Source organism: Lygodium microphyllum, chromosome 17 (assembly GCF_053477565.2).
Source record: "Lygodium microphyllum isolate KBCC chromosome 17, Lygodium_microphyllum_v1.1.10, whole genome shotgun sequence".
NCBI lineage: Eukaryota > Viridiplantae > Streptophyta > Polypodiopsida > Schizaeales > Lygodiaceae > Lygodium > Lygodium microphyllum.
Genome location: NC_141151.1, coordinates 54261102 through 54333190, shown reverse-complemented (window position 1 = coordinate 54333190; position 72089 = coordinate 54261102).

Here is a 72089-nt window from a genome sequence, read left to right as displayed (position 1 = left end):
TTTGAAAGGACTATTTGTGTTTGCTAGAATCTAGATCTCTGATTGAAAATATTAACAAAAAGGATAAAAGAAAGGATCGCGCTAGGCTACCCCCAAGCTAGCCATGAGATCCTACTCCAAGGGGATCATGGTTATTGCTTTGTGAGGCTTAGACCAGCTCCGTTAGCGAAAGGTTTGTCAGTAGGAATAGTCTCATGTAATAGGAAATGTAGGTGCTAGGGAGGGCTCTGGTTGTAAATCTTGCATTGTTTCTAGAATCTGACAAGCCCCTGTGTGACCCAGGATGGGATCTTGGAACCATAAATACTAGTTACGTGGGTGGAATCTTGGTGGGTAGAATACCCTCGTGGAATTCTATGTATCTTCCATAGGGTCAAATTGATGGAAATTGTAATAAGCTTCCAATATAACAAAGAAGTTTTTTTAATTCAAGGATTGTTTGAATGCGTGTCCGTGAGATAAATTACTTGAAGGAACATGTGATTTAATGGACTAATTAAGGAAGCTAGTTGTATATGTTCCAATATATGTGCTGTAGGTAATTAAAAAACTAAAGATGATTCCATCATCAAAGAAAAGTAGGTGGGCATGACCCCTGACGGGTCCATCCAACTTTAGGGTAGTTTTGGTTAGCTCGGAGCTTTTCTAAATCAGCAATATACAGAGGAAGACAATCAACCAGTCATTTAGGTAGAACCAAATTGCATTGTTTTAGGGGGATGAAATGGGATTTTTCCTTATGGGCAGGAGGGTTGATGTACCGCACTCCCCTCCGTCTTTGAACCAAGTGCAATGGGAAGTCTGCTCTAGATCGAGTAATCCTGTAAAAGTGGAAACTCGAAATTATTGATGCTAGCTAGCTGTTAGGAGAATCCTTTGATTTTAGGAACCCAGAAATCCAAGTCAATCCTAGTGGGTTTGCAGCCGAAACTCTCCCATTGTGAAGTAGACTCAGTAGGGCTTAAGTGACAAACCCCATGACATTCCAAGGGAGCACCGGGCAACATCATTTTTGGAAAACCTACTAAAGGACTACTAAAAGGTGTGCCGTGGATTGAACGACACTTGTAACATGTACCATTTGAATAATCACTACAAGGGAATGGGGCAATAGCGACGCCGATTAGCGACGGCGGATATCGTTGTCGCTATAGGCGTCGCTATATGTGTTGCTATTTGCGTCGCTATATGCGTCGCTATTTGCGTCGCATTTGCGACGCAAATAGCGACGCCGCAGGGAAAAAAAGCGGGGCCGAAACCAGAGCGCCGTTTTCATTTTGTTTTCTTCGCCTTTTGAGAGCGAGAGCGAGGGAGAGAGCGAGGGAGAGAGCCAAGGATTTGTGGGAGAAGAGGAGGAAGAGACTTGCCGCCGCCGCCGCCACCGTCGTTGTTCGTGAAGGGAGGAGGAGCCCTCGTTGCAAAGAGAAGCCGCCCACGCTCGCCATATCTCATTGGTGAGTCTCCCTCTCTCTTTCTTTTACTTGTTGAAGGTTTAAATCGTTCTCTTTTGTTTGTTTAGGAGAGGAAATGAAAGAGAAGGAGAGGGAGAGGGAGACAGAGTGAGAGAAAGAGAAGGAGAGGGAGAGTGCATTCTCTCTCTCCCTTTTGCTTGTTTAATGTTTAAATTACTTTCTTCTTTGCTTGTTTAGGAGAGGAAATGAGAGAGTAAGAGAGAGGGAGAGGGAGAGGGAGAGGGAGAGGGAAAGAAAGAGAAAGAGAAATAGAGGAAGAGAGAGAGGGAGGGGGAGGAAATAGGAGAGGGAGAGAAAGAGAAAGAGAGGGAGAAGGAGGGAGAATGCATTCTCTCTCTCCCTCCCTCTCCCTTTTGCTTGTTTAATGTTTGAATCACCTTATTTTTTACTTGTTTAGGAGAGGAAATGAGAGAGAAAGAGAGTGAGAGGGAGAGGAAGGGAAAGGAAATGAGAGAGGGATAGAAAAAGAAAGAGAGGGAGAGTGCATTGTATCTCTCCCTCTCCCTTTTGCTTGGAGGATGTTTAAATCACTTTATTTTTTGCTTGTTTAGGAAATGAGAGAGAAAGAGAGATAGAGAGGGAGAGGGAAAAAAAGAGAAAGAGAGGGAGAGGGAGAGGGAGAGGGGGAGGGAGAAAGAGGGAGAGAGAGGGGGCGGGAGGAAATGAGAGAGGGAGAGAAAGAGAACGAGAGGGTGAGGGTGAGGGTGAGGGTGAGAGAAAGAGAGAAAGAGAGGGAGAGGGAGAGAAAGAGAATATTTTTTGCTTGTTTAGGAAATGAGAGAGAAAGAGAGATAGCGAGGGAGAGGGAACTATTGTGAAAGAGAGGGAGAGGGAGAGGAAGAGGGAGAGGGAGGGGGAGGGGAAGGAAATGAGGGAGAGAGAGGGAGAGGGAGAGGGAGAGGGAGAAAGAGGGAGGAAATGAGAGAGGGAGAGAAAGAGAACGAGAGGGAGAGGGAGAGGGTGAGGGTGAGGGTGAGGGTGAGAGAAAGAGAGGAAGAGAGAAAGAGAGGGAGAGGGAAATGAGAGTATACGATGGGAAGGGAAAGAGGGAGAGGGAGAGAAAGAGAAGAGAGAAAGAGAGGGAGAGGGAGAGGGAGAGGAAGAGGAAGAGGAAGAGAGGGTGAGAGAAAGAGAGGGAGAGGGAAATGAGAGAGGGAGAGGGAGAGGGAGAGGGAGAGGGAGAGGGAGAGGGAGAGAAAGAGAGGGAGAGGGAAGGGAAGAAAATTTAAGATAATATACGTATTGATAATGGTATGCAATGTGCTTTGCATACGGCCATGTACTTCATCAAAATGAACCCAAAATTATTGTTATGGAAAAAGAAACCCTTAAATTGAGTATAGGATAATTTCTCTCAGGTCTTATGACTATGAGTAGAATTGATTGAAATAAATTTTATTACTATAGTTATAAAATTTCATAGATGGCGCGCATTAATTTTAAAATGGATTACTTATACTCAAAGTCGAGATATAACAAAAAATTATCTACCGGGACAAACAAATCGTTGAGCATGATACAAGGCCGAGATATAACATCGGGTAATCTCTCGACTACTATATACAATGCAAGGTTTATGGTTAGCTTGCAACTTGACGTACATCTCCATAAAGCTATCCATTTAAGCCTTGTTTGCTGTAATGTAGATAAGATGGCAAACAAAGAAGGTCCTATTGTTCAAGACCGCGAGTCGTATCTTAATCAGCGTGTCCCATGTCCTTGCTCTCAATGCAAGTTGGCAATTAGATGGAAACGCCGATTGTCTATAGAACACGTACGACGATTTGGCGAGTTTCAATCTGAGATCATTGATCAGGCGATTGCAGACTTTTAGCAAACGGTACGGTAATTTGAAGTTAGCATTTTTCATGCATTGTACTCTCAAGCTAATTGAAAACCATACACAATAAGATTGGGTCTTGTTGGTAAATTTTGTATCCAGGGGGGTAAATTTTGTATCCAGGGGGGTGAAAGAGATTAAGACGTCCTCTATTGAATTCGCAAGGCGGGGAGCAGTTGAGATGGTCTGTCTCTTTGAGAAATACCTGCCCACTAGCATGCTCATGATACAAGTTCACCTTCTTGTGCATCTTGTGGATGAAGTGGAGATTGCTGGACCTGTCCATACGCGATGGATGTTCTTCCTGGAGCGCTTCATGAAAACCCTGAAAGGCTTTGTGCGACAACGAGCTCGTCGGTAAGGTAGCATGGCGGAAGGTTGGTTGGTGTCAGAGGCGTTAGTGCATATCTCACAATGGCTACCAACGGTGGAACCAGACAATGAAATGCTATGGACGCTGAAGGACGATGACAGGCTGACTGGAGATGTGGTGGTTGGAAATGGGGTAGAAAAAAGAATGGATGCCTCAATGGAAGAGAAGGTGAATCGCTTTTGTATGTTGCACCATGCCTCCATGGAGACGTGGCTCGCCAAGTACCAGATTGCAAGGCAAGATCGAGAGGAAGCCCGAGCCGAATTCCGACGCAGTACGCGTCACCGACCGATTCAATATCCCGAAGGCATGGAGGAGATGCCGCGGTTTATGTCAACACGATGTTTGCATGGAGCCTTGACCGTAGCATCCAGCGAAGGGACAGAGGTCTCAATGGAGGAGTGGGAGTTCTCGAGGGGATGTAGTCCAAAGGTAATGAGGGGTTTAGAATGTGTCGTATCTAAATTTGCTTGCTACATCTAATTTGAGTGTTTCAATGTGCAGTACAAAATATATAGTGCAGCGTGGTCGCGCGGACGGCATTTTCGGGTGGAGCGTATTGACAAAATGCGCTCCACAATGGACTGTGGTGTCATGGCAAGGTTTGAGCAAGAGAGCCGGCGACGAGCAACGGATCCGAACACGGTTGTGGATGAGATCGAGTATTTTGGGAATTTGCAAAGTATTATTACGGTGGATTACCGTAGCTTCTCCATGATAATATTCGACGTGCAGTGGTTCAAAGTGGTACTTGGAGGAGCTGGCGCAACAGTTCGACGAGGTCCATGTGGATTTCTCGAAATAGATTCCGAAAAAAAATGGATGGATTTACGCGACACCTTTGTGTTGCCGGCCCATTGTGAACAGGTGCAACTAGGCATTTGCTTGCTAATTGTAATACGACATGGTTTATGTCACAATGGTTTGAAGACGGTTTGTAAGTGTTTGTGAACAGGTAATCTTCTATCCAAATCCCCGACAACCTCGATGGTGGTATGTTATACCTTCAACTCCTCGAGGTGCGAGAGTATACGATCAAAGCGATGTTCCAGGCATAGATGAAGAAAATATGCAAATAGAGGGATCGAAATTACAAGGGGTGGAGGCCAGCGCAAGCTTGGAGCCTGCATTGGCTAACAATGATGGAAATACAGAAGTCGTAGAATTTTTTGAGAACGAGACAGACTCGTTGTTTTGCGGTGACATGTCTATCGACCTTCCAGTGTATGCAGAGTTGTGCCAGGAGATTAACATGGGACCATAGAATACTTCATTCTTGGAGAATTGTATTACTCAATTCGTTGTTTAGATCTTCCATATAGGTAAATAAGATATGCATTTTAAGAGGGATTTTTCAAAAAAGATTTTATTAATGTCCTTTGTATAGTTTAAATTGATTATTCTAACATTGTTTTTTATTTGTGCAGGTATCGACATTTTCAGGATGAGCGATGAGGAGTTTCAGGAGATGATGGCACGTATGTCTCCAGATCAGCTCGCGAGATTTAGAGAGATAGCAAATCAGGAGCTGTCTCGTTCTTCGTCAGGACGCTCTGCTAGATCAGCTTCGGTGCGATCAGATGCTTCAGCTTCGAGTAGACGATCTCGACGCTCGCGACTTGGGCGAGAGGGAGGGACTGCGACTGCAGGAGGATCAGGGGGGTGCTGCTGTGGAGACACGGACGCGGTGTCTCCATCTCGTCGTTCAGCTGGAGATCGGTCACCGCCAGGATTTGTCACACCTGTGGGGACGTCCAATCCAGTTACTCCGGCTTTTGCGCAGCCGTCGGCAGATGTCACACCTTTTGGTGGCACCCCCTCTGGTGGCACTCCTTTTGGTGGCACACCCTCTGGCGGCACCCCTTTGTGTGGCACTCCGGGAGAGGGTACCCCCGTCGGTACACCGGATGTTCAGGGATCTCCTGGATATGCCTAGGAGCGTGGACGGAGATGGGAGAGGGCCCATACACGGCACACTCCTAGGGATTATGGATACCTAGTGGATGGCAGGTCAGGAGCCATCATCATGAATGATGAGGGGAGGAGGGTGATGGCTCGCATGAGGGAGTTGTGCCAACAAGTTTTTCGGCACAACGTCCTGGATCATTGGAGGAACATACCGGAGGGGAGCAAGGAGTACATAGTAGCATCCTTGCACGAGGAGTTCCCGGTGCCAGCCGCAGTGGATAGATTCTCTACGGGCTGGATGATGGATTGCATGCGTGCATACATGTCACATAGACGATCCGACGCACGCAAGGCAATCAAGAGTGGGTCTCCAAAGCCCGAGTGGTTAGATGCAGACGACTGGCACCGACTGAGGGAGGAGGCTACAAATTCGCCAGGGCGTTGGAGTCAGTAGCGGGAGGCGGCGTGGGCACGAATCGAGGCCGGATCGATACATCATCTTGGGAGTGGCGGCCACAGGACATATTTGGAGGACTTTGTAAGATTCTCTTTTGTTTTGCTTATTTATTTTTTTGAGATATTCTTTGTACAAACAATCATGTTTCTAACAGTTAGCATTTTGTTTTCTTTGCAGCACTCCATTACAAATCGCGATCCGCAAGGCCTTGAGACTCGATATGCGGAGAAGCACGGTCTCAGATCATTGATCGACCGATTGTATAGACGCGGCGGCCCAGTAAGTCACTCATCTTTCTTGTCCGTAGTTACCATGAGATATTTGAATGCATTATTGTATGGTGGATTGATATGTTGTTTCTTTCTCTGCAGAATCCGTTTGATGCTCCTTTGCGGCGGGACAAGCTTTCGGGGGACGAGGATTTCTAGCTCTCCCTTGGATCCTTAGAGCTCACACACCTTTAGTTTTTAGTCGCCTGATCTATGTAGACATTTTCTATGTATTAGTGATATCGTTTCATGATTGTACCAATCGCATTTTATGCAATTATGTATTTATTTCATGTATCAATTTCAGTATACATTCTTTTTGTTTGCAAACGCTTTGTATGAAGCAGTGCAGAAACTATTTTGTATGGCTCTCATACAGCACACAGTGCTATATGTGGCAGGGCAGCTTGCTGCCCTGCCACAAAATTTTTTTTTCTCTGTTACCGTCGCTATTTGCGTCGCAAAATACCTGCACGCGTTGCTATTGCCGTCGGTATCAGCGTCGCAGATTCTCTGTAACCGTCGCTATATGCGTCGCTATATGCGTCGCAAATAGCGACGCATATAGCGACGGTTCTATGGCGTCGCCAATAACGACGCTTTTTGCGACGACGGGGGCAAATTTTGTTGTTTGTATTTTCGTCGCTTTAAACGTCGCTATAAGGTCTATATCTTGTAGTGAATAAAACTTGTCCTTTTACCTTCTCAAGGTTCTCTCCTATCTTTTCATGGTTGTTAGCCATCTCTCTCAGTCGTTCTTCCTTCTAGTTCAATCTCTCTCTCCTCTACACTCTATTTCTCTCACTTCTATCTTGTGAAGGCCCAATACTAAATGAAGATGTATGCTGATGAGAAGAGGCGATCTTTAGAGTTCCAAGAAGGAGAGAATTTTATTGAAAATACCTAAGGCTCGTTACTTCACATTGAAAGATGGTTCGAGTAATAAATTTCTCATAGGTTTTATGGACTCTACAGGATCTAGAAGCATATTGGAGACTAGGCATATGTGTTGAAACTACCCTCTTCCACTAAGATTCATAATGTGTTTCATGTCAGCTAGCTCAAACATTTTCATGGTACTCATGTGGAAAAATTTCATGAGTTACCTCCTATTGATGAAGAAGATCTTATTCAATACATCCATGAGGAGATCATAGGCTAGCGTGAGAATAAGATTTGCTCTTATTCTATCACTAAGTATTTGTTCAAATGGTTAAATTTGCCACTTGAGGAAGCTTCTTGGAGGCCAGATTCTATATAAATGGTGCACAGGGCCTAGACAACAATCTATTTTATTTAGAGTTTTTTTTATTTTGCCTAATTTTCAAAAACATGCCATCTACATAGGATCAAAGTACTCTTTGATAGCAAAATTTTTCCATGTGGTACACTTCATTTAGATACTTCTATAATAAGTTACGGCAATTTTTGTTGCGCAGGGCCTCTTCTTCCAACAAGTTATCTATTCACTATAGGGATATTTTCTTGAAGATCTAAAGGCTCAAATTTATTTTTGAAGTGAAGACATCGAAGATTCAAAGATTTCAATTGAAGAGCATTGATTAAGGCCTCATTGATAAGTTTACAAGGATTATATAGGGATTACATATTAATTACACTTTATTTCTGCCTATTTCTGCCTTCATTGTAGGGTACAAGTACACACAAGAGTAACGCAACATTTGCACATTGATTGGGACTGATTTTTAGCAATTTTTAGGTGCTATATGTTATTACAAGTTATTCATAGGGTATTTTACTCAAACAAGGAATTGGAACCCATTTTAGGCTACTTTCTACTTGGTTATAGGTATTATAGAGTAATTCAAAATTTATCCAAGGTTTATGCAGGGTATTGTAGATCATATCTTGTCCCTACAAGTCATATCTATGGTATTAAATGATTTGGAGGGCTTAGTTTGAACCCAAGGGAGCTAAAAAGGCCAAAAGAGTGTTTTATAGGGTGTTGGACTATTCTATACAGCAAGAAAAGACTATTCCATTAATATTCTCTTTTGATTATAAAGTCATGTGCTATAGCTCATCCTAAAAAGCTATTTATTGTCTTTGTTTTAAATGAATAAGTTATTGATTCTAATATCTTGGTGAAAAGTTATAGCCATTTTAGTGACAAGTGGTCTACTTGGATTGCACTGTAACAACGAGTAAAAATGGATGAAAACAAAGGAAAGAACAAGGCTAATGATGACGTCCGAAAAAAAATCAAGAAAGCACATGAGGCAATACATGAGAAAAATCATGATGAGGAAGAATCTCAAGAATATAGCACCAATATCACTCTCAATGCTATGCTTTGTAACCATGACACTAGGTGCTCTATCAGACACAAAAAGCAAATCTTTGAATAGGATCAAGTGGTTGAGAAAATGGTTTAGTCCAACATTCAAACCAATGAAACTATGGAGTAGATGGCCCAATCTACTAAGTATTCCTTGGAAAATATTTCCTCTTTCACTAGAGAGTATTTGGACAAACTTAGTGCTTAAATCTCTATGCTTGTGGGAGCACAAATGGCATATAAAGAGAGTAGAGACAAACAACCATTTCAACCATTGAATCATAACCCTTAGCCAAATATCATTGAAAAGAAGAGTATATCACATATCACTCATGAGAATGGGAAAACTTCTTTTAGGATTGATGAGACTATTTTAAGCATTCATGCATCTAATCCTCCACTAGGAGCTAGAAGTCAGTCACATATTCCTCTAGATAGGTTAAACGAATTATCATAGGAGTGTAATCTTTCAGTTCCCATTGACAGTTATATGGATGCGTAGCCCCAACGATCAAACATGCAGTAGGGTTTTGTTGAGAGGGAGCTCTGTGATAAAATATTGTTGACCAAATATAGTGGCCATTCTTCATCATCGGCCAATTTGAAGGAGTAGAATTTAAAGTTAGAATCCTATTTTAATATTTTTTCTAAGTCTGATGACCGAAATATTCACTTAACTGCACTTCACCTTGAGAGCTTTGCTTATACATGATGGAGGTACATAAAGATGGAAAATCAATAGATTAACAATTGGGAGGATTTCGAAGCTCAAATGGATCAAGTATTTGTCTCTCCCATTGAGAAAGAAAAATTGGCTAGGAGGTTGTATCAATTAGACCAAAGAAGTCTATCAATTAGACAGTATACCGATTAGTCTTTGAATTTTACCATATATGTAGAGAGTGTGAGTGATGATGTGAAGTTACATAAGTACATCTATCATGGTCTAGAGTCTAACTTCTAAATTGATGTTATGGCCTAGAAAGCCACCACACTATTCTTGGCTATTGAGCTAGCAGAGAGCTATGCTTGAAAGTACAAGAAGGATACTCCCATGTAAGGTTTTTTTGGATAGAAAAGGTCCATTAGTAATTAGGGAAAATTTGGTGGAAATTATGGTGGGTCTCACACTTCATTTGGCAACCTCAAAGTCCCTACATACCCCACTTTTCATGCTTCAAGATAACAAAGTGCTTCAAAGCTAGCAATTAGCCATAAAGTTGAGTCTAAGAAAAATGATTGTAGACCCAAAACTAATTCATCAAACAATGGTAAGATTATATCTATGGATATTTTTAGAGAGTGTAAAGAGAAGAGTCAATTTTTCAAATGTGGTGAAAAGCATACGATTGATCATGCATCAAAGTGCACTTATAAAAATGTAAAAGCCAAGAATTACAATATGATAGTACTTGAAGATGTGGATGAAAAAGTCATTGAAGAACCAATTATGAATGCACAAGCTAAATTTGAAGAGCATGACGAGGATCTTGAGCCAGATTAGTCTTATGAGATAGCTAATGGATTTCCGTTTTATCATGGTGGATATGTTTCCTTTGACCCTATTGGGACAAATTTGTCTAGTCTTGCCATTAACCTTATTTCTATTTCCATAGATACTTGGATAGATTCTAGGATCCCTAATACACTCCATATAAAGGGTACCATTCATAGGAAGGATGTATTTATCCTGATAAACAATGACTGTACACATAGTTTTGTGAATAAGTTGGTTGTGGATAGGTTGCATTATTTTCCCACCACTGATTTAAAATAGCTCATAAGAGTTTAGGTAGCCAATGATGAAGAGGAAACCATCACCCAAATGTGTCCAGAATAAGCCTGCTAGAGAAAACTAGTCATAACTTCCTATGGGCAGCTCCAATTGAGGCATGTGGCATGTCAAAAAAAAGCTCATGAAGTGTACTTTCAAGCCATATAGGTGACACTTGAATGTCATTAATGCAGGGTAAAAAATGTTCTGAAATAGTGTGCTGTCTTAAGTTGTCTACATTTCAGATTGGGGCAAATTTAGCTACTGCTCAATCAAAATTGCATCCTTGAAGTAGGGAAAGAACTGCATTGGTGAAATGTTGATCAGGATAGGGATTTTTCAAGACCATTTCGTTCCCCGAGATCAAATGGATAACCTGCATAATAAGCATCAAGAGCATAAGGGTCATCCATACAAGCATGGCTCACCACACTACCACCGGGGTCAAAAGGATAATTGTGATCCAATGCATCTGCTGTATCGTAGAAGTAATTCATGGTGTCATCGTCAAGAACTGATGGTGGCACAAGATCCTTACCGACCCATACGGTAGCATGCACATTGACTTGTCCATAAACTAATTGGGAGCCACTAAGTTAAATCAGACTAGAGCAGATGAGGCTGCAATCAATACAACATTCACTGCATCAATCCCTAGGCATTTCATGTCCATCAGTTTCACATGCGTGGCTACTACTGGACATTCAAAGTTAAGGGCCTTGGGCTGATGGGGCATCTGCTCATGAGCCTGTAGTAGTGAGATGCTCTCATCATGGCATCATTCTTGAGAAGTATCATGTGGCTCATAAGGATGCGCATGTTGCTTATAGTAATGACCAAGTGGCTGATGATATCGAGCACTCCACTACTGATAATGATGTTGCTCCCCATGTACATACTCATATACATTTGCATGATGTTGTCCATGTACGCAATGCTGCCTAGATGGTTGTCCATGTATGTGAGCAGAATGTAGTTCATAAGAACATACATAGTCATCAAATGCATGCTGCTCAAAATATTCACATTCATCATATGCATGTTGACCATAAGTAGGCGCATGCACTGGCCTTTGCACATTGAATCCATGCCAATGGTCATGGTACTCATAATGTCCGTGAGAATGCCCATACATGCCTTACTGACCAAAATGTCCATGGGTGCCATGCTGCCCATGCATTACATGTGGGCCAAACTGATTATTAGGGCCTTGTTGTCCATGTATGCCATGTGCTACATGCTGCCCATGTATGTTGTGCTGCCCATACATGCCTTGTTGTCCAATCCCTAGCTGTCCAAAATTTCCATGGGGGCCATGCTGCCCATGCATTACATGAGGACCAAATTGCACATTAGGACCTTGCTGTCCAAAATGACCATGCTGCCCAAAACTGCAATGTGCATGATGCCCATGGCCATGTGCATGCTGCCCATGTACACCTTGCATTCCATGCTACCCAAAATTTGCATTAGGCCCTTGCTGGCCATTCCCATGAGTGTGCATATAGCTTCCGTTACGGGGGAGTTGTGGTCCCAAGGATGGGCTAGAAGGGTTCGTCTCACGGGTGATGGGAGAATGGGTTCATCATGTCGCATAGAGGGCTCACCCAACTCATAGGTGCTATGGGGAAGGCCATGGGTGCCACCAAAACCTTGTGGGTTACACCCGGTCTCCAAGGTAGGAGGGGAGTTGGCCTCACAAGGAGGGACATGCTCCTTGGGCTGAGCCGGAGGAGGGTGCGATGGTGGGGATGAGGGCACCCATGTGCTCGATGAGTAAGTTTGTCTTGGTCATCATCTCAGAATGACACTGATCTTGGCAGGTTTCCATATCCCTATGGCATTGTTCCAACTCTCGATGCCAGTCAGCATGACGGGTCTCATGTTGGCATAGAGTATGGTTGAGCATAGAGAAGCAGTCCATCTCGGGGGCACCCTCTCCAAACATGTCTTCACGATCCTCTTGGGTTGAGCTAGGATCATTCATTGAGGCATGGGAGTCCCTTATTTCATGCTGGAAATCCTCTTGGGCCTTTGCTTTACCCTTGTGGTATGCCATCCCAAGTGCAGTCCACCAGACCCCTTGTTATAGAAATGGAAATATCCCGATTGCCAAATTTTTTGATTCAAATTAAATCTCTCAATCCCCTCTATGAGGCTATGCAAAAATATATTTGATAGTAAATGATTAGGGCTTTGCTGTAATTGACTTTTGTGGGCTGACTGTGTAGGACTGCTGCCTGTCCCACAGTACCTCTGAGCACAAAATTGGGCGTATCTCCCAAACCTTAGGGCAGAATGGGAAGATTTTTGGCTCAAATCAAAGGGGAAAATGCCCTCTTCGAATTGAGCTATGGGGTCCGTGCTCAATCACATAAGAAGGCTTTGTTGTAATTGACTTTTGTTAGTAGTTCCCTGAGTCTGCATCCCTGCAATACTTTGCAACTTCCATGCATCACTGTGCGTGGGAACCATTGCCAATATGAACCAAATCCTTGCTGATTAGGGCTAATACATTGCCAACAAGAGAATAAACTTGTCAAACATGATCATATCATGACCACATAAGCATCATTGCAAAATAGGGGTACATAATTGCCAACATAAACAAGTTCATCGACATCTCAATGTTAACATGAGCATATGAGTGCCACCATAAGTGTCATTGCCAAAAAAAAGTCAATGTGTCAATATCCTTTGCAATTATGATATAATCTCTGAGGCATAACCATACCACATCCATAGATCAATCAGCATCAAAACACTTATCATGCACTCCCATGTCTAACACTGTCATTGTCAACATGTCAAATGAGCTAGTCTGAGGCTGTCAAATGCTTGTTGTGATACATGCAAGATAGCACACTGGGATTCCAAGCCTACACAATTGCATGCGATCATATGTTGTCTAGTGTGTACTCTGATCCAAATATATCATGCCTTGTTCATCACATTAGTATGTTCAATCTTGCCCGCATCCATGATCTTTTGATGGAAGTCAAGCAGCCATATCCCCATATCAGCATTGAGCCAATTCTCTATTTTTGAATCCTAGACATGTTTAGGTCAAGCAATCAATTTAGGTGTCTTTAATGTGTGTGAGAGACTAGGTGAGAGATAGCCTTTGTACTTTGCAAATTAGGCCACTTGAATAATTAAGAGGATATCCAAAGTCCCATCATTGAGCTTGTGAAGTGCAACAATCACTATCTTTGGCGTTGTCACCATTTTTCAACCTAATCTGATGCTCTCATCGATACTTTAGGATGCATGCATGATCTTTCAATTATTATATTCAATATTATTTCCAGTTTTAGTGTATATTTTAATTATTGTATTCAATATTCTTTTTAGTTTCAGTGCAATTTTCTCTTTCATTCCTATTGTTGCCTCTCTTCTTCTTTTTTCTCAATATCTATGTTCCTCTTTCATTGCATACTCCCACACGATATCAAAGTCTGAGCGAGTATACATAGGTTTTCTTAAAAGAAGGCTACCGTACTGCTAAAAATGTAAATTTGTAGCTTAGTATTTGTTGTAGAAAACACAATATTGTCATAGTTTCAAGGTTTTGATAACTCAAATGAGAAGTCTATTTATATAAAGAGGCAACTGATCATTGCAAAGGTTAGAGGTTAGAGCTTCATTCAAAACAAAAACTATGTGCATATCATGGAATATAGTATCAAAATATATTTAAAAATATTTATAATATAATATAATTAATAATTAATAAATATAATTAAAAGATGTTAAATCATGTTCTATAAGATTATGCATATTTAATGTGTAATGTGTAATGCCATTGGGGATTTCGAAGCCACCTTAATGACAGTTTGAGAGTAGAATCTCTAGCAAGGTAGAATAGGGAGTGTATAAGCAATATCTCTAGTTGTGGAAATACGGGTAGTATCCCAATCGTGGGTTCTTAGGGGTATCCCCTCCAGGTGGCAATCTAGGGGCAAGAGTAGTTGCAAGGGATTGAGAGGCAATGCACCCCCATAGGAATTTAGGGGCAACACCTCGAGTAGGGGAGGGGTTTTGGGAAAAAAAGTTTATCTTTCCCTCCCTCTCTCTTCCACACAACTCTTTGACTTGAGCATTTTCTCTGTTGCATTTTTATAAATGCAGGTTTTGCATCCCTAATCCTTTGCATTTCTATTTGTGCTCTTGTTGTCCCTCTCTTAATGTAAGTTTTTTGCTCCTAATGTTTGACAATCCTATCCCCCAGCTCTTCTCTGAATACTCTCTATTATTTCATTTTCTCAACTAAAATAGATTGTGTATTGCAAATTTTGATTTGAATCTGGCTATTGTGACCAAAATTGCATGCGCCTTCAAATCAGAAACCTTGCTCCAAATGTTCAGCAATGTTTGTAAGGCAGTGAATGATCGCCACTCCCTAGCACATCTGCTTTACTTCATGGGTGATTTCTATTACATTGAATAGCACAAATTGCTTACTTCTACTAATACAACATGTTTAAAACTCTTCTCTACTTTAATTTTGATATTGAGTTGAACTACACTGATTTGGTACTAGTGATTCTCCACTTCTTTTCTAATCTCTACTAATGCATACTCTATCTTGATCAATTCAATCCATACAATTACCACAAATCACACTACTAATCTTTCATGTGATTAGCATAAAATAATATTAAGATCAAGCATTACAAGCATGATCTAAATAAGAATCACGTGTGACAATTAAATGCAATCTTTACTTTTGTACTAATGAGATTAGACACTTACTCTTGGAAATTCAATGAATTCTTTTTCTTCCCAATTGCTTGATCGATCTTTTAGAGTGCTTGCCTTTTTTTATGCCCACTACCCTGTGAATGATAGCTTTCATCAATGAGTACTTTCAAAATACTAACCTTACTTTCTATTGTGTGATTCTACATACCTTAAGGTTTTGCCTCAAGGCTAAATTTGGCCTTATATTTCTTATATCCTTCACTAATATTGGAGCATTCTATCAAGTTTTTATGCATCATATTATACTTTACTATATAGCACTCTCTATTATACTATATTTTCATAGTAAAAGCATTTTCATAATATTTGATCATTATATTCTTTATGACTCTTTGCAATAAGCATATGGCCATACAATACTTACCAATACTCAATAAAGCATTTATATGGAACATAATATATGATTTTTCCATAGGATGAAATTCGATCTTCTAACAACACATATCATGATATTTTGCCAATCTATAGATTAGACCATATGGTCAAAAAATTTCTTACAATATAAGAAGTACTTTTTGTTATTTTATCCAATACAATTTGAGATTTGGCTATGTGGTCAATTCTTTTCTTATAATATAAGAATTAATTTTTGTTATTTTTTCCAATATACTGAGAGATTTGGCCATGTGGCCAAATCTTCTCCTTAAGCTATCTCTTGACCAAAACAAAAACTCTTTTAATATCACAATATCTTGAAATAAATCAACCACTTTGTTCATTCTACTACAAGAATGACATTTCACCATTTCGTCAAATGCTTTCTTGTATTAGCAACCCTTACTTACTTTCAACAACAAGGAGGACTATTTTCTACTTAGAATTCCTTAATTTCTATAATTTGGCCACGTGTAAAATCTTGTTCTACAGTAAAAAAACCACTTTTTTGGGAATTAATATTGAGAAATTAAGGCTAAATCTATGATGGGTTCAATCACACAAATTTTGGGTATGCTAGATTTGGTTGTATGGCAAAATATTCTAAGACAAACATCTTCTATATTATCTCCAAAAAGGAAGACCATATTCTACTTGGAACTCCTTAATTACTTACTATAATTATAGGAAGTTTGGCCATGTGGTCAAAACTTGACTTGCAACAAGCGAGCCACTTTGTTTCCATAAAACATTTGTTTTATTTCATTTTTTCATAGGAAGTTTGGCCATGTGGTCAAAACTTGACTTGCAACAAGTGAACCACTTTGTTTCCATAAACCATTTGTTTTATTTCATTTTTTCATAACTTCCTATCCATGTGGTAATATATAAATATCATATCATTTTGCCATAAATTGGCCACTTTGTCCATTCCACTACAAAATAAAAATTGGCCATATGGTTGAATGTTCATTTTGTTATCAATGCTAGTATCAAAGAACCCCCCATTCTTGTTTCATTCAGCCATATGATCAAATCTAATCTCATAAATCTTGCAAACCATGAGATCACTTTTTTCCTTCCACTATAAAATGATATTTGGCTATATAGTCAAATCGAGTTTCACAATATGTTGCAACAAATGAACCACTTTCTTCATATGGTTCTGAAACTAGATTTGGACATATAGTTAAAACTAGTTTATAAAAATATAGATATCTTGTAAGTTTCACCTTGAGGTCAAATCTCCACCTTTCAAGTGTTTTTCACATTACCTTATGTTTATATCTGTGGGATTTGCTACATAGCCACATTTGTTTATATGTGAATCTCATATTACAATAAATCACATCCTTTATTTAACTAGCCTTTAAAAACCATATGGTAAAAAACAATGGCAAAGTTTCTAATCTCATACATCAGTCTTGTGACTAAATAAGATTTGACCACATGGCTAAAACCAATGGCAAAGTTTCTACAATATGACTCCTTTCAAGGGAAACTTACATGTACAATAATTGAAATGTTTACTTTGGGCCAAATGGAGTTGTGAGATTGCTACATAACCACATTGATGTATGGGTGGATCTCATATTGGGTTATATCTCATTTTTTGATTAAATAGGATTTGACCACATGGCCAAAAACCTTAGCAAAGTTCCTAGAGTATGATCCTTGCATATGAAACTTACATGGAGAAGAAATCCAATGTTAATTTAGGGACAAAATCATCCATGAGATTTTCTACATAACCACAATGATTTTTCACTATATCTCATATCACATTGATAGTCAACATTTCATTATCGCTTGACCATTTGGTTAAGCCCATGGCCAAGTCTCACTATTAACATAATTTGATCTTCTAACCAAATCCCATGGCAAAGTTTCTATTGTATGATTCTTGCAAGGAAAACATAATTAATACTTACTTAGAGCAAAAATAATACATGAGATTTAATACATAACCACATATATTTATGGTTAGATCTCATACCACACTTAATCTCAAATTTTAATATTTTATTTTATGAAAGAGTCCCTTTGGAGTATATTTATCTTTTATTTTGTAAAATCTTGTGGTGTTGTGTTTTCAATTTTAAACCTAGAAATCTTATACATTTATTTAAGTTTTGTGAATTTTGACTATTTTTAGATCCACTTTTGTTTGACAACTTTTCCTCTTTGTAGAACTATTCAATGGCAAAGAAAGATAGTGCATAAAAAAGGAGACCCAAACCATTGATGGACTTACTAGTGATTTTGTGTATCCATGGTATGTGGATGTTTATGGTAGTCCTCTTATTTACTTTAAAGAGTGATATTGCATTTTTTTCAACAAGTTGGTGTCATAGAGAATCTAAGAGATGAATGTGTTGGGAAAGAGGAAATACCGTGTAATCTTGTTAAGACCCTAGGGGGTTCACTATAGATGTTGTATTGTATCACATGAGTGTAAGGGAGGGGGGTTTTGGAAGGGGACACTTAAGCATATACATTAGAGGTAGACCCCTCTTAATTTCCTATATTGAACTTAAATTTAAGGAGGGGATAGAGGGAAAAAAGAAGGGGGGGATGCATTGGATCACCTCTCTCCATAGATTGGTTTCTCCATGGCATACAAGAGACCTTGACAAGTAAGGTTAAAACCCTAAACCCTCACACAGTAGAGTTATTGAATTAATCATAGTGTGGAAGGGGGGGAGTTGGTACTCTCCCATGGTTTTGGTAGAGAGATTCAACTCCCCACTTTAAGTATAAAGGGGTTCGATTCCCCTAGTCTCTCTCCTCATGTGGTAAGGGGGCATGGGCACTCAAAAACATTGCGACACATACTTCGATGGTATACAAGTACCACTACATAAATCACTTTGTGATATGAACATTTTGATACTTTTATTTACTTAGGATAATTACAATTTTTAAAAAGAAAGTTAGTATATGTTCTATGAAAACTTACATTTAAGAAAGGGGATACATAAAAAGTCATACATGCATATATCTTATAAGCTTAAATAGGGGGATATATTAGTCTTACAAGCTTCATCAATAGGGGTTCTTGTAGAAGTCATTGCATGCAGGTGACATGTCTTCTTTACTATGAGTGAACCCCCCATGGATATATCAACGAGTGGTATGCTGCCTCAAAGGTCACAACTGTCAAGATTGTGGGAGACAAGGAAGGAGTCTCACTTGTAGCTTTCTTGCTTGCACAATGGGGGAATACACACAAAGGTGGAGGCTGAAAACAGTTTTCCTCTTCTTAGTTGTGTAAGCCAAAAAGAACTCTAGTACATAGAAATAGAAGAACCCTATATATGGGTCTCAAACCAAACTCAACTAACTAAGGTGGCATACTAATTGAGCCACGAACTAGAGTAGATAAGGATAGCTATCATCTAGCTATTATTCATGGGCGGTGTACCAACCGCATCTGCAACTGACAAGTCGGTGACATAAATGCACAACGGTCACCCTGGCATATCACGAGTGGAGCTCGATATCTCAACACTCCCCCTCGAGCTCAATCCCAATTCCTACACACCAAGCAGGTCTCTGAACTTGCGCAGCTTCTCTGCGCCCAATGCCTTCGTAAATATGTCAGCTACCTGATCCTCTATGCTGACATAAACTAGATCAATAAGACCTAGTAAAACCCTCTCCCGCACATAGTGATAATGCACCTCAATTTGTTTTGTTCTAACATGATAGACTGGGTTATTTGCCAAGTGTATACTGCTCATGTTGTCACAATAAATGACAACTGGCCCATCTATAGGCTGATGCATATCATAAAGTAGCTTATGCAACCAAGCTGCCTCACATGCAGCCATTACTGCACCCCTGTACTCAGCCTCTGTGCTCGACAAGGCAACTGTAGGCTGTTTCTTGCTGCTCCAAGTGACTGCAGCACTCCCAAAAAAGAACACATATCCACTAGTAGATCGTCTATCAGAAATACTACCAGCCCAATCAGCATCAGTATATCCATGCAACTGTATCTGAACCCTACTCTCATAAAGTAGTCCATACTACAATGTGGACTTCACATACCTGAGTATGCGTCTAGCCGCATCCAAATGCGGTTTCCTTGGAGCCTACATAAACTGACTTACCAATCCAACAGCATAGCTCAAATCTGGCCTGGTAATAGTCATATAAATCAAACTTCCTACTATGCGTTTGTATATAGTAGGGTCTTCTAGAAGCTCACGTGCATCTGCGCTCAGCTTCACATTCTGCTCCAAAGAAACTGAAATAGGCTTACAGCCTGTCATCCCATATTTGGACAGCATGTCCAATCCATACTGCCTCTACAAGAGCCGTATCCCACTTGGTGATCTAATCACCTCAATGCCCAAGAAATAACACAGCTCTCCCAAATCCTTCATCTCAAACTTCTGCTTCAATAGCATTTTCACATGAAGGATATCTTCATCACTGTCACCTATCATAATCAAATCATCAACATAAATGACAAGTAGCATAATACCTTTCTCTCGTTTTCTCACATAAAGTGAGAAATCTGCCTTGGAAATCTGAAAGCCAATAGTGACAAGATACTGTTCTATCTTGTCAGACCATGCTCTAGGTGCTTGCTTCAAGCCATACAAGGCTTTCTTCAACCTGCAAACAAACTCAAGATGAATAGTATGCACATAACCTGGTGGCTGCTCCATATAGACCTCTTCTTGCAAATCACCATGCAAGAAGGCATTCTTTACATCCATCTGATGTAAAGACCATCCCTTTGATGCAGCCATAGCAATGACTGGTCTTACGGTTGCCATCCTTGCAACCAGACTGAATGTTTCTTCATAATCGATGCCATATGTTTGTGCATACCCCTTGACTACTAATCTTGCCTTGTGTCTGTTCACAGAACCATCTGCATTGTGCTTCACCTTATAAACCCACTTACATCCAATTACATTCTTACCTTTAGGCAAAGGTACCAATTCCCATGTAGCATTTGCTTCCAAGGCATCCATTTCTTCATCCATGGCTTTTTCCCATTTTTCTTTTCCCATGGTTTGCTCAAAAGAAGTGGGTTTTGGTTCCTGTATCACTTTGACCATATAGGCATAGTGAATGGCTATAAATCCATCATATTTCAGCCTATCCACAGGATACCTAGCTATGGTAGACCTACGCAAAATAGGTTCACTCCCAGGTGCTCTCAAAACATCCATGGTCTTCCTTACTCCAGGTGTAACAATAGAAGGAATACCCAACTCATCATCAATGCTCTGTTCTGAGCCACTGGATTCACCATCCACATAAGAGTGACCTGCATTCACATCAAACATGGGCTGATCTACCTTCTATTTTCCTTTTCATGATACCTGAATACCACTATCTGCATTGCTTTGAGAAGATTCTCCTGATCTCAATCTTCCTGTCCATGGCGAAGAATGTGAACCACTGCTAGAGGACGCTCCAGGTCCACTAATATTTTGTGACTACTGCTGTGAATTCTGTGCAGCATTACCATTTTGTGCATCTACATCATCAATCACATTTACTGGTTTATACCAGCTACTCATCTCATCAAAACAACATCTCTGCTCACTGTAAACTTACGAGTAGAAAGGTTATAGCATCTATACCCTTTTTGCTGCAGAGAGTAACCAATAAAGATGCACTTCTCAGCTTTTGGATCCAACTTGGATCTCAACTCATTTGGCACATGACATAGGCAATGCAACCAAAAATCTTCAAATGAGAAATATCTGGTTTCCTACCAGTATACCTCTCCTCTGGAGTCATCCCATGTATTGCTACAGTGGGAGTCCTATTCATTATGTAGACTGCTATAGCAACTGCTTCAGCCAGTAAAAATTTGGCAAGTCTTTTTCATTGAGTATGGCATGAGATACCTCTCTAATATGCGTGTTTTTCCTTTCTGCAATTCCATTTTGTTGTGGGGTATGACTGCATGAATATTGCTGCTTTATGCCATGCTCCTGCAGGAACCTTGCAAACTCATTTGAGAGGTACTCTCCCCCTCCATCTGACCTTAGGCATTTTATTTGCAGGCCTGTTTCTTTTTCAACCATAGCTTTAAGAGTTTTAAAATGCCCAAAAACTTCACTTTTCTTTTTCATAAAATACACCCAAACTTTTCTGCTATGGTCATCAATAAAAGTGACAAAATAATGACAGCCTCCAAGAGATGCAGCTTTAGTAGTCCACACATCAGAGTGGATTAATTCCAATGCCTTCTTACTCTCTTGAACATGTCTAGGAAATGGTTTCCTTGCCTGTTTTCGAAATTGACAGGCTTCACATACCTTATGCATTTCTGCAGCCTTGAATTTAGGAAATCCTGCAACAATATTTTGGGCCTGCATTGATTTAAGTCGCTGTACATTAACATGACTAATGCATTTATGCCAGATATCAATATTTGCAACTACACCGGTCCCATGTGCAAACATTGCTGCACTCAATTCAGGCATATCTGCATCCAACGTAAACATTCTGCCCTTCTTCTTTCCTTTTGCTATCAAGCGACCTTTATTTTTCATATCCTCAACAAAGCATCCATGAGGATTAAATCTGACCTGCAAGCCCTACTCAACCATTTGACTAACGGAAACCAGATTCTTGGTGATATTCGGGACATGAAATACATCGGATAGGTATTTCTTTTTTCCATCCTGCATAGACAAAGGAAATTTTCCAATCTGCACAATAGGATGTGCAGTATCATCACCAGTCTCCATAAATCCTGGTTTTTCCATTTTCCTTGCATCCTCCATCCATTCTGCATGACCTGTCATGTGGTTTGATGCACCTGAGTCAACATACCATACATCGTTGCTTTCTTTTGCACTTGTCACAGAATTGTTCATGTGCTGCACCATAAACAAATGCTCATTTCTGTCATCACCCTGTCTACTAGAAGATGCATAATTCCCTTGTTGCAATTTTCCATTCATGATGTCATTCTGCTTTTTATAGCAATCTTTAGCCATATGACCCATTTTACCACAGTAGTAGCATTCAACATTACTGTTTGCATTTTGGCCTCTTTGCCATCCACCACGACCTCTTTGGCTCCCCCTGCCTCTAGAGTTACCACGTCCTCCTCCATAGGATTGGTTTTCTTGAGTTTGCTGTATATTTTGATTTCTACCACGGCCTCCAGATCAGCCTCCTCTACCTCTGCCTCTACCTCTTCCAGCATTTGAGTAGAAGACAGCTTCTTTTGAAGTTCCTTCTGAAGAGGATGCACCACCATTTCTTTGCTCCTCAGAAATTAGAAGAGCAATCAACTCCTCAAAATCAGGAAATCTTTCACGGACGGAAATGGATGTTTGGAACTGTGCATAATCCTTTCCTAGACCATTCAAGGTCATAGAAACTAAATCATCGTCTTCCACTAGCGACCCAATGGAAGCAAGTGCATCTGCAATCTTTTTCACCTTCATGTGGTAGTCATTGATGCTCATATTTTCTCTTTGCACATTGTGCAACTCTTGCTTGAGCTGCATTTTCTTGGCTTGCGTATTTGTGCTATACATTTTTGACAAAGTATCCCATGCCTCCTTTGGCGTACTTGCATCTTGAATATGCATAATCATAGAGTCTGAAATGCTGATAGACAGCCAGTACATAACTTTCCTGGCTCTCTCATGCCATGCTTTAAATGCCTGCATTTGCTGTTGATTGGGAACATCAGGAAGAACTGGTTCTTCTTCATTTCCTGCAACGAATTCCCAATATCCTTTTCCCATAAGGAAATTCGTCATTCTAAAATTCCATGCTTGGAAGTTGTTCTTGTCAAGCTTTTCAGTGACAATCTGTGAAAGAGAATCAGATGCCATTATAGAACACTGCAAAAAATTTTGTCACTGCAAAGAACACAGCTTCAGCCTCACAAGGGTAAATTTGCAAAACTGACGAAAGTGGTATTTGACCACACAGTCACTTCCTAGTGACGATTTTGCATCAACAGGCAACAAGGATGATTCTGTAACTCCCAATGTCTCTGCGCATAGGCATACGATGCAATTTCTACAATAACTTTTCACCGATCTGTAGAACCGTGGTCGCACAACATAAAACTTGGCCTTTTCCTGAGTGCGTGCAAAAAAATTTCACCTCCAAAACAGGCCCCGAAATGGCCTCAAATCAAAAAAACAGAGTAATCGAGAGCTAAAGCCCTTCGCCCGCAGTATATACTGCCCTTCTACTACACCGCAAAGGGTGTCTCAATATAAGACAATGCACTCTTGCACTTTTCGGCTGTGCTACCTGCAGAGACTTGCTCCCAGAATAGAAAAATGAAAGCAACACTGGTCCTCTTACCAGAACACCGCGAACTTGGCTTGCTTTCTTAAGCTCCTTACCACGAACAAGGCTCTGATACCATGTCAAGATTGTGGGAGAGAAGGAAGGAGTCTCACTTGTAGCTTTCTTGCTTGCACAATGGGGGAATACACACAAAGGTAGAGGCTGAAAACAATTTTCCTCTTCTTAGTTGTGTAAGCCAAAAAGAACTCTAATACATAGAAATAGAAGAACCCTATATATGGGTCTCAAACCAAACTCAACTAACTAAGGTGGCATACTAACTGAGCCATGAACTAGAGTAGATAAGGATAGCTGTCATCTAGCTATTATTCATGGGCGGTGTACCAATTGCATCTGCAACTGACAAGTCGGTGACATAAATGCACAACGGTCACCTTGGCATATCACGAGTGGATCTCGATATCTCAACAGCAACGGGGTGCCACAAGTATCTGAGAGTAATATGGGAGTCAAACAAGGTTGCTCGCTCTCCTCTACATTATTTGGTTTATGCATTGATAAGCTAGAGGAAATACTTCTCGCAGCTATGAATGAAGAGGAAGCCAAAAGCTTGCATATTGGTATGTTTGCCATCTTGCCCCTGCTTTATGCAGATGATGTGGTCTTCTTTACATATACTGGGGAATGTATGCAATGGTTCATGGGATTCTTGAATGGTTTTGTCAAGATAGTGGTTTGACAGTGAATGTATAAAAAACAAAGCTAATGGCTATGCGTACCAAGCAATCAAAGACCCCCACCAAAAGTACATTACACATGACAGTCTATAGAGGTAGTATCTACTTTCAAATACTTGGGGATTAAGATACCTGTAGACACAGATCGCATACATGTGTGGAGCGGTGATTAGCGGCAAGGAAAACCAAGTGTTATCACTTTTAAAATGACTGCAACCGTAGAGATACTAAATGTTGGAAAATATGCTGTATGATTTTTGATGCATATGTTCTACAAATGGCATTATATGAAGTGGAAGTGTGGGGGGGGGAGCATCTCCTCATCTGCATGGAACGATGTTAAGAAGCTAAAAAAAGTTTTTATTCATAGACATTTGGGCATCAAAAGCACCACACCATATGTACTTACGCTTTTGGAAATTGGCCGTCGGCCGATTGAGGTACATGCTAGGATTCGAATACTAAGATATGCCACTTGAGTACATCAAATCGATGATAGTAGGCTCCCCAAATGGGCATGGAATGCTAGCACACACCTACAAAAAATGTGAAAAAGTAAAGCGCTTTCAACAGGATGGGTGCTAGATATGCAAGAATGGTTTAAAGGATGGGGAGTGGGTAGATATCTAGATATGGCATCCAATGATATATGCATGGACACATTTCAATTAGACCTCTTATGAGCATATCAAGAAAAATATCAAAGCAAGGGAGCAAATGGCAAACTTTCTTATTACAGTATGCATATCTATCCTTCATGTTGGGAATCCTACATGCAGGCAGAGGCACACACACAGCCATACATAGCCAACCCACTCTCAGTGGTATTTAGACGGAGTATTGCACGACTTCATACTCAATCACACACTTTATTGATCGAGATAGGTGCATGCAGTGGACATGAAAGAGAGATGAGGTTATGCAAGTTGTGTGGACTACTATAGAGTGTAGAATCAGAGGAGCACATGATTATGACATGCCCAGCATATGCCTTTACAGGGGCCTTTTCACCAATTTTTTACTACTACTCCTATATCGAAGTTAGGGGCTCTCATCACCCACATGTTACACTCTCGGGAGAACATGCTGCATAGATCGTTCTTTCACCATAGCTACCCTTTCTTCCTACCATGGGGGAGGAGAATCATTGTATATCTGAAAAGGTCCCATGGGTCATAATTCGACCTTCTGTTGGACGATAATAAACTACTCTACTCTCTCAAGCTCCTTCTCACAGCCTCTTGGAGGGGTATCCTTCTACCTCCCTCTCTCTACCTCTCTCTTACAACCTCTTGGGGTATCCTTATGCCTCTCTAATTGCTCCCCATGCCTCATTATTTATAGCTAAACAAGATAAGAAGGATTGTGACTGAGAAGAAGAGCTCTTTGTGGAGGGAATCTTGGAAAAATCAGCAATCTAAAACTTCTAAGATGTAGTCTGATGCTCAAATCACAAATCTGATAGTTACATTGCCTCCAAAAGGGGTTTAAAACTCTAAGACTCTTGTTAGAAATATTCTGGATCACTCCTCCTTCTTCTCCTTGTTCAAACTATTGTTTGTTGCCTATACACTGCGATCCTGACTTGCGCAATTTCGCCAATCATTCTTTTTTTTTCATTAAATCTTCAAAACTGGCTGAAAAAGCCAATTGCTTTTCTTACATGACATCTTGTTCTTGATATTTTCATATCTTTTTAGGATATTTATAATAAATAACATCCACAATATAAAAAATATGCTAATCTTATCCAAAATCTAATATTTTTGGACCATCCATATTTTACACATTGACATTAATAACTAATATGGCTCATAACTCTCATTCACATTGTAATTTTTGTGATGGGTGGCTACAATCCTTGTCAAATTGAAAAAAAAATTGGGTTATGACTCTCTTTTTTTAGTAATTAAATAAAAAGTGTTAGTTATTAATGTTAGTTAGTTTTTACTTTAGTTAATAACCTTACTACCTTATTAATTGACTAACTAACTTTCGAACTAACCAACTGAATTTTAATTGCGTGGAAGTATTACATCCTCCTCCCCTTAGAGAAATCGAGATGTCCTCATCTCGAGACAAACCGTGGGTATTGTTGATGAAGAACATTCTAATCTATCCATGTAGCATCTTCTTTAGGACAATCCTTCCATTAGACAAGCTATTCTCTAAGGGTTCTACTCCTCAAATTTCTCTCCCTTACATCAATTACTCTGTCAAGTTGTAGTTCAAGGACTCCTTGGTTAGGTATTACAACTTGTTGATCATCAAGTATATGGTTCAGGTTAGCTACGTATGCTTTCAATAAGCTAGCATGAAATACATTATGGATTTTATATTCTCACGGAGTTGTATGTTGTAAGCACTTGGTCCTAAGCACTTGAGAATCTTATAGGGTCCACATTTTCTTTGACTTAGCTTCTTAAATTCTCCTTTAGATAAATAACTCTTTTTTGGATGGACACGGACGAAGACCATGTCTCCTTCTTTGAAGATTTGTTCTTACCCTTTCAGATTAGCATATGCCTTTTGTCGGTCCTTGGCAGCTTGAATATCTTGTCTGATAATCTTGATTTAATCATCCATTTCTTCCAACATTTTCTCAAAGCTTCTACCCTTAGAGTAGGATCATAAAAATTTAGTGGTATATGGAAATCTTGACCATATAGTGCCTGAAATGGAGTCATTTGAATACTTCAATGATAGGAGGCATTATAAGAAAATTCTAGTAAGGGTAGATATTGAATCCACCTCTTAGGTTCCTTGCTACAATATGCGTGCAGAATATCCTCAATCACTTGATTAACTCATTCTATTTGCCCATGAATTTGTGGATGATAAGCAATATTGAAACAAAGTTAGGTTCCAATGGCTTCAAATAAACTCTTCCAGAAATGTGATGTGAAAAGAAAATCATGATCAGCTGATGATCCTTTTAGGTAACCCATGCAACCTAAAAATCTATTTTACAAAAGTTATTGCAATATCTGAAGCTTTGTAATTGGTTTTTGTTGGAATAAGATGAGTGGCCTTTGTTGGCATGTCTACTATTACCATTATTGAGTTATATCTTCCTTGTACAGAAGGTAACCCAACTACAAAGTCCATGCTAATAAATTCCCATTTCATCTAGGGAATGTCAAGTGGCTAGAGTTTCCCTGGTAACTTGACATGTTTAGATTTTACCATTTGGTAATTTAGACATTCAGTGACATACTTAAGTACATCACCCTTGAGTTTTTGCCAGTAATAACTTTTCCTAACAACATTAAGAGTTTTTTCATATCTCGGGTGTCCTGAAAAATGAGAATCATGTGCTTCCCAAAGTATCCTTCTCTTGAGAGTTTGACTTGAAGGAATGCATAGTCTCATTTTGAAATAACAAGTCCTTCGTCTTCATTTGTACAGAATTCTTAATACTTAGTCTTGAGTTTGGGATCTTGTTCCTTATTTTGAACTTCCCAAAACAATTATTTTGAACTTCCCAAAACAATTCTTAATACTTAGTCTTGAGTTTGGGATTATTTGGCATTGATACCATTGTAGCTAGAGTTTGTGCCCTAGATGGTTCTTTATTGATAAGAGCATTAAGGAAGGCTTTACAACTAAGGGCATCTACTACTACATTTTCTTTACCAGGTCTGAACTTAACTTCAAAGTCATACTCTTGAAAAATTTCGATCCACCATCGTGTCATTTTAAGATCAGGTTGAGTAAAATCCACTTAAGACTTTTATGATCCGTGACTAAAGAAAACTTATTTCCAAGCAATTAATGTCTCCATAATTTGAGAGCATGAATCATAGCTAACAACTCTAGGTCATGAGTAGCATATCTCTTTTCATGGGCTTTCAACTTTCTCGAAGAGTGAGCTATAGGATGACCTTCCTGCATTAGTACGCATCCCAATGCAAGAGAGCTAGCTTCTATGACAACTTCAAATTCGTTGCTTAAGTTAGGTAGCCTTAAGATAGGAGCACTTACCAAACTATGCTTTAGTTGCTCAAAGCTAGATTGTTCAATTAGCGTCTAGTTAATGGCAACTTGCTTTTTGAGTAGATCTGTAAGAGGTGCTACAATTTGGACATAGTTTCTACTGAATATCCTATACCATCCTGTCGGACCTAGAAAACTTCTCACTTCCTTGATAGTGGTTGGGGGTGGCCAATCTTGAATAGCTTTGACCGTTGTAGGATCTACTGATATATCTTTAGAAGACACTATGAATCCCAAGTACTCAATCTTCCTTTTGAAGAAGGCACACTTCTTCTTCTTGGCATACAGTTTGTGTGCTCTCATCGTCTACAACACAATACAAAGATGTGGTTCATGATCTTCTTCCTGCTTAGAATAAGTTAGAACTTCATCAAAGAATACAAGAATAAAATCATCGAGATGAGGTTTGAAAATGTCGTGCATCAACCTGTTGAAGGTAGCTGGAGCATTTGTCGACCCAAATGATATCACAGTGAGTTTAAAATGATCGTATCTTGTGTTGAAGGAGGTTTTAGTAATATCTTCATTGTTGACTCTGATCTAGTAATATCCCGACGGAAGATCAATCTTAGAAAATATCCTTGCTCCTTGTAGATGATCAAGAAGCTCATCTAATCCTTGGGATAGGGTACTTATTCTTTAGTGTTACATGGTTTAGCCCTCCGTAGTCGATACAAAGACGGAGAGTTCTATCTTTCTTCTTTTGGAATAATACTGGGGCTCCCCATGGTGAACTACTTGGCCACATATACCCTTGTTCTAGTAGTTGTTTGAGTTGATCTTTTAGTTTGATGGCTTCAAGAATAGAAATTTTGTAAGGTTTCTTTGCCACTGGAGCAACTCCTAAAACAAGTTTGATCTCATGATCAACTTCTCTTTCCGGAGGTAACTCAGTTAGCTCTTCAAGAAATATGTCGAGCGTACTCTTTTAGCCAGAATAGTTCTTATTCTGTCTCTGACCATCTTGATTTACCTTGTTAAGCTTGATCAAGTAATCATGTTATCCTTTCTTCAAGCCTTTCATAATTCGAGAGATACAAATGGATGGTTCTGTCTAGTATTTAATGCAAGTAGATGATTGTCCAATCTAGAGAGAAAATATTTGGTCATTGAAAGAGAATGTCTTAGCATGATCTACTTAATCAAGAAGTTTCGATGTTTGACCATGTGGACAAATCTAACCAATAGTAATATCATGAGGTGAAGAAAATATAAATGATGACTTCTTTGAGGTAAAATCTATTCTAATAAAGTCATTTTTCCATACCTACTTTTTATCACTAATTATAAGGATACTTGGGCTACTAACAATAGAGGATTGTAATTAGTTTACAAAAATTATATTATCATTATAATGTTAAACATACTCAAATGCTAAAAAGGCCTTCAAAATTCCATGTACAAAGAAGGTGATTATTAGTCATAATTATTAAAAGAAAATTTAAACATGATACATTTGATCATGTGACCAAAACTACTGTCAAGTATAAGTGACACATGGATAAAGTTTTCATAGTTTCTTCTTAAGGACTAACCATTCCATATACACATCTCAAAAGACACATTAGGGATGAAATCTTTGTTTTAATATTTGCTAGTGAGATAAAACTCCTTTGGGGGGTATAGTGAAACTTTTTTGGGGTGTGCAATATATTGTTGGATCTCTTATCCTAAGGTATATGCATAGGCATACACTAGTGATGTAGTAAAAGAGATTATTAGAGATAAGAGATTTGACCATGTGGACAAATATAACCAAAACTAACATGACAAGATTATTACACAGCACATATGAGAGTTTAATTGAAATAAGATCTAAAATAAACTTAAGTAAATTTTGCATAGCTAGCTCAAACTTTTCATTGTGATAAGTGTTCTTACACAAAATCTCCTTTAAACAGTTTTCCTTACAAAGGATGATAAATTCCTTGATGACAAGAGAAGGAACAAAGTTTAAACACCTAAAGTAGCCTTAAATTTCTCTTTCATAATTAGACTTACTATATCTTGGATTAATTCCTATATGCCCTTGGGTGGTACTTCAAGAACTTGAACTTCAGTATGCTTCAGTATGAGGAACCCCTTGGGCATTTGAATTTGGTTTGGCACTCTCATGGACTCTCCACAATTGTGCTTCAACCTCTCTTTGCTCTTGAGTGTTTTAAAACACTGCAATAGTCTTCATGTGATTTACCAATGCTACCTTAGATGCAAGTCCACTTGCATATACATCAAATACAACCTCATGAGCATCATTGAATGCTTTGATTATAGTTCCCACAACTTTCCTTTTCTCCACGTACCCAGCGCGGCTAACAACCCCCTTGGATAGGGTCAGGTAGACAGTCGGGGGTAACTGATGCTACCTCTCCCTCCAGGATTTCAACCTGAAGCATTAGTTATTTTTCTAGCATTAGTTCCCTGATCAAAGAAGTACAAATAGTGCTCATAAGTGTACAAATACAAGCACTCCAGTGGTCGTTTATATGGCCAACTTGCTAAGGTATAAATCCTTCTCTCCTAATACATCCACTATTTGATCCGGGATCAATCGCAACTTGGCAAGATCCCAAGGGTTTCGTAAGCTGAATTGCTTGTTTACCCTCTTTCCTTGGGTTAGGGTTTATACCCTGTTAACCCAAATTGTCAATACTTTAGGCTTCCATATATTAAGGGCAATAAATCCTGGACAACCCCGTTGTTCTCACTTGATTGGTCAATTGCTTGCTAGGAAATTCATAATTTCCCTAACTTGACAAATCAGCCCCAAGGAAGGGTGATGTAGTAAGATGATTACTCATCCTCTAGAAATTTAGACTTGTACTTAGAACTCATCAACCTTGCTCTAAGGAGTGGCAATACTATTTTGTGCTTTAGACACAAAACCATGTGACGTTGCAACTTGTTGCACAAGATAGGTGTCGCACCTAACTTGTGGGATTATTTCTCCCATCACACGGTATTCCTTGGTCAATAATACTTTTGGTCAAGATATAGGGTTTGGGAACCTTCTTGACCTAACCCAACCCTAACTCTACTAGGCCGATAATGCTTTTGGCCCTAGGGTTCCTAATTTCCTTGCGGAAGTCTAGCATTTGGTCATCCGATCACTAGGGTGAGAACCCTAGATCATTCTTGCACGGCCGATTTGACAACCCTAACATTTTCGAGGACATGGGTAGGATCTTTTGGATCACAAATATTAGGTTGGCATCCTAAGTGCGATACTAGGCAGAATTTTAACGTAACTTAACCCTACCTAGCACTTTGAGGTGATCGTCGTACACAAGCTAATCATACCTTTATGATTCTCATGTAAGCTATTCAACTATACGTGAATCACTTAGTTGATCTAACTAACCCATGATTTAAGATGACCTTTCTTTTAAGGATGCAAATACATTCTTCTAAAATTGCAAGTACTTTCCCCAAAAAGATGTAAGTAACTAGAAGATAGGTGAGATGCATCATTCCATGCGAGTATGCAACTTCAAACCATAGACTTTTTGCCTTTAGCTATAAGATCTACAATGATCATTACTTTTCCTTGCCCTAAACTATAATGATTGACAATTCAGAGCTAACTCTTATAAACCTTATGTTGATGCAATGAAATCAAAGCTTTGATATTTTTAATGAGGATGCATTCAAGTTTTGATAGAAGAACCCCATGCATGAGTGAATGCCATGAGTTCTTCATTGATTTAATCTTTCCTTTTATCACTTAACCCAACCTAAAATGCAACCATCTTCACATGCAATTTTCCATGCATTGCGACTATTTGGACATCATTCAATGGGCATCTAAGATTTATCTCATACATGCGTCATAACTAGGAAATTATACCTAAGTGCATTATGTATTATATGCGTTGTTCTTTTTGCGAGGCAACAAGGATGCCTTTAGACAAATCCACCTTTTTAACTTATGCAATATGTGTTCAAGTATGCAACTACCATGACCATGCAAGTACTCGTCATGCAACTTAACTTGGTAATTCGATGCGAGTATATAAATTTTCCAATGTATTCAAACTTGCCTATGTGAATTAAAGACATGCTTAAATGCATCATTTTCATGCAAGAAATTTATCGGAACCTGGGCGTTAAGATTCAAGGCATTGTCCACTCACGTACTCGGGTTGGAAGCTCCCGCGTATGCGCCTCGTGACTTTTGCTTAGGAGGCATTTATGCAGTGAATTTGTCACAAGAAACTCCCCCCTTGGTTTGCTCGCGCGTTTCGAAGTCTCCCAGTCCGAGATCTCCTCTCCCGCGTAGGACACGGCGCTTGTAGATACGATTTTAAGAAAAACTGGAGAGGTGTGGGTGAATAAGGCTTATGGAAGTCTCTAATGGAACCTTCCAAAAGAAGCTTCCAAGATTTTGTTCTAGATGACGTGGAGAGAGAAAATGATGGAGGAGATGATGATGAGGAGGGAGGTGAAGATGACGACGAAGATGTTGATGATGATGATGGTGATGATGGGGGCAGCGCAACAGCCTAGCGGCAGCCTTGGCGGCGTGCAGGCATCATGGCGGCGATGGCGGGCAGCACTGCAGCATGACTGATTCTTCCTCTCTCCTCCCCCCTCAAGCTTAGGGGGGAGCCTTGGCCTCTTATGCACAATGCAGGCTGGAGTTTGCTAGTGCACGCAGAGGGATCACTTAGCCTAAAATTTTATTGTTGCGGGAGATTACTTTAAGTTGCTCTTGCGTAGGATGTGCAGGGTCTAGGATCATTAATATTTCGTGCAAAAATATTACATTCTCTCCCCCTTAGAGGAACCAAGATGTCCTCATCTCGAGAAGATCTGGGGGTATTGTTGGTTGAGAGTACTTTCATCCATCCAAGTGGCATCCTCTTCGGGGTAATCTTTCCACTAGATGAGATATTCTCTCAAGGTTATGGATCTCAAATGCCTCTCCCTAACATCTAAGATCTTGTCAGGCCGTAGCTCAAGGACTCCTTGGCTAGGCATTACAACTTGTTGATCATCAAGCACGTGACTAGCGTTAGGCACATACTTTTTCAATAGGCTGATATGGAATACATTATGAACTTTTAGGTTTTCGGGGAGTTGCAGTCTGTAAGCATTAGGCCCTAGGCACTTGAGAATCTTGTAGGGTCCACAACACCTTGGACTTAGCTTTTTGCATTCACCCAAGGATAGGGAACTCTTCTTTGGATGTACGCGAATGAAGACCATATCACCTTCAACAAAGGATCTGTCTTGCCATTTCAAATCCGCAAAAGCCTTCTATCTGTCCTTGGCGGCTTGGATGTCTTGTCTTATTGACTTGATTTGGTCATCCATGTCTTCCAGCATCTGCTTTGAAGCTTCAACCCTCAAGGTTAGATCTGAGAAGCTTAAAGGAGTGTGGAAATCGTGCCCATACAATGCTTAAAAAGGGATCATTTGAACGCTTTGTTGGTAAGAAGCATTGTAGGAAAACTCAACCAGTGGCAAATATTGAATCCACTTTTTGGGTTCGCGACAGCATTGTGCCCTAAGCATATCTTCAATGACTTGCTTGACTCGTTCTGTTTGACCATCAGTTTGGGGATGATAAGCTGTACTAAAATAGAGTTGAGTCCCAATGGCCTTGAAGATAGCCCTCCAGAAGTGTGAGGTGAAGAGAGAGTCATGATCACTAATGATTCTTCTGGGTAACCCATGCAGTTTGAATATTTCCTTGATGAACAACCTTGCGATGTCCGAGGCTTTATAGTTTGTCTTAATAGGGATAAGATGTGCAACCTTGGTAAGCATATCCACCACAACCATAATGGAGTTGTATCCTCCCTGAACTTGGGGCAGGCCAACAACAAAGTCCATACTAATGAATTCCCATTTCATTTGGGGAATGTCAGGTGGTTGCAATTTCCCTAGCATTTTGACATGTTCGGCCTTAATACATTGACAAGACAAACATTCCATGACATATTTGAGAACGTCACCTTTGAGCCTCTCCCGATAATAGCTCTTCTTGACTGCATTAAGGGTCTTGGCATAGCTAGGATATCCCGAGAAAGGGGAGTCATGGGCTTCCCAAAGTATCTTCTGCTTGAGTGATTGGCTTGCTGGTATACATAATCTCGTCCTATAGTAGACAAGTCCACTATTGATAGAGAATTCTTGATAATTTGTTTGTAGCTTCGGGTCTTGATCCTTGATGGGGATCTCCCTTAGCAATTTCTGATAGGTTGGGTCATGACATGCCTCATCTCTAGCTAGCTCAAGAATTGGGTTGTTTGGCATGGATATCTTTATGGCTAGAGATCTCATGGATCTTTCAAAATCAGAGAATTCAGAAATGCCTTGCAACTGAGTGCATCGGCAACTACATTCTCCTTTCCAGGCCGGTATTTGATTTCAAAATCATATTCTTCCAGCACTTCAATCCATCATCGTTGCCTCATATTGAGCTCATTCTGGGTGGAAATCCACTTAAGACTCTTGTGGTCCATCACTAGGGTAAATTTGTTACCCAGCAAGTAGTGTCTCCAAAGTTTGAGAGCATGGATGACAGATAACAGCTTCAAATCGTAGGTAGCATAGTTCCTTTCATGGCTCTTCAGTTTCCTTGAAGAGTGTGGTACGGGGTGACCTTCTTGCATAAGCACACATCTTAAGGCAAGTGTGCTAGCATCAGTTATCACTTCAAATCTCTTACTAAGATCAGAAAGTTTTAGGATGGGTGCTGATACCAAGCTTTGCTTTAATTTGTCAAAGCTGGACTGTTCAGCAGGTGACCATACAATTGATACTTGCTTCTTTAGTAGATCAGTCAGATGTGCTGCAATCAAAGCATAGTTTTTGATAAAGACCATGTACCATCCTGTCAATCCACGTATTTCTTTGACAGAAGTTGGTTTTGGCTACTCCAGAATGTCTCTGACCTTGGTCAGATCTATTGAAATTCCTTCCGCTAATACAATGAATCCCAGATATTCAATCTGTCGCTTAAAAATTTATTCTAGCCTTGTCAAAATCCTATCACAATCATGAATATGGTTAACTACAAATGTTCTGCAGCCATCTTGGTCAAGCTCCTCATTATTTTCATTGACTTTACATCCCTTGATAGGTACATCTTCAAGAAATGGAAGAGTAAGTTGTGGAATAAAGCCCCTTAAGACTTTGTGCATGGCATTCATCATATGGGCTATGGAGTTTGTTGCACCTTGTGGTAGAGTGCACATATGGACCAATCCAAGAGGTGTCTTCATTGTGGTAATGTCTCGCTTTCTAATGAAAGCTGAAATTGGTCATATTCTAAATATAGGTCACCCATAGAATAAATTGCTCTACTTGCAAAAGCTTCAGCAAACTCATCAACAATTGGACCCAAACCAACATTTTGGATTGTGACACGATTAATAGGTTGTAGATCTTGAATGAATCATAAAGATCCATTTTTCTTGGGCACGGTAAACCATTGATTTGAGTAGGGCGTTGAAGAAGGTCTTGAAATCTTCATTTTGATCTTTTCATTTAGAAGTTCCAATAATTTGGGCAAATGCGCCCTTGGAACATGAATAGGCTTGAGGTTCCAAGGCACATGTGGGACTGTAAAAATGACCATAGGAGCCACAATATTTGGATCCACACAGCCTATTTCATTTGGTTGAAATGCAAAATCTTTTCCATGTTTCATTAGCATTTTCATAAAAGAATGTTTTTCAGCTGGCGAAAGGAAATAATTTTCACCTATTTTGAGCTCTTTTATACTTTCAGATGTGAACTTGTGACTAATGTTGGAAGGATCACAAAGACTTGGCTAATTTGTTGCCCTATCAGCCAGTCCTTCACTTTCAAGAGGCAGTGGGACTGCCACATGTTTGACTTTCTTATCCACCGTCTTGTATTTTGTCTCCACTTGCGCTTCAACCTTGTTGAGTAAACCAATGTCTTCCTGCTCAACAAATTCTTGAATTGTTTGATAAAAATCCAATGTACATACTTCTATGGACTGATTTTCTGCCTAATTTGCTGCATGAGCAGCTGCATATATTTCAGCCAATGTATCAGTAGTAATCAATCCAAAAAAAATGCCCGAAATATCTTCATTTTTAGCCATCATGTCATAACTTTTCAACTCCCTTTTTACATGACATAAATATTTTCTTTCAGCCTTATTCATGGCCGAAAGAGACTTATAACAACCCATACAATTGGCTGTCCATATATACAAATTTGCTAGAGACACAATTTCTGTTGCATAAGGAGGTTCAATCTTCTTATATGATGCACTACCATAGCCTCCTTTTATAGTAGTGCAGCCCAAAAACCCTCGAATTCTTTGGCATTAGGAGGCACATGATAATCACGCAGTTGATCTCTGTTTCGATGATGGTTAGCACACACAGCAAGAAATTGGATAGCTCATTCATTATCCTTGCTTTGGATTCGAGCATAGGAAGAACCATCATCAAGAGATTTTGTCTCCAAGCAGGCTTTTAGAAATGTAAGGTTGCCCAAGAATGATAGGGTAACTACAAGAGTCTTGAATAAAAAAGTGAAAATTGTCTTTTATGTCTCCAATAGTTAGCTACACATTAGGACATGCAGCATATAACTCTCCAGAAGAGTTGTTTGCAGCTCTCATTCGCCATCCTGGATCAACATCTATGGGCCATCCACCACTTTCATAGAGACTCCTTGCCATGACGTTTATCTTCGAGCCATGGTCTAAGAGTGCAATACATGGTGTTTCTTTTTCTCCAATTTTGACGACTATCTCCATTGTTGCTCTTGCCCAATGCGTACGGGAGTAGTGACTGCTTGGAATGAACCGAGCCTCTTTCTCCTCATGCATGTGCTATAGACGGCCTTATTTTTGAGAGGTGGGCTGCCCAACTGGTTTGGACCAGTTGACCATTACATTTTCAGCTTTGACTTCTTTAATTTTTGCATTCATGTTTTCTTTATCTTCAACTTCAATTGCTGCAATTAATTCTTTAATTGCTTCAAGATGAATTCCTTGTGAAGTCAGCTTCTCTTCATCCTGCACAAAAACTTGAAGAGCTTGCAAAAAAGCATGCACTATTTCTTCAGTTTCATCACCAACATATTGTCTTTTCCTTTTGATTACATTAATAATTACATCATGGAAACCACGTTTGGCAATTCCAAGAATTTTGCCCAAGGTGAATTCAATTTTGCTTCCTAGAATTCGTTCTTCTAGGACTCGTTTGAGATTGGTTGCATACTCTATGTTAGACTGCAATTTGTAGTCTGTTGGCTGCTTGCCTTTCTTCTTTCCTTCGGTCTTCTTTGTTTGTGGTGCATCTTCCATCTCTTGATCTGGGGTTATATTTTCAGCAAGCTTTGGTTGTTCAGGCATTCTTCTACTTACCCGTTTTGGAGGGCCAAAAGAGGAAAGCCCTAGTTCAACTTCTCTTCTTCTCTTTTCTTCAATCAAGACTTCTTTATGATTGACGTCAGCCAAATGTGCAAAGGCGAAAAAAGAATCTATCGGTTCTTTCCAACCAATTATTCCTCGAATGCACTGCCAAGTCTTCTTTCGCTGCTTTACCACGTTCCATTTGATCTAGTGCCTACATCTATACTTTAGATTGCACATTAGCTTTACATGCTTTCAAACTTGATTTAGTTGGCTCAATTTGCAGCCCATAGGTAGTCGCATCAATTGTTGCATAGGCATTGTTTATAGCTAAATCTTTTAATATTTTCTTCATTCCACCATTGCCAAAATTTGGTTCCAATGGAAGACCAGTTTCAACTACATGAATTTTTCTATCTTTTCAAAAGACGAGCTTCTGTGCTTCAGCCTCACAGAAGGCAGAACACTCCCTCTTGTCATGTTGTTGGTTGTCGCACCAAATACAGTGCCTCTTAAAGCCTTCTCTCATGGGTCTTTGATTTAATTATTGTCCTCGTTCTTCAACTTTGACATCCAGCTTCTCTACTTTTGAACTAATTTCTATAAGATTCAAATGAAGGTCACACATGCTTTTAATAAGTTCATCCATGATATCATTTTTAGAAGGAACAGAAGAAGAAAGAGTTGGTTGATTAGTCAAAGGAATAGGGGATTTTAAAGGTGGAATAAGCTCCATCAATGGAGTTGTTGAGGTTGAAGTAGAGCCCAATCTTAGTCGCATCCGCTCTCTTTGAGCAATCATGTTAACTGCATCAGTAACATCTATCCATGTAGTCTTGACTCCTGATTCGGAGGTAGCATCTTCTAGGCGATTAGCAAGCTTTTCTTGCAGAATGGGATCAGTAGCCTTAAGGAATAATTCAATCTTTTGACCTTCCATTCTTTGTTGGTCTTCAGCATTAAGTTGTCCAAATTTACTTTCAAATTCATGGTATAGAGCTGTTGCAGCTAAACCTTTGTTGGGTTTTTCAACCCATTCAGTGAAAATTTTCTTCATCATAAGGCTAGAGTCTTCTAAGAATAATTCTTCACGTAGGGCTTTTTTGAATGCAACCCAATCTGCATCGTGTTGGAAAAGACCATGGATTCTTTCTTGAAGACCATACTTGGCTAGTCTGGCAAAATAATGGCTCCATGCATGTTGCGGTACACCAAAGAAGAGCATTTTCTCAACATACAAACAAATGAAAACATAGACATTTTGACAATTAAATTATTTTAATTCATGTCCAACTTCTTCTAGGGCCTTGATAGCTATGGAATCAATCTTCTCTTCTTCTTGCCTTTGTTGTTGTTGTTGTAACATTTGGATTTGTTGTTGTTGAGTCTACTGCAGTATGCACACCAATTGTTGTAGAGTATCTCCTAAAGAATCCCCCATCTTGGAGTTCTCTTACACCGACCTTCACATCGGGTTCACCAATGTTGCAGTACGTAGGGTCCAGGGTCACCACAGGGGTTTGGCAAGAGAAGAATGTATGGGGGTTTAAGAGCTTAGACTGCAGAGATGGTAGAGATAAGAGAAGTGTTGAAGGTTTCAAGCCAAGTTCTTGAAGATAAGTGACAGCAGGGTGAAGGTAGATTCAAGGAGAGGAGTAGAGAAAAGAGAAGGGGTTCAAAGAGATTGAAGATGAAGATGTAAAAGAATACTTCCAAAAAGAATTAGAAAATATAGAAGAGTACTAACAGAGATGAAGCTTGTCAGTTTCTTTCAGCATTATGAGAAAATATAACTCTAATAGAAAAAAACATGTATAAAACAATACCTTCCTCTATGCTGCTCAAATCGCCAATCTAATCCTTCCAATGGCTGCGAAAGGGGGGTTAAATACAAGGACACTTGTCTAGAATCCTGCAAGATCACTCCTTCTTCATCTCTCACTTTCGGAGTGTTGTTCACTGCTTGAAAATAGCGATTGCGCGTTGTGCGATTTCGCTAATCTCTCTTTTTACATAAAATCCTCTCAAATTAGCTGAAAGCTACATGCTTTCTTTTACATGTCATCCTAATCTAGAAGTTGTCTATAGTTTTGTAGATTTTTTTACAAGAGATAATATCTAGAATATTAAAAATGGATTAAAATCTAATATTTTTGAACCATGGACACTAACACTAATGTCTAAAATGGCATTGGCTCTCTAAATCTAAAAGAAAGCCACACTCTAGATTCTTTTACATAGTGTGCGTGTAGCGGCATGACACCATGTCCCATTACCACATGAGGAGAGAGAGTAGGAGAATCGAACCCGTTTATACTTAAAGTGACTACACTAAGCAGACACCAAGCTCTCTTTGGAAGAAGGGGAGTTGAATCTCTCAACCAAAACCATGGGAGAGTGCCAACTCCCCCCCTCCCACACTATGATTAATTCAATAACCCTACTATGTGAGGGTTTAGGGTTTTAACCTTACTTGTCAAAGTCTCTTGTATGCCATGGAGAAACCAATCTATGGAGAGAGGTGATCAAATGCATCCCCTCCTTCTTTTTTCCCTCTTCCCCTCCTTAAATTTAAGTTCAATATAGGAAATTAAGAGGGGTCTACCTCTAATGTATACGCTTAAGTGTCCCCTTCCAAAAACCCCCCTCCCTTACACTCACGTGACACCATACAACATCTATAGTGAACCCCTCGAGGTCTTTATAAGATTACACAGTATTTCCTCTTTCCCAACACATTCATCTGTTAGATTCTCTATGACACCATCTTGTTGAAAAAATGCAATATCACTCTTTAAAGTAAATAAGAGGTCTATCATAAACATCCACATACCATGGATACACAAAATCACCAGTAAGTCCATTAATGGTTTGGGTCTCCTTTTTTGATACACTATCTTTCTTTGCCATTGAATAGTTCTACAAAGAGGAAAAATTGTTAAACAAAAGTGGATCTACAAATAGTTGAAATTCACAAAACTTAAATAAATGTATAAGATTTCTAGGTTGAAAATTGAAAACACACCACCACAAGATTTTACAAAATACAAGATAAATATACTCCAAAGGTACTCTTTCATAAAATAAAATATTAAAATTTGAGATTAAGTGTGGTATGAGATCTAACCATAAATATATGTGGTTATGTATTAAATCTCATGGATTATTTTGGCTCTAAGTTAGTATTAATTATGTTTTCCTTGCAAGAATCATACAATAGAAACTTTTCCATGGGATTTGGTTAGAAGATCAAATTATGTTAATAGTGAGACTTGGCCATGGGCTTAACCAAATGGTCAAGCGATAATGAAATGTTGACTATCAATGTGGTACGAGATATAGTGAAAAATCATTGTGGTTATGTAGAAAATCTCATGGATGATTTTGTCCCAAAATTAACATTGGATTTCTTCTCCATGTAAGTTTCCTCTGCAAGGATCATACTCTAGGAACTTTGCTAAGGTTTTTGGCCATGTGGTCAAACCCTATTTAATCAAAGAATGAGATGTAGCCCAATATGAGATCCACCCATATATCAATGTGGTTATGTAGCAATCTCACAACTCCATTTGGCCCAAAGTAAACATTTCAATTATTGTACATGTAAGTTTCCCTTGAAAGGAGTCATATTGTAGAAACTTTGCCATTGGTTTTAGCCATTTGCTAAAATCTTATTTAGTCACAAGACTTATGTATGAGATTAGAAACTTTGCCATTGTTTTTTACCATATGGTTTTTAAAGGCTAGTTAAATAAAGGATATGATTTATTGTAATATGAGATTTACATATAAATAAATGTGACTATGTAGCAAATCCCATAGATATAAACATAAGGTAATGTGAAAAACACTTGAAAGATGGAGATTTGACCTCAAGGTGAAACTTATAAGATATCTATATTTTTACAAAATAGTTTTAACCATATGGCCAAATCTAGTTTCAGAACCATATGAAGAAAGTGGTTCATTTGTTGCAACATGTTGTGAAAATGGATTTGACTATATAGCCAAATATCATTTTATAGTGGAAGGAAATAAGTAGTCTCATGGTTTGCAAGATTTATGAGATTAGATTTGATCATATGGCTAAATGAAACAAGAATGGGGGGTTCTTGGATACTAGCATTGATAACAAAATGAAAGATTCAACCATATGGCCAATTTTTATTTTGTAGTGAAATGGACAAAGTGGCTAATTTATGGCAAAATGATATGATATTTATATATGACCATATAGATAGGAAGTTATGAAAAAATGAAATAAAACAAATGGTTTATGGAAACAAAGTGATTCGCTTGTTGCAAGTCAAGTTTTGACCACATAGCCAAACTTCCTATAATTATTGTAAGTAATTAAGGAGTTCCAAGTAGAATATGGTCTTCCTTTTTGGAGATAATATAGAAGATGTTTGTCTTAGAAGATTTTGCCATACAACCAAATCTAGCATACCCAAAATTTGTGTGATTGAACCCACCATAGATTTAGCCTTAATTTCTCAATATTAATTCCCAAAAAAAGCAGTTTGTTTATTGTAGAACAAGATTTTACACATTGCCAAATTATAGAAATTAAGAAATTCTAAGTAGAAAATAGTCCTTCTTGTTGTTGAAAGTCAGTAAGGGTTGATAATACAAGAAAGCATTTGACGAAATGGTGAAATGCCATTCTTGTAGTAGAATGAACAAAGTGGTTGATTTATTGCAAGATATTGTGATATTAAAAGAGTTTTTGTTTTGGTCAAGAGATAGCTTAAGGAGGAGAGTTGGCCACATGGCCAAATCTCTCAGTATATTGGAAAAAATTAAAAAAATTAATTCTTATATTATAAGAAAATAATTGACCACATAGCCAAATCTCAAATTGTATTGGATAAAATAACAAAAAGTACTTCTTATATTGTAAGAAATTTTTTGACCATATGGTCTAATCTATAGATTGGCAAAAGATCATGATATGTGTTGTTAGAAGATCGAATTTCATCCTATGGAAAAATCATATATTGTGTTCCATGTAATATACTTTATTGAGTATTGGTAAGTATTGTATGGCCATATGCTTATTACAAAGTCATAAAGAATATAATGATCAATTATTATGGAAATGATTTTACGATGAAAATATAGTATAATAGAGAGTGCTATATAGTAAAGTATAATCTGATGCATAAGAACTTGATAGAATGCTCCAATATTAGGGAAGGGTACAAGAAATATAAGGCCAAATTTAGCCTTGAGGCAAAACCTTAAGGTGTGTAGCATCACACAATAGAAAGTAAGGTTAGTATTTTGAAAGCACTCATTGATGAAAGCTATCATTTACAGGGTAGTGGGCATAAAAAAAGGCAAGCACCCCAAGAGATCAATCAAGCAATTGGGAAGAAAAAGAAGTCATTGAATTTCCAAGAGTAAGTGTCTAATCGTATTGCTACAAAAGTAAATATTGCATTTAATTTTCACACGTGATTCTTATTTAGATCATGCTTGTGATGCCTGATCTTAATATTATTTTATGCTAATCATATGAAAGATTAGTAGTGTGATTTGTGGTAATTTCATGGATTGAATTGATCAAGAGAGAGTATGCATTAGTAGAGATTAGAAAAGAAGTGGAGAATCACTAGTACCAAGTCAGTGTAGTTTAACTCAAAATCAAAAATAAAGTAGAGAAGAGTTTTAAACATGTTGTATTAGTAGAAGTAAGCAATTTGTGCTATTCATGTGCTAGGGAGTGGCGATCATTCACTACCTTACAAACATTGCTGAACATTTGAAGCAAGGTTTCTGATTTGAAAGCGCATGCAATTTTGGTCACAATAGCCAGATTCAAGCCGAAATTGGCATTACACAATCTATTTTAGTTGAGAAAATGAAACAGTAGAGCGTACTTAGAGAAGAGCTAGGGGACAGGATTGCCAAACATTAGGGGTGAAAAACTTACAATAAGAGAGGGACAACAAGAGCACAAATAGAAATGCAAAGGATCAGGGATGCAAAACCTACAACTATAAAAATGCAACAGAGAAAATGCTTAGGTCAGAGAGTTGTGTGGAAGAGAGAGGGAGGGGAAGAGAAACTTGTTTTTCCCAAAACCTCTCCCTCACTCGGGGTGTTGCTCCTAAATTCCTAGGGGGGCGCATTGCCTCTCAATCCCTTGCAACTACTCTTGCCCCTAAATTGCCACTTGGAGGGGATACCCCTAAGAACCCATGATTGGGATACTACCCCTATTTCCACAACTAGAGATATTGCTTATACACTCCCTATCCTACCTTGCTAGAGATTCTACTCTCAATTTGTCATTAAGGTGGCTTCAAAATCCCCAATGACATTACACATTACACATTAAATATGCATAATATGATAGAATATGATTTAACATCTTTTACTTATATTCATTAATTAGTAATAAAAGTATATTATAAATATTGTAAAATATATTTTGATAATATATTCCATGATATGCACATAGTTTTTGTTTTGAATGAAGCTCTAACCTCTAATCTTTGCAATGATTAGTTGCCTCTTTATATAAATAGACTTCTCATTTGAGTTATCAAAACCTTGAAACTATGACAATATTCGTGTTTTCTACAACAAATACTAAGCTACAAATTTACATTTTTAGCAGTAGGGCAGCCTTTTTTTAAGAAAACCTATGTATACTCACTCAGACTTTGATATCGTGTGGGAGTATGCAATGAAAGAGGAATATAGATATTGAGAAAAAAGAAGAAGAGAGGCAACAACAGGAATGAAAGAGAAAATTGCACTGAAACTAAAAAGAATATTGAACACAATAATCAAAATATACACTAAAATTGGAAAGAATATTGAATATAATAATTGAAAGATCATGCATGCATCCTAAAGCATCAATCAGAGCATCAAATTAGGTTGAAAAATTGTGACAGCACCAAATATAGGGACAGTACCAAAGATAGTGATTGTTGCACTTCACAAGCTCAATGATGGGACTTTGGATACCCTCTTCATTATTCAAGTGGCTTGATTTGCAAAGTACAAAGGCTATCTCTCACCTAGTCTCTCACACACATTATAGACACCAAGATTCACTTGTAGTGAGCTTGCATGATCTTCCTTCAGCCATAAAGGATGCACTTGTAAAGCTCCATAATCCATGAGTGCACTTCTTTCATTCTCAACTATCTACAGCCTTTACATATGAGGAGGAGCATAAGCATATGTATGAGGGAGTGCTTAAGAGAAAGAAGGAGATGGCTCCACCCTATGATTCTCTTCCTCCCCCCCCTCTCTCTCTCTCTCTCTCTCTCTCTCTCTCTCGACAAGGCAAGAAGATAAGGACTCAAATTTTGTATACACAAAAATAGCATGTTTTATTCTTTCATATCCTTTAAATATAAAAAGATTATGAGTTAGGGTTTCCCTATCCCCCTTAGGCATCTTGGCCCTTTTGTGGTCCTTTTTATCCAATCGTGGCTTTATTTACATGCAATTAATCTTTAATCCTGATGAAAGAATAAACTAGATGTGGGATGCTAGCTGTTAAGTATAATTTGCACAAGAGGGAGCACCCAACTCTCATAAAATTGATGGCATTGAGTGTTACAAAAATTATTGTTTCCATAAAAAATTTTGTAGGCTTTTTTTCTTTTATTTTTCTTCTTGTTAACATTTATCCCTTCTCTTAGATAAGTGTCAATCCCATGGCACTTTCACATGGATGATACTACTATTGATGAAATACTCTAGGACATTTAAACAGTAAAATGGTAGGGGCAGATGGAATAGTGTGGATGTGACATGCTCGCCCTTACCGCTTCATTGTTGGCTTCCTTGTTGGCATGTTCTTAGCAGTCCATCAAGAGATATCCTAGACAACCCCATCTGGGACTCCATGGAATATCTCGTAGTTTGCTATCTAGGCTCTCTTCAGTCTACCTCATAGTGGAAGTTTCTAGCCGTTCCCATGAGGATCGACTTGAGTTTTGGGTTCCTAATATTGGTCAAGTTACCTATTGGTCATCTAGCTTTGGTATTTTGAGTTCCCACTTCTCACAAGATTACTTGAATTGAAGCGGACTCAGATTGCAATTGGTTCAAAGAGAATGGGAGATGAAGGGGAGTGCAACACACTAACCCTTTTGCCCGTAAGGCAAGATCCCATTTCGCCCCCCTGAAACATTGCAAGTCAGATTTTTTCTAATGTCTAATGGCCATTCATTTTCCCATTTACTAATGTAACTTTTATGAGAGAAGCTCTCACTAACCCGAGACCGCCTAGCTGTAGGTCTAGACGCATCTGAGATCCATCCACCCACTTCCCTCAATAGAGTATTTTTAACTACTTGATTACAAAGAAAAACATATGAATCTACAGAGATTTGCTCCTTGGACTGTCTATTAGGGGGGATGGTGTAGTCTATGTACACAGAGAGAGAGTTGTGGGCTTGCAGTCCTGTTCGCCTCCTGTCCCCATGTATGCACCAGTTGCCCTGTACACACTTGCTGCCCTTGGGTGTTTTGGCTCACCTACATGCTCAGAGTTATACAACACACTGCCTGTCAGGTTTCATGTCCCGTTTAGAGCAAAATGGTAGCTATGATTGAGCAACTAACATACTTGCACCTCGTTAGAGATCTAACATAAGAGATTCATGATTCTAGCAAAGAGAGAGAGAGAGAGAGAGAGAGGAGTTACCACAAGAGGTTGCGAGGGAGAGAGTTAGCTCAATTTCCCCCTATCTCAGTCTTTGACTAAGCCATCTTCTCTTACGCTCTCCTATCTCAAATTCATTCCTCCTCCTTCATCTCTCGAATCCACTTGAACGATGGCTCCAAAGAGAGGAGGTGGAAGGACCATGGAAACCACTGTAATCAGCAGGTATTGCTAGAGATATGAGAGTGCTTGAGGTTGTTGGAATTGCCACTACCAATGGAACATCGGGTGTGGCAAATGCGAGCATGAGTAAAGACAAAATTCCCAATGTCGTCATGCCTTACCAGGTTATTCATTACTAGGTTATTATTTTGCCACATTAAATAATAAGGTTTATGGAAAAAAATTACATAAAATATTAGCTTCCATATTTTTCACTTACACGAATTAACAGTTTTATCTAGAAAGCATACTAGTACATGCATAAACAATTAATCGCTATGATTTGTAGTTAGATTAATTGAGATTCTAAATCGTGGAATCATGATGGAAATAGTTACAAGAGGTTATTACACATATGTCTTTGTGCGCATTCGACATAGTCATGGTCAAATGTGACAAGGTTGAGTGTTGCTTAAAAAGTGAAACTCTATTTAAAGGATCTGTAAGTCATCTCATTAAGTTATTGGCACAATACATTTCTTTAAGGAATTTCACTTATGTTGGGTAAGATAGTCCAAACAGGAAATTCATGCCTTGCTTAACATGTTGTAAGAGATGTACTCAACACTTCTTTATGGGAGGAGAATCCTCATTAGAATGTAAGGTTACCTTATGATAAGGTCTACCTTGGCTATGGAAGATGTGAATCGCACGATGGTGTGATTGTCATTGCATCATTTGATATACATTTGAAAGGACTATTTGTGTTTGCTAGAATCTAGATCTCTGATTGAAAATATTAACAAAAAGGATAAAAGAAAGGATCGCGCTAGGCTACCCCCAAGCTAGCCATGAGATCCTACTCCAAGGGGATCATGGTTATTGCTTTGTGAGGCTTAGACCAGCTCCGTTAGCGAAAGGTTTGTCAGTAGGAATAGTCTCATGTAATAGGAAATGTAGGTGCTAGGGAGGGCTCTGGTTGTAAATCTTGCATTGTTTCTAGAATCTGACAAGCCCCTGTGTGACCCAGGATGGGATCTTGGAACCATAAATACTAGTTACGTGGGTGGAATCTTGGTGGGTAGAATACCCTCGTGGAATTCTATGTATCTTCCATAGGGTCAAATTGATGGAAATTGTAATAAGCTTCCAATATAACAAAGAAGTTTTTTTAATTCAAGGATTGTTTGAATGCGTGTCCGTGAGATAAATTACTTGAAGGAACATGTGATTTAATGGACTAATTAAGGAAGCTAGTTGTATATGTTCCAATATATGTGCTGTAGGTAATTAAAAAACTAAAGATGATTCCATCATCAAAGAAAAGTAGGTGGGCATGACCCCTGACGGGTCCATCCAACTTTAGGGTAGTTTTGGTTAGCTCGGAGCTTTTCTAAATCAGCAATATACAGAGGAAGACAATCAACCAGTCATTTAGGTAGAACCAAATTGCATTGTTTTAGGGGGATGAAATGGGATTTTTCCTTATGGGCAGGAGGGTTGATGTACCGCACTCCCCTCCGTCTTTGAACCAAGTGCAATGGGAAGTCTGCTCTAGATCGAGTAATCCTGTAAAAGTGGAAACTCGAAATTATTGATGCTAGCTAGCTGTTAGGAGAATCCTTTGATTTTAGGAACCCAGAAATCCAAGTCAATCCTAGTGGGTTTGCAGCCGAAACTCTCCCATTGTGAAGTAGACTCAGTAGGGCTTAAGTGACAAACCCCATGACATTCCAAGGGAGCACCGGGCAACATCATTTTTGGAAAACCTACTAAAGGACTACTAAAAGGTGTGCCGTGGATTGAACGACACTTGTAACATGTACCATTTGAATAATCACTACAAGGGAATGGGGCAATAGCGACGCCGATTAGCGACGGCGGATATCGTTGTCGCTATAGGCGTCGCTATATGTGTTGCTATTTGCGTCGCTATATGCGTCGCTATTTGCGTCGCATTTGCGACGCAAATAGCGACGCCGCAGGGAAAAAAAGCGGGGCCGAAACCAGAGCGCCGTTTTCATTTTGTTTTCTTCGCCTTTTGAGAGCGAGAGCGAGGGAGAGAGCGAGGGAGAGAGCCAAGGATTTGTGGGAGAAGAGGAGGAAGAGACTTGCCGCCGCCGCCGCCACCGTCGTTGTTCGTGAAGGGAGGAGGAGCCCTCGTTGCAAAGAGAAGCCGCCCACGCTCGCCATATCTCATTGGTGAGTCTCCCTCTCTCTTTCTTTTACTTGTTGAAGGTTTAAATCGTTCTCTTTTGTTTGTTTAGGAGAGGAAATGAAAGAGAAGGAGAGGGAGAGGGAGACAGAGTGAGAGAAAGAGAAGGAGAGGGAGAGTGCATTCTCTCTCTCCCTTTTGCTTGTTTAATGTTTAAATTACTTTCTTCTTTGCTTGTTTAGGAGAGGAAATGAGAGAGTAAGAGAGAGGGAGAGGGAGAGGGAGAGGGAGAGGGAAAGAAAGAGAAAGAGAAATAGAGGAAGAGAGAGAGGGAGGGGGAGGAAATAGGAGAGGGAGAGAAAGAGAAAGAGAGGGAGAAGGAGGGAGAATGCATTCTCTCTCTCCCTCCCTCTCCCTTTTGCTTGTTTAATGTTTGAATCACCTTATTTTTTACTTGTTTAGGAGAGGAAATGAGAGAGAAAGAGAGTGAGAGGGAGAGGAAGGGAAAGGAAATGAGAGAGGGATAGAAAAAGAAAGAGAGGGAGAGTGCATTGTATCTCTCCCTCTCCCTTTTGCTTGGAGGATGTTTAAATCACTTTATTTTTTGCTTGTTTAGGAAATGAGAGAGAAAGAGAGATAGAGAGGGAGAGGGAAAAAAAGAGAAAGAGAGGGAGAGGGAGAGGGAGAGGGGGAGGGAGAAAGAGGGAGAGAGAGGGGGCGGGAGGAAATGAGAGAGGGAGAGAAAGAGAACGAGAGGGTGAGGGTGAGGGTGAGGGTGAGAGAAAGAGAGAAAGAGAGGGAGAGGGAGAGAAAGAGAATATTTTTTGCTTGTTTAGGAAATGAGAGAGAAAGAGAGATAGCGAGGGAGAGGGAACTATTGTGAAAGAGAGGGAGAGGGAGAGGAAGAGGGAGAGGGAGGGGGAGGGGAAGGAAATGAGGGAGAGAGAGGGAGAGGGAGAGGGAGAGGGAGAAAGAGGGAGGAAATGAGAGAGGGAGAGAAAGAGAACGAGAGGGAGAGGGAGAGGGTGAGGGTGAGGGTGAGGGTGAGAGAAAGAGAGGAAGAGAGAAAGAGAGGGAGAGGGAAATGAGAGTATACGATGGGAAGGGAAAGAGGGAGAGGGAGAGAAAGAGAAGAGAGAAAGAGAGGGAGAGGGAGAGGGAGAGGAAGAGGAAGAGGAAGAGAGGGTGAGAGAAAGAGAGGGAGAGGGAAATGAGAGAGGGAGAGGGAGAGGGAGAGGGAGAGGGAGAGGGAGAGGGAGAGAAAGAGAGGGAGAGGGAAGGGAAGAAAATTTAAGATAATATACGTATTGATAATGGTATGCAATGTGCTTTGCATACGGCCATGTACTTCATCAAAATGAACCCAAAATTATTGTTATGGAAAAAGAAACCCTTAAATTGAGTATAGGATAATTTCTCTCAGGTCTTATGACTATGAGTAGAATTGATTGAAATAAATTTTATTACTATAGTTATAAAATTTCATAGATGGCGCGCATTAATTTTAAAATGGATTACTTATACTCAAAGTCGAGATATAACAAAAAATTATCTACCGGGACAAACAAATCGTTGAGCATGATACAAGGCCGAGATATAACATCGGGTAATCTCTCGACTACTATATACAATGCAAGGTTTATGGTTAGCTTGCAACTTGACGTACATCTCCATAAAGCTATCCATTTAAGCCTTGTTTGCTGTAATGTAGATAAGATGGCAAACAAAGAAGGTCCTATTGTTCAAGACCGCGAGTCGTATCTTAATCAGCGTGTCCCATGTCCTTGCTCTCAATGCAAGTTGGCAATTAGATGGAAACGCCGATTGTCTATAGAACACGTACGACGATTTGGCGAGTTTCAATCTGAGATCATTGATCAGGCGATTGCAGACTTTTAGCAAACGGTACGGTAATTTGAAGTTAGCATTTTTCATGCATTGTACTCTCAAGCTAATTGAAAACCATACACAATAAGATTGGGTCTTGTTGGTAAATTTTGTATCCAGGGGGGTAAATTTTGTATCCAGGGGGGTGAAAGAGATTAAGACGTCCTCTATTGAATTCGCAAGGCGGGGAGCAGTTGAGATGGTCTGTCTCTTTGAGAAATACCTGCCCACTAGCATGCTCATGATACAAGTTCACCTTCTTGTGCATCTTGTGGATGAAGTGGAGATTGCTGGACCTGTCCATACGCGATGGATGTTCTTCCTGGAGCGCTTCATGAAAACCCTGAAAGGCTTTGTGCGACAACGAGCTCGTCGGTAAGGTAGCATGGCGGAAGGTTGGTTGGTGTCAGAGGCGTTAGTGCATATCTCACAATGGCTACCAACGGTGGAACCAGACAATGAAATGCTATGGACGCTGAAGGACGATGACAGGCTGACTGGAGATGTGGTGGTTGGAAATGGGGTAGAAAAAAGAATGGATGCCTCAATGGAAGAGAAGGTGAATCGCTTTTGTATGTTGCACCATGCCTCCATGGAGACGTGGCTCGCCAAGTACCAGATTGCAAGGCAAGATCGAGAGGAAGCCCGAGCCGAATTCCGACGCAGTACGCGTCACCGACCGATTCAATATCCCGAAGGCATGGAGGAGATGCCGCGGTTTATGTCAACACGATGTTTGCATGGAGCCTTGACCGTAGCATCCAGCGAAGGGACAGAGGTCTCAATGGAGGAGTGGGAGTTCTCGAGGGGATGTAGTCCAAAGGTAATGAGGGGTTTAGAATGTGTCGTATCTAAATTTGCTTGCTACATCTAATTTGAGTGTTTCAATGTGCAGTACAAAATATATAGTGCAGCGTGGTCGCGCGGACGGCATTTTCGGGTGGAGCGTATTGACAAAATGCGCTCCACAATGGACTGTGGTGTCATGGCAAGGTTTGAGCAAGAGAGCCGGCGACGAGCAACGGATCCGAACACGGTTGTGGATGAGATCGAGTATTTTGGGAATTTGCAAAGTATTATTACGGTGGATTACCGTAGCTTCTCCATGATAATATTCGACGTGCAGTGGTTCAAAGTGGTACTTGGAGGAGCTGGCGCAACAGTTCGACGAGGTCCATGTGGATTTCTCGAAATAGATTCCGAAAAAAAATGGATGGATTTACGCGACACCTTTGTGTTGCCGGCCCATTGTGAACAGGTGCAACTAGGCATTTGCTTGCTAATTGTAATACGACATGGTTTATGTCACAATGGTTTGAAGACGGTTTGTAAGTGTTTGTGAACAGGTAATCTTCTATCCAAATCCCCGACAACCTCGATGGTGGTATGTTATACCTTCAACTCCTCGAGGTGCGAGAGTATACGATCAAAGCGATGTTCCAGGCATAGATGAAGAAAATATGCAAATAGAGGGATCGAAATTACAAGGGGTGGAGGCCAGCGCAAGCTTGGAGCCTGCATTGGCTAACAATGATGGAAATACAGAAGTCGTAGAATTTTTTGAGAACGAGACAGACTCGTTGTTTTGCGGTGACATGTCTATCGACCTTCCAGTGTATGCAGAGTTGTGCCAGGAGATTAACATGGGACCATAGAATACTTCATTCTTGGAGAATTGTATTACTCAATTCGTTGTTTAGATCTTCCATATAGGTAAATAAGATATGCATTTTAAGAGGGATTTTTCAAAAAAGATTTTATTAATGTCCTTTGTATAGTTTAAATTGATTATTCTAACATTGTTTTTTATTTGTGCAGGTATCGACATTTTCAGGATGAGCGATGAGGAGTTTCAGGAGATGATGGCACGTATGTCTCCAGATCAGCTCGCGAGATTTAGAGAGATAGCAAATCAGGAGCTGTCTCGTTCTTCGTCAGGACGCTCTGCTAGATCAGCTTCGGTGCGATCAGATGCTTCAGCTTCGAGTAGACGATCTCGACGCTCGCGACTTGGGCGAGAGGGAGGGACTGCGACTGCAGGAGGATCAGGGGGGTGCTGCTGTGGAGACACGGACGCGGTGTCTCCATCTCGTCGTTCAGCTGGAGATCGGTCACCGCCAGGATTTGTCACACCTGTGGGGACGTCCAATCCAGTTACTCCGGCTTTTGCGCAGCCGTCGGCAGATGTCACACCTTTTGGTGGCACCCCCTCTGGTGGCACTCCTTTTGGTGGCACACCCTCTGGCGGCACCCCTTTGTGTGGCACTCCGGGAGAGGGTACCCCCGTCGGTACACCGGATGTTCAGGGATCTCCTGGATATGCCTAGGAGCGTGGACGGAGATGGGAGAGGGCCCATACACGGCACACTCCTAGGGATTATGGATACCTAGTGGATGGCAGGTCAGGAGCCATCATCATGAATGATGAGGGGAGGAGGGTGATGGCTCGCATGAGGGAGTTGTGCCAACAAGTTTTTCGGCACAACGTCCTGGATCATTGGAGGAACATACCGGAGGGGAGCAAGGAGTACATAGTAGCATCCTTGCACGAGGAGTTCCCGGTGCCAGCCGCAGTGGATAGATTCTCTACGGGCTGGATGATGGATTGCATGCGTGCATACATGTCACATAGACGATCCGACGCACGCAAGGCAATCAAGAGTGGGTCTCCAAAGCCCGAGTGGTTAGATGCAGACGACTGGCACCGACTGAGGGAGGAGGCTACAAATTCGCCAGGGCGTTGGAGTCAGTAGCGGGAGGCGGCGTGGGCACGAATCGAGGCCGGATCGATACATCATCTTGGGAGTGGCGGCCACAGGACATATTTGGAGGACTTTGTAAGATTCTCTTTTGTTTTGCTTATTTATTTTTTTGAGATATTCTTTGTACAAACAATCATGTTTCTAACAGTTAGCATTTTGTTTTCTTTGCAGCACTCCATTACAAATCGCGATCCGCAAGGCCTTGAGACTCGATATGCGGAGAAGCACGGTCTCAGATCATTGATCGACCGATTGTATAGACGCGGCGGCCCAGTAAGTCACTCATCTTTCTTGTCCGTAGTTACCATGAGATATTTGAATGCATTATTGTATGGTGGATTGATATGTTGTTTCTTTCTCTGCAGAATCCGTTTGATGCTCCTTTGCGGCGGGACAAGCTTTCGGGGGACGAGGATTTCTAGCTCTCCCTTGGATCCTTAGAGCTCACACACCTTTAGTTTTTAGTCGCCTGATCTATGTAGACATTTTCTATGTATTAGTGATATCGTTTCATGATTGTACCAATCGCATTTTATGCAATTATGTATTTATTTCATGTATCAATTTCAGTATACATTCTTTTTGTTTGCAAACGCTTTGTATGAAGCAGTGCAGAAACTATTTTGTATGGCTCTCATACAGCACACAGTGCTATATGTGGCAGGGCAGCTTGCTGCCCTGCCACAAAATTTTTTTTTCTCTGTTACCGTCGCTATTTGCGTCGCAAAATACCTGCACGCGTTGCTATTGCCGTCGGTATCAGCGTCGCAGATTCTCTGTAACCGTCGCTATATGCGTCGCTATATGCGTCGCAAATAGCGACGCATATAGCGACGGTTCTATGGCGTCGCCAATAACGACGCTTTTTGCGACGACGGGGGCAAATTTTGTTGTTTGTATTTTCGTCGCTTTAAACGTCGCTATAAGGTCTATATCTTGTAGTGAATAAAACTTGTCCTTTTACCTTCTCAAGGTTCTCTCCTATCTTTTCATGGTTGTTAGCCATCTCTCTCAGTCGTTCTTCCTTCTAGTTCAATCTCTCTCTCCTCTACACTCTATTTCTCTCACTTCTATCTTGTGAAGGCCCAATACTAAATGAAGATGTATGCTGATGAGAAGAGGCGATCTTTAGAGTTCCAAGAAGGAGAGAATTTTATTGAAAATACCTAAGGCTCGTTACTTCACATTGAAAGATGGTTCGAGTAATAAATTTCTCATAGGTTTTATGGACTCTACAGGATCTAGAAGCATATTGGAGACTAGGCATATGTGTTGAAACTACCCTCTTCCACTAAGATTCATAATGTGTTTCATGTCAGCTAGCTCAAACATTTTCATGGTACTCATGTGGAAAAATTTCATGAGTTACCTCCTATTGATGAAGAAGATCTTATTCAATACATCCATGAGGAGATCATAGGCTAGCGTGAGAATAAGATTTGCTCTTATTCTATCACTAAGTATTTGTTCAAATGGTTAAATTTGCCACTTGAGGAAGCTTCTTGGAGGCCAGATTCTATATAAATGGTGCACAGGGCCTAGACAACAATCTATTTTATTTAGAGTTTTTTTTATTTTGCCTAATTTTCAAAAACATGCCATCTACATAGGATCAAAGTACTCTTTGATAGCAAAATTTTTCCATGTGGTACACTTCATTTAGATACTTCTATAATAAGTTACGGCAATTTTTGTTGCGCAGGGCCTCTTCTTCCAACAAGTTATCTATTCACTATAGGGATATTTTCTTGAAGATCTAAAGGCTCAAATTTATTTTTGAAGTGAAGACATCGAAGATTCAAAGATTTCAATTGAAGAGCATTGATTAAGGCCTCATTGATAAGTTTACAAGGATTATATAGGGATTACATATTAATTACACTTTATTTCTGCCTATTTCTGCCTTCATTGTAGGGTACAAGTACACACAAGAGTAACGCAACATTTGCACATTGATTGGGACTGATTTTTAGCAATTTTTAGGTGCTATATGTTATTACAAGTTATTCATAGGGTATTTTACTCAAACAAGGAATTGGAACCCATTTTAGGCTACTTTCTACTTGGTTATAGGTATTATAGAGTAATTCAAAATTTATCCAAGGTTTATGCAGGGTATTGTAGATCATATCTTGTCCCTACAAGTCATATCTATGGTATTAAATGATTTGGAGGGCTTAGTTTGAACCCAAGGGAGCTAAAAAGGCCAAAAGAGTGTTTTATAGGGTGTTGGACTATTCTATACAGCAAGAAAAGACTATTCCATTAATATTCTCTTTTGATTATAAAGTCATGTGCTATAGCTCATCCTAAAAAGCTATTTATTGTCTTTGTTTTAAATGAATAAGTTATTGATTCTAATATCTTGGTGAAAAGTTATAGCCATTTTAGTGACAAGTGGTCTACTTGGATTGCACTGTAACAACGAGTAAAAATGGATGAAAACAAAGGAAAGAACAAGGCTAATGATGACGTCCGAAAAAAAATCAAGAAAGCACATGAGGCAATACATGAGAAAAATCATGATGAGGAAGAATCTCAAGAATATAGCACCAATATCACTCTCAATGCTATGCTTTGTAACCATGACACTAGGTGCTCTATCAGACACAAAAAGCAAATCTTTGAATAGGATCAAGTGGTTGAGAAAATGGTTTAGTCCAACATTCAAACCAATGAAACTATGGAGTAGATGGCCCAATCTACTAAGTATTCCTTGGAAAATATTTCCTCTTTCACTAGAGAGTATTTGGACAAACTTAGTGCTTAAATCTCTATGCTTGTGGGAGCACAAATGGCATATAAAGAGAGTAGAGACAAACAACCATTTCAACCATTGAATCATAACCCTTAGCCAAATATCATTGAAAAGAAGAGTATATCACATATCACTCATGAGAATGGGAAAACTTCTTTTAGGATTGATGAGACTATTTTAAGCATTCATGCATCTAATCCTCCACTAGGAGCTAGAAGTCAGTCACATATTCCTCTAGATAGGTTAAACGAATTATCATAGGAGTGTAATCTTTCAGTTCCCATTGACAGTTATATGGATGCGTAGCCCCAACGATCAAACATGCAGTAGGGTTTTGTTGAGAGGGAGCTCTGTGATAAAATATTGTTGACCAAATATAGTGGCCATTCTTCATCATCGGCCAATTTGAAGGAGTAGAATTTAAAGTTAGAATCCTATTTTAATATTTTTTCTAAGTCTGATGACCGAAATATTCACTTAACTGCACTTCACCTTGAGAGCTTTGCTTATACATGATGGAGGTACATAAAGATGGAAAATCAATAGATTAACAATTGGGAGGATTTCGAAGCTCAAATGGATCAAGTATTTGTCTCTCCCATTGAGAAAGAAAAATTGGCTAGGAGGTTGTATCAATTAGACCAAAGAAGTCTATCAATTAGACAGTATACCGATTAGTCTTTGAATTTTACCATATATGTAGAGAGTGTGAGTGATGATGTGAAGTTACATAAGTACATCTATCATGGTCTAGAGTCTAACTTCTAAATTGATGTTATGGCCTAGAAAGCCACCACACTATTCTTGGCTATTGAGCTAGCAGAGAGCTATGCTTGAAAGTACAAGAAGGATACTCCCATGTAAGGTTTTTTTGGATAGAAAAGGTCCATTAGTAATTAGGGAAAATTTGGTGGAAATTATGGTGGGTCTCACACTTCATTTGGCAACCTCAAAGTCCCTACATACCCCACTTTTCATGCTTCAAGATAACAAAGTGCTTCAAAGCTAGCAATTAGCCATAAAGTTGAGTCTAAGAAAAATGATTGTAGACCCAAAACTAATTCATCAAACAATGGTAAGATTATATCTATGGATATTTTTAGAGAGTGTAAAGAGAAGAGTCAATTTTTCAAATGTGGTGAAAAGCATACGATTGATCATGCATCAAAGTGCACTTATAAAAATGTAAAAGCCAAGAATTACAATATGATAGTACTTGAAGATGTGGATGAAAAAGTCATTGAAGAACCAATTATGAATGCACAAGCTAAATTTGAAGAGCATGACGAGGATCTTGAGCCAGATTAGTCTTATGAGATAGCTAATGGATTTCCGTTTTATCATGGTGGATATGTTTCCTTTGACCCTATTGGGACAAATTTGTCTAGTCTTGCCATTAACCTTATTTCTATTTCCATAGATACTTGGATAGATTCTAGGATCCCTAATACACTCCATATAAAGGGTACCATTCATAGGAAGGATGTATTTATCCTGATAAACAATGACTGTACACATAGTTTTGTGAATAAGTTGGTTGTGGATAGGTTGCATTATTTTCCCACCACTGATTTAAAATAGCTCATAAGAGTTTAGGTAGCCAATGATGAAGAGGAAACCATCACCCAAATGTGTCTAGAGGTTCCCATACAATTGATTGAAAATTATGAAGCAAAGGTAGATTTTATTACTTTGGAAATATTGTACTTGAGTGTGATTGATTGATGAGTTTAGGGAGGATTGCTATGGATTTCTTGTAGTTGTATATGGAGTTTTTCACCATTGATGGGCACCCTATCCATCTATAGGAAATCCCTAGTAAATTAGATTTTCAGCTTATCACCATTAAGCAACTCAAGGCGTACAAAAGCTCTACTTAAGGAGTATAGACTTTTTTTGGGGCTCCTACTTTATTACCTCCCAAGAGAGTAGTGGATCACCCTATAGAACTAGAGCAACATTCAAAGCTAGTCACAATAAGCCACTCTATAGATAGCCAAAATATGAGCACAAAGAAGTGGCTAAGAAAATCAAGGAGCTTCTAGAGATAGGGTTCATTGAGCCTATTTCTTCACCATATGCCTCATTATTCTTATTAGTGAAGAAGAAAGATGGATCCTTCAAGATTTGTATTGATTACATGGATCTAAATAAGATCACAATGAAGAATAGGTGTGTGATTCCTATAGTAGATGATTTTCTTGATGAGCCCAAGGGGATTAATTTATTTACCAAGATTGGCTCAATATTAGAATTGTTGAGATATCGAGCTCCAATCGTGATATGCCAGGGTGACCGTTGTGCATTTATGTCATCGACGTGTCAGTTGCAGATGCGGTTGGTACACCACCCATGAATAATAGCTAGATGACAGCTATCCTTATCTACTCTAGTTTGTGGCTCAGTTAGTATGCCACCTTAGTTATTTGAGTTTGGTTTGAGACCCATATATAGGGTTCTTCTATTTCTTTGTAAGAGAGTTCTTTTGGCTTACACAACTAAGAAGAGGAAAACTATTTTCAGCCTCCACCCTTGTGTGTATTCCCCCATTGTGCAAGCAAGAAAGCTACAAGTGAGACTCCTTCCTTCTCTCCCACAATCTTGACATGGTATTAGAGCCTTGTTCGTGGTAAGGAGCTCAAGAAAGCAAGCCAAGCTCGCGGTGTTCTGGTAAGAGGAGCAGTGTTGCTTTCATTTTCTGTTTTGGGAGCAGATCTCTGCAGGTAGCACAGTCGGAAAGTGCAGGAGTGCATTGTCTCAGGTTGAGACGCCCTTCGTGGTGAAGCAAGAGGGCAGTATATGCTGCGGGAGTGGGCTTTAGCCCTTGGCGACCTTGTTTTTTTTATTTGAGGCCATTTCGGGGCCTGTTTTGGAGGCGGGAGTTTTCTGCACGCACTCAGGAAAAGGCCCAGTTTTGTGCTGTCCAGCCACTGTTCCACAGGTCGGTGAAAAGTTACTGTAGAAATTGCATCGTATGCTTGTGCGCAGGGACATTGGGAGTTACAGAATCATCCATGTTGCCTGTTGATGCAAAATCGTCACTAGGAAGTGACTGTGTGGTCAAATACCACTCTCGTCAGTTTTGCAGATTTGCCTTTGTGAGGCTGAAGCTGTGTTCTTTGCAGTGATAGAATTTTTTGCAGTGTTCTGTAATGGCGTCTGATTCTCTCTCACAGATTGTCACTGAAAAGCTTGACAAGAACAACTTCCAAGCATGGAACTTTAGAATGACGAATTTCCTTATGGGAAAATGATATTGGGAATTTGTTGCAGGAAATGAAGAAGAACCAGTTCTTCCTGATGTTCCCAATCAACAGCAAATGCAGGCATTTAAAGCATGGCATGAGAGAGCCAGGAAAGTTATGTATTGGCTGTCTATCAGCATTTCAGACTCTATGATTGTGCATATTCAAGATGCAAGTACGCCAAAGGAGGCATGGGATACTTTGTCAAAAATGTATAGCACAAATACGCAAGACAGGAAAATGCAGCTCAAGCAAGAGTTGCACAATGTGCAAAGAGAAAGTATCCTTTGTCTATCCAATGGATGCTCATACTTTCTCTTTGCACATTGTGCAAAGAGGAAAATCCTGCATAGACAATGTGCAAAGAGAAAGTATAGACAATATGCACTTGCTTCCATTGGGTCGCCAGTGGAAGATGATGATTTAATCTCAGTGACCTTGAATGGTCTAGGAAAGGACTATGCACAATTTCGAACATCCATTTCCGTCCGTGAAAGATTTCCTGATTTTGAGGAGTTGATTGCTCTTCTAATTTCTGAGGAGCAGAGAAATGGTGGTGCATCTTCTTCAGGAGGAACTTCAAAAGAAGCTGTCTTCTACTCAAATGCTGGAAGAGGTAGAGGCAGAGGTAGAGGAGGCCGATTTGGAGGCCGTGGTAGAAATCAGAATATGCAGCAAACTCAAGAAAACCAGTCCTATGGAGGAGGACGTGGTAACTCTAGAGGCAGGGGGAGCCAAAGAGGTCGTGGTGGATGGCAAAGAGGCCAAAATCCAAACAGTAATGTTGAATGCTACTACTGTGGTAAAATGGGTCATATGCCTAAAGACTGCTATAAAAAGTAGAATGACATCATGAATGGAAAACTGCAACAAGGGAATTATGCATCTTCTAGTAGACAGGGTGATGACAGAAATGAGCATTTGTTTATGGTGCAGCACATGAACAATTCTGTGACAAGTGCAGAAGAAAGCAATGATGTATGGTATGTTGACTCAGGTGCATCAAACCACATGACAGGTCATGCAGAATGGATGGAGGATGCAAGAAAAATGGAAAAACCAGGATTTGTGGAGACTGGCGATGATACTGCACATCCTATTGTGCAGATTGGAAAAATTCCTTTGTCTATGCAGGATGGGAAAAAGAAATACATGTCCGATGTATTTCATGTCCCGAATATCACCAAGAATCTGGTTTCTGTTGGTCAAATGGTTGAGCAGGGCTTGCAGGTCAGATTTAATCCTCATGGATGCTTTGTTGAGGATATGAAAAATAAAGGTCACTTGATAGAAAAAGGAAAGAAGAAGGGCAGAATGTTTACATTGGATGCAGACATGTCTGAATTGAGTGCAGCAATGTTTGCATATGGGACCGGTGTAGTTGCACATATTGATATCTGGCATAAACGCATTGGTCATGTTAATGTACAGCGACTTAAATCAATGCAACCCCAAAATATTGTTGCAGGATTGCCCAAATTCAAGGTTGCAGAAATGCATAAGGTATGTGAAGCCTGTCAGTTTGGAAAACAGGCAAGGAAACCATTTCCTAGACATGTTCAAGAGAGTGAGAAGCCATTGGAATTAATCCACTCTGATGTGTGGACTACTAAAGCTGCATCTCTTGGAGGCTGTCATTATTTTGTCACTTTTATTGATGACTATAGCAGAAAAATTTGGGTATATTTTATGAAAAAGAAAAGTGAAGTTTTTGGGCATTTCAAAACTCTTAAAGCCATGGTTGAAAAAGAAACAGGCCTGCAGATAAAATGCCTAAGGTCAGATGGAGGGGGAGAGTACCTCTCAAATGAGTTTGCAAGGTTCCTGCAGAAGCATGGCATAAAGCAGCAATATTCATGCAGTCATACCCCACAACAAAATGGAATTGCAGAAAGGAAAAACAGGCATATTGGAGAGGTATCTCGTGCCATGCTCAATGAAAAAGACTTGCCAGATTTTTATTGGGCTGAAGCAGTTGCTACAGCAGTCTACATAATGAACATGACTCCCACTGCAGCAATACATGGGATGACTCCAGAGGAGAGGTATACTGGTAGGAAACCAGATATTTCTCATTTGAAAATTTTTTGTTGCATTGCCTATGTACATGTTCCAGATGAGTTGAGATCCAAGTTGGATCCAAAAGCTGAGAAGTGCATCTTTATTGGTTACTCTCTGCAGCAAAAAGGGTATAGATGCTATAACCCTTCTACTCGTAAGTTTACAGTGAGCAGAGATATTGTTTTTGATGAGATGAGCAGCTGGTATAAACCAGTAAATATGATTGATGATGTAGATGCACAAAATGGTAATGCTGCACAGAATTCACAGCAGCAATCACAAAACATTAGTGGACCTGGAGCGTCCTCTAGCAGTGGTTCACATTCTTCACCATGGACAGGCAGATTGAGATCAGGAGAATCTTATCAAAGTAATGCAGATAGTGGTATGCAGGTATCACGAAAAGGAAAAGAGAAGGTTGATCAGCCCATGTTTGATGTGAATGCAGGTCACTCTTATGTGGATGGTGAATCCAGTGGCTCAGAACAGAGCATTGATGATGAGTTGGGTATTCCTTCTATTGTTACACCTGGAGTAAGGAAGACCAGGGATGTTTTGAGAGTACCTGGGAGTGAACCTACTTTGCGCAGGTCTACGAGAGCTAGGTATCCTGTGGATAGGCTGAAATATGATGGATTTACAGCCATTCACTATGCATATATGGTTAAAGTGATACAGGAACCAGAACCCACTTCTTTTGAGGAAGCCATGGGAAAAGAAAAATGGGAGAAAGCTAGGGATGAAGAAATGGATGCCTTGGAAGCAAATGCTACATGGGAATTGGTACCTTTGCCTAAAGGTAAAAATGCAATTGGCTGTAAGTGGGTTTATAAGGTTAAGCACAATGCAGATGGTTCTGTGAACAGATACAAGGCAAGATTAGTAGTCAAGGGGTATGCACAAACATATGGCATTGACTATGAAGAAACATTCAGTCCGGTTGTAAGGATGGCAACCGTAAGAGCAGTCATTGCTATGGCTGCATCAAAGGGATGGTCTTTACATCAAATGGATGTAAAGAATGCCTTCTTGCATGGTGATTTGCAAGAAGAGGTCTATATGAAGCAACCACCAGGTTATGTGCATGATGTTCATCCTGAGTTTGTTTGCAGGTTGAAGAAAGCCTTGTATGGCTTGAAGCAAGCACCTAGAGCATGGTCTGACAAGATAGGACAATACCTTATCACTATTGGCTTTCAGATTTCCAAGGCAGATTTCTCACTTTATGTGAGAAAAACAGAGAAAGGTATTATGCTACTTGTCATTTATGTTGATGATTTGATTATGACAGGTGACAGTGATGAAGATATCCTTCATGTGAAAATGCTATTGAAGCAAAAGTTTGAGATGAAGGATTTGGGAGAGCTGCGTTATTTCTTGGGCATTGAGGTGATTAGATCACCAAGTGGGATACAGCTCTTGCAGAGGCAATATGGATTGGACATGCTGTCCAAATATGGGATGAGAGGCTGTAAGCCTATTTCAATTTCTTTGGAGCAGAATGTGAAGCTGAGCACAGATGCAGGTGGGCTTCTAGAAGACCCTACTATGTACAGACGCATAGTAGGAAGTTTGATTTATATGACTATTACCAGTCCAGATTTGAGCTATGCTGTTGGATTGGTAAGTCAGTTTATGTAGGCTCCAAGGAAACCACATTTGGATGCGGCTAGACGCATACTCAGGTATGTGAATTCCACATTGCAGTAAGGACTATTTTATGAGACTGGGGTTCAGATACAGTTGCATGGATACACTGATGCTGATTGGGCTGGTAGTATTTCTGATAGACGATCTACCAGTGGATATGTGTTCTCTTTTGGGAGTGCTGCAGTCACTTGGAGCAGCAAGAAACAGCCTACAGTTGCCTTGTCGAGCACAGAGGCTGAGTACAGGGGTGCAGCAATGGCTGCATGTGAGGTAGCTTGGTTGCATAAGCTACTTTATGATATGCATCAGTCTACAGATGGGCCAGTTGTCATTTATTGTGACAACATGAGTAGTATACACTTGGCAAATAACCCAGTCTATCATGCTAGAACAAAGCACATTGAGGTGCATTATCACTGTGTGCGAGAGAGGGTTTTACTAGGTCTTATTGATCTAGTTTATGTCAGCACAGAGGATCAGGTAGCTGACATATTCATGAAGGCATTGGGCGCAGAGAAGCTGCGCAAGTTCAGAGACCTGCTTGGTGTGCAGGAATTGGGATTGAGCTCGAGGGGGAGTGTTGAGATATCGAGCTCCACTCGTGATATGCCAAGGTCATCATGCCAAGTCAATTTTTCAATTTCCCAAGAAGTACTTGCACTTGCAAACGAGTTTTGGGCTCCGGATCATTGGGAGGTGTGCAAAGTTCCCCCCAGGCCGAGTTGTGCATCCCTTCAGGGTCTTTGATGGCAAGGGGGAGGTCACCCCTCTTTTGTCTTGCTACCTCGTCTGGCATCAGGCTTTTCCTCACCCAGAATATATATGGCAGACCTTTATTAATTAAACACCCAGCATGAGATGCATTTTAGGAATGGAAAATTTGGGCTTTTCATGAAGTGCATGGAATTGGAATGGAGAATAGTGATAGAGAGCTTACCGACAGTGACTCACTCCCTACTCACCCTTATATAATGGATTTCTTGATCAATTCTTGGCTTAGCCAATTCACAAGAAACCAAACGGGTTATGGGTAAGCAAAATGTAATCTCAATGAAGCTTCAGCATGAATAAAATCCATTCCAATGCCATAAGATCAAATGAGAATGGCTGAGATTAATATTCAGCATGCATAAAATATTTGGGACTCCTATTACCTACTTGGACTCATGCATCCTCTCAAACAAGTGTATAGGATTCAACAAGAGGCTTAATGAGAGAGAATGAGAGCCAAGAATCGGTTATCTTGAGTTGTTTGATGAAGAAGGCAACCACTAATGCCACTTCAATCCTTCATGAGAGCTCCAATTTGATCCCACATGAATGCTTTGCTTTATCTACACCTGCTGCTCAGCACTATCTGAAAGAAATGCTTTTCTCCCAACTATGAAGGACAAGGAGCAGACCAGGATCAAAGTCCTTGTAGTAGAGACTTATTTTGCTGACTTACCAGCTATAATTTACAAGACCATCGTTGGCTTAGAGTATATCTCTGCCATCGGTGTTGATCTTGTTAGAGGTTATAAGACCCTTGGTCTTATCAAGGATATGAGACTTCAAGTTGGAAAGATCCTTTTCGCTGGGGTAGTTGATGGATGAAACATCTGGGCTAATGATTTGTCTGCTTCATTGACTTTGCTTGAAGATGCAAACCTTGATCTTGCAGCAGCAAATATTATGCTTCCGCAGAGTTTACTGCACCTCCAATTGCTCCTTGTATCTCTTGATCTCAGTGGCCACAAGAAGCAGGCACTGCTGGATATTGGGAACTAGAAGTAGCTGCTTGAGGGGTAGCCATGAGAAGCCTGAGAAGATTGACAACTGCCTCTTCTCTCAAAAGGGTTTTCCAAAAGAAGCTCTAGCACCAGCGAAGGTAGAAGATTCAGCACCTGCCAGATACAGATTGTTATTATAGATCATACCCGCCAGTTCTTATCAATAAGGCCCACAAACTCCTCCTATGTTGCAGGAAAGGCTTCCTCTAAAACTTTAGTGGACATGTCCCCCCTGAAGTATGTGCAAATGCTTCAATATTTGGAAACAGCCGATTAATGATAAATCTACAGGCCTCAGGCCCTCCATGCCCATCATAGACACCAATCAAGCCATGAAACTGCTCCTTTTCTTAACCAACTACCTTTTGAGTCAACACTCGTTCATCTTTTGTGATTGCTCCTTCTGTCAGCATTAGGCTGGGCTAGACTTTCGAGATCCTCTTAGTACATCCTCGTCTGCTAGGTCATCATCCTCACATGGATTGGATACTCTTAGTAAGGGAGCCAGTATTGATGATCCTGTGGTGTAGGTGCTATGCAGCCCTATTGCCCTGAATGTGGTTGCTGGGTTGGCTCTTTTGTTGCCTTGAAGTTGTAGAAGCAAAAGTCACGAGCCAAGATTACAACCATTAACATTCTATTCTTCTTCCAGTCACTATAGTCTCTCTCTCAATTCTTCTTCCAGTCACTGCAGTCTCTCTCAAGGTCGAGCTCCATGACTCAAAATCAACAAGATCTTCTCCCCTTTCCTACTCATAGATATTGTTTTGAATCATGGGCTCAAAGAAGAAGGATCCTTCCCAACTTGGGAGAAGAGTAGAAGTAAGATCTTGGGATGCAACACTCCATAGCTCTCAAGAAGCTTAAAGGGAAGAAGAAGAAGACCGCCTTTACAAAAAGTAATTGAAACCAAAGCCTTCACCAACTCTGTGGCTCCTCTTTCAAGAAGTTACCTCTAAATTTTGCTTGGGATTTGAAAACGAGCTGCCATCTTTGTCTGTCTGCCTCCATTTTTGGTCCAAGCTCCATTTAAGACTCTAAGAAAGGCTGCCATGGTCTGTGTGGTCTTCAAGAAAGCTACCATTAATGCTCATGTCCTTGTGGTCCAGAGATCTTTGGAAACTGTCGTGCTGATCCCTATACCTGTGTACCTATGACTCAAAATTCCATGTGACTAGATAGTTGTAACTAGGTAAAATGAGGGACTAACTGGGACCAAGAACCTAGGCTCTAATACCAATTGTCAAAGAGAGGAACTAGGAGAGAGAAAGAGGAGAGAGAAGAAGAAGGGAAAAAGAGAGAGAAAGACAATTACGAGGAGAGAGAAATACTAGAAATAGAGAGAGAAAGACTACAAGATAGGGAAGGAAGACATGGAAGCTTGGAGAGCAAGGTGAAGGAGAAAAAAGACTTGTATATTTATCTGATAATGAAAAATTAAGTCTCTCTCACCTTATATACCAACTAGTGTAGCTAGTAATTCCTTGTTATTAAATCCCCCTCTCTTACATCCTAGAGTACCAAAACAAAAGAAATTATATGTCAGAGAATACACATAACTTGCACATGTTTTGTCCAAACGAGATAAAACTTTACCATAGAACATCCATGGAAGAGAACAACATACCTGTAAAGTTTTGTGAAGAAAATATTAGGGCTCTGGTAGAACAATCTCTGCTCTCATAAAACATGTGAAACTCACTCTGTGTTTCTGTAGAGGAAATGAAATTTTACAGGGTTACAGATAGGGAAAGCAACAATGAGACTGTAAGATTTCGTTAGGAAAGAAGAAGCGGGAAAATAGATATGATAAATTTGATTTCCACCTAAGAAAGAGGGGGAAACTGAAAAGGGGAGAAATGAAAAGTCAAACATTAAAAAAATAAGAAAATGGAAATTTGAGTCACAAACTTCCAGGAAGTGTCAACATTATATTCCCCACATTTCCCCTTATTTTATTGTCGAGGGAAGATTTGGGCCAAGATATGGCTAGAAGATCCATGTGACTAGATAGTTGTAACTAGGTAAAATGAGGGACTAACTGGGACCAAGAACCTAGGCTCTAATACCAATTGTCAAAGAGAGGAACTAGGAGAGAGAAGAAGAAGGGAAAAATAGAGAGAAAGACAGTTACGAGGAGAGAGAAATACTAGAAATAGAGAGAGAAAGACTACAAGATAGGGAAGGAAGACATGGAAGCTTGGAGAGCAAGGTGAAGGAGAAAAAAGACTTGTATACTTATCTGATAATGAAAAATTAAGTCTCTCTCACCTTATATACCAACTAGTGTAGCTAGTAATTCCTTGTTATTAAATCCCCCTCTCTTACATCCTAGAGTACCAAAACAAAAGAAATTATATATCAGAGAATACACATAACTTGCACATGTTTTGTCCAAACGAGATAAAACTTTACCATAGAACATCCATGGAAGAGAACAATATACCTGTAAAGTTTTGTGAAGAAAATATTAGGGCTCTGGTAGAACAATCTCTGCTCTCATAAAACATGTGAAACTCACTCTGTGTTTCTGTAGAGGAAATGAAATTTCACAGGGTTACAGATAGGGAAAGCAACAATGAGACTGTAAGATTTCGTTAGGAAAGAAGAAGCGGGGAAATAGATATGATAAATTTGATTTCCACCTAAGAAAGAGGGGGAAACTGAAAAGGGGAGAAATGAAAAGTCAAACATTAAAAAAATAAGAAAATGGAAATTTGAGTCACAAACTTCCAGGAAGTGTCAACATTATATTCCCCACATTTCCCCTTATTTTATTGTCGAGGGAAGATTTGGGCCAAGATATGGCTAGAAGATTCATGTTACATGAATTTGGAGTCCCATCTCTCTCATTGCTTAGGCCTATATTTGTTTATTCACTCCTTAAGGGGCAAAAAAGAGTCCATATTTCTCCTAATGGAAATTTTAGTGTTTTAAAAAATTCATAGTTGATAACTTAGCATCATCATAGTAGTGAAGTATAGTAAAATTTATGCTCTGATACCACATGAAACATACCCAACCCTAATTCTTGAGAAGGATAGTTTTGTTAGTTGTCTAGGGATACAATCTTAGTCACCACCATTCAAGATATATTTGAGCTTACGGATTTAGGTGATTAGGTGTTCTTTAGGTCTACATTGCAAGCGAAGCATCGAGCCTCATCCCACCATGATCGACTTGTGGGTTTCCAAAGATACGACGAGGGTCTCTACTAGAAATCTAATATCAAGCTAAGACAAATGAATTTTGTGAGCAATCAAAGACTCAAGGTGGGCTAGTACCGTACTTAGTTCAATAAGAATAAGAAATGAGGGGGAGGTGATCATCAATCCCTCTGTCCATAAGGCTTAGTCTCACATCAACCCCCTTAAAATAGTGTTTAACGGGTTCTAGAAATGACTCTAGGAAGACACACTTGTTGTTCTTTTTCTAAACCTTGTGAGAAAGCCACTTGGCTAATTGGATCCACTCAACTCTAGAATGGTTTGTTTAGGAGACCATCCAACCACTTTCCATAAGAGACATGGCATAATTTAGTGATTTAAACAAGCATGCTGCCTTTCTATGGTGACAAATAAAAACAACTCCATTAATTGATCTTGCATAGGTTCATTAGCACACTTTTTTGATACAGACACTAAGTGATCCACTTTGAAGACATGACTGTTTAGATTTATTCTTATATACATAACTTGATATAAAGAGGGAACCAACCCACAAATTGAGTTGCCACCCTTGCTCTATTCATCTCGAGCCTTCCAACTCTCAACCATGTTGGGCTCATATAGGTCTCCTTTCCTATTTCAAAATCCGGATTAAGATTACAAACTCAAACTAAAGCCCCAATGATTCTCGCCCCCACTGTAGGGGAGAACCTTTCTATACGAAAGGCCAAATGTATATAAGCAGTGGTTGGCTACCTTGGATAGTATATATACACTTTGGGTGAAGAGCATCCAAGGTGGTCCTAGGGATGGTATCACACCTTAGTTCTATCCAGTTGTGCTAGAGCCATAGATGTAATTGGCATAAATCTACTCATACTTCATTATAACCACAATCAATTTCTAATTTTCTAACAACCATTCTTTTTAAAGCAAGATATAACTAAAATTTCTAGTAAGTTAAAATAATCTAATAGAATTTTTCTATGATTTTTCAATTCATCACTACTATGAATCTAATTCCAAACAAAGCTTAACTTTGTACACATGTTGCTTTAATATTTCATACTTGTGAGTACACTTGTTTTTTCATTTCTATGTGCGAAGTGTACTTTATTATTTCATATGCCTGAATGCACTTAATAGAACCACAAGGAATTTAAGCTAATTCATTTTCGAAAAGAACTATGAAATAATGAAGTTTATTCATTTATCCTTTTCACTACGTATTTTTTAAAAGACCACATCATCTAAAAACTATATTTTTGGGATATAACTTCAAGCTATGCAAAAGTGATTATTATACTTGTTTTTTCATTTCTATGTGCGAAGTGTACTTTATTATTTCATATGCCTGATGCACTTAATAGAACCACAAGGAATTTAAGCGAATTCATTTTCGAAAAGAACTATGAAATAATGAAGTTTATGCATTTATCCTTTTCACTACGTATTTTTAAAAAGACCACATCATCTAAAAAATATATTTTTGGGATATAACTTCAAGCTATGCAAAAGTGATTATTATACTTTTTGTTCACAATTTAGTGTCTTGAATAAAAGAACTATATTAGAAGTTTAATTAAAAAAATTCAATAAATTTTTCTATGTAAAAGTAAAAATTTCATTCATATACTAGATATTCTTTATAATTTTAACTAATTTTCTAATTAAAGCTCTTCCATAATTGTCAATGTAATTTGGCTATAATATTTCTAGTCTTATTTAGTTTTTTATGAAATTAATCCAAATTTTTAGGAATTTTTTATATTGTTAAAATTTGACATATTAATTTCCAAAAAAGTAATATTATTTTAGCTATATTTCTAGATTAGGAAGTTAGAAAATCTAAAAAAATAAATGGCTTGATTTATTATTTTAAAATATTTTTTATAAATAAAATTTAAAAATAATGTGATTTAAATATAAAATAAAATAGTATACCTTGACTGTATTTATGGCCATATCCTCAGCATTATGGGGCTGGTTGGTGCCTACCATGTGGATATGCTTGCATGGGAGCCATAGTGAGTGGAAAGATGATAGAAAAAATAGACAATTTGGGTAGAGTGCTGATGGGTGAATCACCACTAACTCCTCTTTTAGTTTTTGTAAAACTCTGTTGTCTCTCAAAACAATTATTTGCATTGACCCTCACTCTCACTCACTCTCTCTCTCTCTCTCAAATGTGGCCTTCCATTATTGTATGTATTGTTGTATTCTTGTTTTTTTTGGGAGGGGGGAATTGGCTTTATATAAGGGTTTAGTAGTAGCAAGAGACTATTTTCCTTTTATTATCTAGAATAAGGTTTTCATTTTTTAATTTATTTTTATAAAAAAGAAAAATTTTAAGTAATTTAGTGTACTTTTTAAAATTAAAATTTCCTTTTATTAATAGAAAAAGGAGTTCTATTTTTTAAAGAACTAAAGGGGGAGAGGAGGGGGTTTAAGGGTTTTTTTTTTAAATTCTAAAGAGGGGGGAGTGTGGTAGGGCTTGTGGTAAAGGGGAGGGGCAAGGGGTGGAGGGCTATAGTGGGGCCCACAATAGGGAGGGGAGCAGAGCTGTTGATGAATTTTGGTGCTATGTTATGAAATATAAGAGAGTAATTGAGCCATTTGGTACTACAAATGGTTAAAGTGCCAATTGTGAACTTTACAGAAGTATTTTGTATTGCTATAGAAAATATAAGAGTATTAGAGGCATTTGGTACCCTTATTCGGTACCATGCTATATCAATTTGAATCTTTATAGTACCCTTTTGGTACTATTCTAGAGAACGCACTGGAGTAGATCCTTTTGATAATCCATAGTAGCAATTTGGTACTTCACAAAAGCATTTAGTACGTTAGTATTTTGTTGCTATATTAGAAAATGTACTACAATACTACATCCATTTAGCAATTTACATTTTCAATTTGACACTTTATAGAGGCATTTGATACTTCAAACTAACCTTTTGGTACTATACCAAGGAATGTACTAGAATACTAGATCCATTTGATACTATGCATTACAAATTTGAGATTTTATAGAAACATATTTGGTACTTTATTATGAGACACAATAACTAGTAGAGCCATTTGTCACCCTATTTGGCAAAGTTTTGTATCATGATGGTATTATAAAGTACCAAATTGGTATAGCACTAGCAATGTGCTAGTGCCCAAATCAGATGGAATGCTCTAAGGATGTGCCTTATATGAAAGTAAAGAGTAGATGGAATCTAGAGATTATTATATGATACTCCAATTAGTTGAAAATTGCTGTTGAGTATTTAATATGGAAGCATAGGATGGTACAAGGTACAATTCAAGCACCTTCATATTAGTATAGGTTCTCCTACAACAAATATTTCTATAGGAAACAAATGATGTGTTCTAAGCTCGTTATAAGTTTACTATAAGAAATGTAACATGCATAGTGACATGTATTGCATGTAGACTATATCACATATGGCACAAAATAGAGAAATAAAAGATAATAGGAATGGTTCAAATTAAATTGGATGTCATCGTGAAGATACACAAGATGCTTCACAACACATTTTTGTTCAATTTGCTTCCAACATGCATCTTTTTTATTGGGTGAAACTCCAGTCTTCATACTCCAAAAGGTGCACACACACACACACACATGTATGTCTAGAAGGTGATATCACATGAGAGAGAGGGAGATAGCTCTATCAACATCAACTATGGAAGGGGATGGCACAAGGCACATACACATAGAGAGAGAGATAGACAAACAGAGATAGAGAGAGATAGATGAGGAGAGAGAAAGAGTGTGTGTGTGAATCTTTAGCTCCTTACTATAAGACAATTAGAGTTCATGATGTAGGCCTAAAACTTCACCTCATCAATACAAGAGAGAGCTACAAAATCACCTATGTGTTGAGTTGGCAAGCTCAACATGAGTAGACACTCATGTATCTGGATGACCATTTTCACATCCAACTC